Genomic DNA, 71,658 nt, shown 5'->3' with positions numbered 1-71,658 from the left:
ATCACGGTTGCCCTTCCACTGTCTGCCATGAGTGGAAGCAACCTGAGGCCCATGCCAGACACAGATGCCACAAGCCTCCTTTCTTTTAATTTGCCCAAGCTCAGGTATTGTTACAGCAACACAAAAATGGACTAAGATTCTCTCACTCTCATATTCATGTGTGTGTGTGTGTGTGGGGGGAGAGAGAGAGAGAGAGAGAGAGAGAGAGAGAGAGAGAGAGAGATTTGTTATAAGGAATTGACTCACTTGATTATGGAGGTTGAGAAGTCCCACAACCTGCCATATGCCAGCTGGAGACCCAGAAGAGTCAATGGTGTAATTCAGTCTGAGTCCAAAGGCCTGAGAACTAGAGGGCCCATGATGCAAATCCCAGACGGAGGGCAGGAGAAGATGAGAGCACATGCCTCAGCTCAAGCAGTGAGGCAGGATCAAAAGGGGTGAATTCCTCCTTCCTCTGCCTTTTATTCTCTTCAGGCCCTCAACAGATTGGGTGATGTCCAACCATTGAGGAGGGCAAAATACTTTACTGAGTTTACCTATTTAAATGTAATCTCGGGCCGAGCCTGTGGCGCAGTTGGTAGAGTGCTGCGCTGGCAGCGCGGCGACGCTCCCGCCGCGGGTTCGGATCCTATATAGGACTGACCGGTGCACCCACTGGCTGAGTGCCGGTCACGAAAAAACGACAAAATAAATAAATAAATAAATAAATAAATAAATGTAATCTCATCCAGAAACACCCTCACAGACACTCCCAGGAACAATGTTTAATCTGGGCACCTCATGGCCCACTAAAGTTGGCAGATAAAATTATCTGTTGCAGAGAGAGTCAGTTTCCCTGTCAGAAACTTTCTAACAAGGAAGAGCTGTAGGCATGTTATTTCTTGCTGAAGAAAACACGGTAATTAATTTTAAATGTCTTGGTGTGTAAGAGCATAGGGATTAGGTGTAACTCTATAAATCAGATTCCTGAGTAAATCAAGCACTTTCTTTGGGTAAAACTTATTTTTTCCCAGACCGCAGATAGCAAGAGGTGGAATTATGTGGTTCTTTAGAAACTGGTAAATGAAATTCCCTCCACTACCACACCCCCACAGAATGACTTTTTTAAAATATATTTTTATCATTTTTTGACAGTTTTTTATATTGAAACATAATTGATGGTGGTAATTATCATTTTGGGGGTTCCAGGTGCAGGACTCCCTTAAGGATTTCTTATAAAGCTGGTCATGGGATGGTGAACTCCAAATCTTTTGTTTGTCTGGGAAATACACTATTTCTTTTTCATTTCTGAAGGAGAGCCTGTCTGGGTACAGTATTCTTGGCTGACAGTATTTATTTATTTATTTATTTTTGGTACTTTGAATGTATCATCCCAATCTCTCTCCTGGTCTATGGAGTTTCTGTTGAAAACGCTGGTGTTAGTGTGATGGGGACTCCTTTATAGGTGACTTGATGCTTTTCTCTTGCTCTTTCTAGGATTCTCTGTCTTTGACTTTTGACAGTTTGAGTACAATGTGTCTCAGAGAGGACCTTTTTGGATTGAATCTGTTTGGAGCCTCTTGGATCTGGATGTCCATATCTCTACCAACACTTGGGAAATTTTCTGCTATTATTTCATCGAATATTTGGTCAGTGCCTTTTTCTTTCTCCTCCCACTCCTGAACACCCATGGCTCAAATGTTTCTGCACTTAAGGTGGTCTGCTAGCTCTCTTACACTTCCTCCATTTTTTAAATACTTTTTTCTTTCTTTCTTTCTTTTTCTTTTTTTTTACTTTTTGGCTCCTTGGGTTATTTCAAAAAGACTGTCTGCGAGATCAGAAATTCTTTCTGCCACTTGCTCTAGCCTGTTGCTTATGGTCTTAACTCTAGTTTTTATTTTATTGAATGAGTCTTTTAGTTCCAGGAGTTCTGCTATATTCTTTTTTATGGTACTTATCTCTTTGTAAATTTCCTCCTTCAAGTCCTGGATTTTTTTTTTTTTCTTGTTTCATTGTGTTTTCCAACTGAGTCTTCTTGTATTGTACTGAGTTTCTTTAAGATTGTTACTTGGAATGCCTCTTCAGACATTTCAAGAGTTTTCCTGCTCTATGGATCCTAGTACTTGAGAATTATTGTGTTCCTTTGGTGGTGTAATATTTCCTTGTTTTTTCATATTTCTAGTCTCTCTACATTGATGTCTAGTCATCCAGTAGAGCAATTGCTTATTCTATTTCTCTGGAGTGGATTTTGAGGAGAGAGATTTCCTCCTGTAGGTGTGTTTTATATTGACTGTTGAGTAGAGTGTTTTAGTATTGGTTCTGGGTACATGCAGTAGTGTTATCTCTATGTGGATACTTCTGCCATATTCAGTGTCAGAGCTGTGTGTGAGTACCTCCGTGGCAAAGGCACTGAGGCACTTAGTGATTTCTTGCTGAGGTTAGTGGCACTGTATTGGGATGTTGAGGATGTGGGCAAGCTCTCAAGGTCTTGGGCAAAGTGCCTTGGTTCCTTGTCACTCTTTGGCTAGGGTGAGAGACTCTAGGCAGACTTGTTGGCTCTCCAGCTAGTTTCCCATGACCTGATGAGTGCACTGGGTTATACTGGATCTCCTTGGCTTGAATGGGTGACCCTGAGCAAGATTTCTCTTTCCTCATTCGTATAGGCTAAGGCTTCTCATGGGTCCTTGCTTCCCTTGGTTGGGGAATGTGTTGGTGGTGGCTGAGAATTTTCTTCTGTACACTATTTGGCTATCCTGGGTTTCTGTACTCTCTGGGTTCTCTGAGTGTGTCTCTCCCTGGGTCAAGACGGTTGTGCATCCTGCAGGCAGGGTGTAATTCTCTCTGTGGGTTGGGACACTGGGGCATGGGTCTGATTGACTTACCTCTTTCTGGCGGCTCTGTTTGGGACCCTTCTTGTGTCAATGTGTGTTGGCGGTGGTGGATCCTGCCCACAGCCAATCTGACTGGTGAAGCAGCAGTGGTAGCAATGTGTATGGCTGCCAGTAGTGGCAGTCGTGAGAGTAGTACTGCAGATGGTAGCACCTTGGGTCCTGCCCCCAGCTGGGCTGGCTACTGCTACAGTGTTGGCAGGGGGTCCAGCCATGGCCCGTCTTGCTGATGCTGCAGCATGGGTGAGGATCCCACATGTGGCCCATCCGGCTGGTGTAACATTGGCAACAGCAGCCCTGTTGTAGGCAGCCATGGCAGCAGTCCCATGCACAGCCTGGCTGACTTGTGCGGCAGCTTGTGCAGGGGATTCCCACATGCAACTGGGGCTGGCTGGTGCAGTAGCGTGGGCAGGGATCCTGCATGCAGCCGGTCTGACTGGTGTAGTGGTGGCATGGACAACTGTGGGAGTGAGCTGCAGGCAGTGGTGGCAGGGGTTCCCACACCCAGATGGGCTGGCTCCTGCTTCAGCATTGGCAGAGGGTACTGCCCCCAGCTGATCAGGCTGATGAGATTGCTATGGTGGTGGCAGCTGCACTGCACGCTACTGCTGCAGGGGTTCCACATGTAGCCAGGCTGGCTGGTGAGGTGGCTTGGGTGGGGGTCCTGCCCATGGCTGGTCTGGCTGCTGCACGGTGTGGATGGCTACCAGCAGCGGCGGCAACTCAAGTCTCGCAGCAGGCGGCTGCAGTGGGGGGTGGGGCAAAACTCACTGTGGGAAGGCAGGCGATGCTCCCAGGTCCCAACAATGTCACTGGCGAGTGCGGCAGTGGTAGCAGTTGGCCCGTTTTGGTCTTTTTCTGCAGGAGGAATGCGTCCTGGGTTCCTTTAGTCTGCCATCTTTTTGGAGGAGGAGGCAGCTGCAGCGGCTGGCAATGGAAAGTCCAAAATGACTTTAACACAGTCGTGAGTCATTTAATGATGGGGATACATCACAAGATACGCATTGTAAGGTGATTTTAGCATTATACAAACATCGCAGAGTACACTTACACAAACCTAGATGGTAAACCTTCCTCACACCTAGGGTATAAAGAATAGCCTATTGCTCTTAGTCTTCAAACCTGTACAACATGTTAGGGTACTGAATACTGCAGGCAATTTAGCACAATGTTAAGCATTGTGTACCTAAACATAGAAAAGATGGTATAAAAGTTAAGAATGGCGTGCCTGAATAGGACACTTACCGTGGACGGAGCTTGCAAAACTAGAAGTTGCTCTGAGTGAGTCAGTGGTAAGTGATTGTGAAAGCCTGGGACAGAACTGCACACTGCTGTAGACTTCATAAATACTGCACACTTTGGCCACACTAGACTTATATATTAAAAAAAAGTAATTGCACTACACCATTCCAACAACTATGATGGCGTTAGGCAATAGGAATTTTTCAGCTTCATTATAATCTTATGGGACCATCATTGCATATGTCATAAGCATCATTATGTGGCACATGACTGTATTTCTGACCAAATCTAATCATAAACATCCTAATATCAGCATTACAGTTTTTTACATGTTGCAGTCAATTCAGACTTTCCCACACTGCACCCTCATCTCAGCAGTGCGTTGAGTCTGCTCTCACCAGCCCGTCTGCCTCCACTGTCTCCTTCATCTTATGTGCCTTCCTCATGCCTTGTTATAGCAGAGACTCACTTCTTTGAGTCACAGCCTCAAACCTCCCAAACCTCCTCTACCTCCACTTTTATTAGTGCCTCCTGATGGGAACTGTAGGAGAAACTTCTGTTGTGACTAGCTCTATTTTATGTTCACACTTTTTTTCCTCCTTGACAAATAAATTTATCTTTTCTCTGTATATATAATTTTATCATTAATCTTCTCCCCTTAGGAGTCCTTCTCGATTATTTTTTCAGAGAAGAGGGGTGGGGTGTGCCAGTTATCAATTTATTTACTTGCAGCACCACATTTACCCTTCTTTGCCTTGTTTGTGATACTGGAGCTAAATCCTGTAAACATTTCTCCTTTTCAGGCTGGGCGCAATGTGGTTTTTTTTGTTTGTTTGTAGTTGATTTTTTTTGTTATTTATTTATTTAGTTTTTATTGTAACATAGTTGATTGTACATATCTGTGGGATACACAGGTGAGTATCAATACCTGTGTGCAATTTGTGATGCTCAAATCAGAATAATTTTTATATTCAACAATACACACTGTCATCACTGTTCATGGTCCTTTACCAATTCCTCTCTTCACCCCGTCTCCCTTTCTCACGTCTAGTAACCTCAGTTCTCCTTTTGAAAGTTCAAGGTATTATTGTGATTGTTGTATCTTTCCTTCTTTCTTTTATTTATGTGTTTATTTTTTAGCTCCCACTTACAAATGAGGACATACAGTATTTGATAGTTAGGTATTGATCATAATGTATAGAATGTATAGTGAAACAAAAGTTGGTACATCAAACATGATTTTACAAGCATTATTTTTTACACTGAGCCTAGCACTAAAATGTACTAAGCTAAGTTAATACTGACACAAGGGATGTGACAAAAATCAGGATGATGGTATGAGAATGGCTGAAGCTTTGGGTACTAGTATTTACTTTTAAAACTTTTATTTTTTTCATTGTACATGTTTATGGGGTACAGTTTGTTTTTTTAATACATGCATATATTGTATAATGATCCTATCAGAATAGTTAGCATATCTATCACCTAAACGTTTATCATTTCTTTGAGGTTGTAACATTCAAGATCCTCTTTTCTGGCTGTCTTGAAATATACAGTACACTATCATTTGCTGAAGTCACCCTATAGCACCAGAACTTATTCTTCCTATCTAACTGTACCTTTGTGACTTTGTACGGTTCTAACAATCTTTCCCCAGCTGCCTTTCCCCCTCACTTTCCCTGCCTCTGGTAAGCACTATTTTACTCTCTATTTCTCTCCTTTTTCCTCCCTTTTTATTTTATTCTTCTTAATTGACCTATGATAATTGTATATATTTATGGAGTACAATATGATATTGGGGTACATTCATACTGAGTGCGATGATCATATCAGGGTCCTTAGTATATCCAATACCTCAAACACGCGTCACTTCTTTATGTTAGAAACACTCAACATCCTCTCGACTGGCTATTCAAAGAAACACAGTCTTTAACTGTAGTTAAACTGTAGTCTCTCTATATTGCTAGAGCACCCTAGATCCCATTCTTCCTCTCTATCTAATATTTTGTATCTACTGGGCACCCTCTCCCCATCCTTCCCTTCACCCTGCCCTGCCCCCCACCCCACCCACCAGTCTCTAGTAACCACTATTCTACTCTCTACCAAGCACAATGTAAATCTTTGTCCATAGAGGGCGCTGGAGGGACAAGCAGGGAAGAAAGACTTCTCTTCCTGGTCCTGGGTGCTTTGCTCCCTTCTGGCTCCTGCGGTGCTCTTCTCTTGTGCAGGATGCCCAGTGGCACTCACCCCAGAGAGTTTCAGTGGCATCCCAAGGCCAAGGCAATTTCCCAACAGTTTTTTAAAAATTATTATTAATATATGTTTTTTTACATTCTATGAATATGATGTTGTTGCAGAGCAGCTGGGAGGGAGAGGGGAAAAGGGAAGGAAATGTGATGGAAGAAGGAGGAAGGAGGAGGGGCAGGACGGAGGCCTATGGCACCTCACCCCCAATTTCCGCAGGAGAGACTGGGGGGCTTCCAGTGGTGGCTTGGTCATTGCTGGGTTGGGTGCAGATGTCAGGGGGGTGTGGCAAAAGCCCTAACCTCCCACCACTTCAGCTTGGGAACCAGGAGTGGGGCTCTTCTTGCTGCAGCTCAGTGGTCATCACAGGGCTGATTACACATTTTTGGGGGCATGGCTGAGACATTCAGCCCCCCTGCCCTGGCTAGGGAAACCCTGGGGCACTTCTTGCAATGACTCGGTGGGCATTGCTGGGCTGGTTGCTCATGTTGGGAAGCCGTGACTGAGTCCTGAGGCCCCACACCAGCCTGACTTGGGATTGCTCGGGGTGCTTCCTGAAGTGGCTCAGTGGTCATCACTGGGCTGGTTGCTCGTGTTGAGGGGGTGTGACTGAAGCCCAAGTCCCCCACCCTCGGGACTGGGTGTGGGTGTTGGGGGACATGGCTGAGGCTCCTGGCCCTCCCCCCTTTCTGGCTTGGTAGCCCAGGGGACTTCTGGTCCTTCTAGGTGTTATAGGTGTTCTTTGGTGAAATGAGACCTTTACTAGTTAATATCAAACTTTATCTCTGGTTGTAGGTACTCTTTTTACTTTTAGTTCTGTGTTGGATTATTTGCTGTTCCCACCACTTAAACTCTGTACTGGAACTAATTTGTTGTTGTTTGTTTACTTCTAAAGTAGGGAACTTCCTGTGCGGACCAGTACTTGAGCTCCGTGGTTGAGCTAAATTGCTGCTTTGCTGTGATTCCCTGGGGAAGGCTTTTTGTGCAGGTCAGGTTTTTTTTTTTTTTTGTGACTGGTAAGGGGATCGTAACCCTTGGCTTGGTGTCGCCCGCACCGTGCTCAGCCAGTGAGCGCACTGGCCAACCCTATATAGGATCCGAACCCGTGGCCTCGGCGCTCCCAGTGCCGCACTCTCCCGAGTGAGCCACAGGGTCGGCCCTGCAGCTCGGGTTTTAATGGTTGACTTTATAAGAACTTCCGGGTTTAGTGAAATCCAGTGCACCTGGATTGTGTAGAAATACTGGTCTAGGCCTGAGTCTTTTCAGCAAACTGCAACCTATTCAATTCTATATTCCTGAGCAGTCTCCTCTGGTGAGTGGTCGTACGCTGGTTTGGAGGCAGATCAGTTGTTCATGCTGTGCCCCAGTTTTCACCCAGTGGGCCCGTTTTGCCCACCATCCATGCTCCAAACACTTTGCATGGGATGGGCTGTGCTCCAGTCCCTTGTGATGACTCACTGGCCTCTGAATGGCTCCTTTTTTTCCATTGTTGTGGCTCCTTGGTCCTATGTGGGTCCATGGGAACCCTGTTAGTGGTCTTGCTGGTCTGGGGGCCACCAAGGCCCTCTTCTCACCTGCCGCCTCCAAGCAACTTCATCTGAAGGGCACAGCTATGGCTTTTCTTGGCTTCTGCTCGGTGTGCTCAGCAGCTCCAGCCTGGAAGTGGCCAGGGCTCAAAATGATTGGAGAGGTTTTTCCTTTCTCTCATAGTGGCTTCTCTGGCCTTCATACACTCCGCAGGTCTCTCCTCCTCTTCCCCTGAGCTCTAGCAGCCCCAGCTTCGCTCTCATTGCTTTTTGATAGTTGTAAATTAATTGATTTGTGGGAGAGAGTGATGCTGGAGACTGTCTATTCTGCCATCTTGACCAGAAGTCCCCAACAGTTTCTAAGCTGGATTTCCAAGATGCTTAGCAGCATCCTACTTCTCTTAATCAGCTCAGGCTACCATAAGAAAATACCACGGACATGGTGCACACAACAGAAATTATTTCTCACTTTCTGGAGACTGGGAAGGCCAAGATCAAGGTGCAGACAAACTCACTTCCTATTGAGAGCCTCCTTTCTGGCTTGCAAATGGCCACCTTCTCTGTGTGTGCTCACATGGCAGAGAGAGAGAGTGAGCTCTCTGATGCCTCCTAATATAAGGCACTTATTGAATCAGACCTCCACTAATAACCTTGTTTGACCTTAGTTACTTTTTTATTCCAAATACAGCTACACTGGGGGTTAGGGCTTCTGAGTATGAATTTGTGGAGGATACAGTTCTCTCCAGAGCGCTGCTCCTTCCACAGCTGGCTTCCCAGGGAGTTCAGCAGCATCCTACCTCCTGCTCTCATGTGGGCAGCTACCAGGTGAGTTTGCAGAAACCCCAGTTGCATCCCCATAGTTCAGCTACACCCTGGGAAGCTGCCTGCCAAGTTTCACTGGTGCCTCAATGGAGTTCTTCCTTGTGAGATTTGGCTTGTGGCACCTAACAAACTTTACCTGCCATCCAATGGGCTACAGAATTTCCAACAATATCTAAATCTCAGCCTTGTGGATGGTGGGGGGGGGGGGGTGATGGCGTTTGGATGTATTGTTGTCCCAGAATTCATGGAAACTGATCTTCAATGTGGCAGTTTGGGTCATGGGGGCAGATCCCTCATGAATGGATTAGTGCTCTCCCTAGGTGGGGAGATTAATGAGTGAGTTCTTGCTCTATTACTTCCCATGAGAGCTGGTTGTTTAAAAGATCCTGGCACCTCCCCTCTCTCTCTCTACTTCCACCATCTTGCAATGTGAGATGCCTAGGTCACTCTTGCCAAAACCAGATGGACTTTGGACTTCCCAGCCTCAGAAACTGTAAGCAATAAATTTTGTTTTTCTTTATAAATCACCCAGTTCTGTGTATTTTGTTATAAGCAACAAAAAAGGACTAATACACTGGGCATTAAAAATTTTTTTATCTTCTCGTATTCTTTACCCTTAATAGTTAATTATATTACCATTTAATAATTGTTTGTATTAAAATATCCCCTTTATGGGCATTCCTCCACATAGCGTTTTCTTCCAGATACCTTTTTCTTCCAGATCCTTCTCTTTTAGGATGATTTCATCCAGAGCAATGAGATGAAATTGGAGGGAAGAATTAAAAATGCATCTCCAAGAGGAAATTCTTTGTGTTTACATGAACTAGAATGTGCATGCACTGCTGATTAACGTGTCCTGGAAATAAAACCGTTCCCAAGTTGCAAAAAAAAATTCTCTTTTCAAATTGCTGCCTGATTTCTGCCTCTTGACTGGACCCTGACTGATAAAAGGGGTCTTTTCTATCCTGTTCTCTCTCACTGTCAACACTTCCACTATTTTGGTCTGATTAAGGTGCAGAAGCTGTCAGGAAGCATTCATAATAGGGGTGGCATTACATCTTTATTTAGGCTTGAAATAAGTCAATAAAAACACAGTAAAGGGAAAATTCTTAGAAGGCATTCCATAGATGAAATGGACAGAAATTGCTTAATAATTGGATTTGTAGGTGTTGCTGAAAAATAGATAGAAGGTCAAGATAGCAGCTTGTGGGACAGAATTCCATGGTCCAATCCCCCCATGCCTCTGTACCTTGCCCCCAAGGACAGTGATCATTGAGGAAATAAGACCCTGGGGGCAGAGAAGGTGACTGGATACAGTTGACAGGAAGTGAGAAAGCCTGGACATGAAAAGTCTTGAAAATATTAACAAAGTAAGCCAGGGAGCCTGGAGAGGGGAGCAGGCCTGATTCCGGGATGGGTTGCTCTAGGTGTCTGCACTACATGACTGTGTGATTGTCTCCCCTCCACTCAAACACATGGGCCACTCTCCATGCCCACATTGGTGTTCATTGATCACCCCTTCATCCCAAACAGCCAGTGCTTACCACAAAAAATGACAGTTTCAACAATTTCAACCTCTCAAGCACTTATTAGACACAAATTGTGTCCTCTCTACCAGCTTCTGTGCAAACAGAACTCAATAACTTTGTGTTCCTGACCACAGGGGCTCTCACCCTGGTCTCCTGAGAGCAGAGTGAAGAGGAAGCTCAGTACTTATCAGGCAGGCCGGCAGGTCTGAAGTCATTGGGGTCTTTGCCACTCTGGCCCCATTCGTTGGCAGCCTGGTCAGCAAACGAATCCTCTGCTCCATTGCCTGTGAGTCTCTGAATAGTCTCTCTAGAATTGCTGTAATTGAGGCAGCCAGGAAAGAAATTAATCACCAGACAGGTGAGCAACAGCTGCACCCTCCAGGATCTCCTCTTTCCAGGGTTTGAATCTGAAAGGAGCCCAGTAAGGCCAAGGAATGAGGGGCTAAAATTGAACTTGCCTGGGCACAGCTCTACTCAGCCCAGGCTGGTCTCCCTTACGCACCCAGAGAGGAAGGGTGAGAATCACTCATTCCCACCAGCCTCTCAGACCTCACACTAAGCAGAGAGGGAGAGTAGGCCAGAGAAGGAGGGGCCACAGCCTTTATGGGAAACTGCTCTGCAAGGAAGCTTGTCCCCTCCTGACTGTCCCAGGCAGTCAAGCTCTGCTCACCCATCCCTGATATCCCCAGGAACTCGAGTTACCTGATCACTTCAGCATCCCAGGCACCCCCAGGTCCCCCCTGGGAAGCATCATAGTTGCCCCCAGCATGGAAGTATTTGTCTGAATTTATGTAATTGGCTTCCCTCATGTCAGAGTAGGCTCTCCTCATGTCCCCAGCTCCTGGTAAGAAAAGGCAAAAATGAAATCAGCTGAACACAGAGACTCTGACAACATCTTAGAGAGGAACCAAAGAATGAAAAATCTTCCACTGACTTTAAGATTTCAGCCTGTGATCACAGCAGCCTTGGGTACCATGGGGTGAGAAGAACACTCTTAATCCTAGTGGGCTTCTGCAGGTTACTGGAATAAGAGTCATTTTAGACGGGGCACACCTTTGTTGTACCTGGTTGTCTGCCCACGTGATGCTATGCGCTGCATCTTACTTAGGGCTCTATGGGATGCGTTAAGCAGAGAAGGGAGATATCATTACAGAACAAGATTTCTCATTTTCAGCAATATTGAAATACTGGGCCAGATAATGCTTTGCTTCTCAGGGCTGTCCTGGGAACTATAGGATGGTTACCAGTGTCCCTGGTCTCCACCCACTGGAGGCTGGTGAAATAGAGCTCCCTACACCCTCATAATGTACGCGATCTGCTTCTGTAGAATTCCTTGCTTAACCTAAGTAACTCCATTTTGCCCCCTGTCTGACCTGTGGACTACCCCCTCTTCTGCATGAGAAACCATTGACCTTTTCATAGAAACAAAAAACAATTGCACAGAAACAGGAGCCATACACAGTGAATTATTACATGGGAACAGGAACCATACACAACGAAAACTTGTATGCTTGACTGCTCGAACAGCTCATTCTCGGCCTTTGTGAACTAGCTCCCTAGCTTGCTTTGTGCACCTGGACAAACCCGTGTGCCAACAGGATGTAGTTTTTGCCTTTAAAAACCCTACAACACCAAAGCCCGATGCCACTCTTCCTTGGTTGTACCTTGGGAGATGGACGCTGGCCAGCTGGAGTGAATAAACTGCCCTTTTCTGCACGAGTGGTGTGTAAGTGCATTTCTTGTGGGAGGGTGCCTCACAACACTAGCAGCAACACTTTCCCCTAGTGCGACAACCAAGAACATCTCCAGATATTGCCGAAGGTTCCCCTGGGCCACCACATTGACCTGGTCAAAAACCACTGTTATAGAATGAAGCTACATATGACTAGATCCAGAAAATCATGTGAGTGATGTGGTGACATGGAAGACAGATTCTGAGAAAGGCTGCAGAGATAGAGCACTCTGCCCCGACACCCTGTAAACTATATTCTCGCAAACTGATGCTCCTTAATGTAACTTGAGTCCCTCTGACTGTTAGGGTTATAAATGTCCCTAATAACTTCTAACTAGGCTGTACTGATGCTGTGGGTTACTTGAGGAATTGTTAGGGCCAGGGTTCTCACCCTTGGCTGCACTTTCTAATACCTAGAACATACTGAAAGTCTAGTGCCTGGGCCACACCCCAGGCTGATTTCCTCAGACTGTCTGCTTAAGGGGGCTCAGGGGTTCCAGGAATAAGTAGTGTTTCATGCTTTGCAGGGGACTCTGAAGTGTGGCTGACACTGATAACCACAGAGCTGAGGAAGCGCTGAGCAGACACATCGACCTGGAAGAGCTGTGGCCTCATGCACAGCTGGGCTCACCCTCTGCTCTGCCTCCTGCTGACAGACAGTCCGTCCTCGGGCAATGGACTCAGGTGCTCGAAGCCTCAGTTTTTCACCTCAAACTCAAAAGGGGAGGACGCCTGCCTCAAACAGTTATTCTGAAAGTAAATGGGAAAAGACTCGGTTCCTTACAGGGACTTGATGTTTGTTAGTTTCCCTTTCCTGTTAAGAAGGCTGGAGAAGGGTGGGAAACAGAATAAACCAGGAAATGGGGTCAACTCTTCAAATCCTCTAAGTTTCTGTAGGTTTTAAGTTTTCTGTGAAGAATGAACAATGACAACTAAATTTACTTGTTTCTTTTCTTTGGGATTTCCGAGTCTTGACACAAATCAAGGCCTAAAGGCCCCTTTATATTATCCCAACAGGAAACGGAAGGAAGAGATAAGTGTGAACGGAGAGCTTTAATCGTGCTTTTGTGTGATTTGTTCTGAAGGACATTTCACACCAATTTCAGGCCTTACTGCTTGTCTTGCTCAAAGCAAATAGTTTAGCTTCACCTGGGAATGACGATTGTTCTTTCTCTGAGTAACTGATGAACATAAAATCTTAAATTTATAATCTGTCTAGGAGCTCCCCAAACACCTGACCTTCTGCTACATTGGGCAGCACAACTGAAGACGATGGCTCAGGACTGAAAGAGTGCAAAAAAATACTCTGATGTGTGTTGTTACTGGATTCCCCCAACCTGCCCTTTTTACTGAGCAGGGGTCTGCATTTTTTGATTTATATGGGAGCAGTTTTTGGAACATTTGGTAAGTCCACTGAACACACCTTGAGAAACTTTTGTCTGAGGGGAAAGGAGATATTCCCAGCAACTCTAAAGGACCACCTCCGTGGGAAATCCAGCCCACCCTCAGTTCAATTAGTCCTGTAGCAACACAGACACTAACATCTCTCTACGTCTGAAAAGAGCTTTCTGGAGCCATAAGTTTTCCAATTTTTCAGGTACAGGCTGGTGTTACTCCTCAAAAATCCTGTATCCCTTCTCCATCCAGACATACCCTTGAGCCTCCCCGTGAACTTGCCTCCCACTATCCAGGGCAGGGATGTGCACTTTTCGAATAGACCAGCAGGGAGGCAGCACAACAGCACAGACTGACCCAGAACTCCTACCAGACTTGAGAACAGTAACCCCTACTCACCTAGGGTCTGGGGACACCAGCAGGTGTCAGGGCCTTCCTGGCCAGCCTGAGTCATACTGATGGGAAAGCCACGCTCCTGCTCTGCCTCACTGTGGCTTCTCCGGCGATCACCCACACCCACTAGGCACACGGACTCTACTCACTGTGAGTCCTGGTGGCCCATGGGTGCCGTCCTCTCTCCATCAGTCTTACCTTGAGTAGCCTCACCAAGGAACGAAAGCCAGCTTCAGCTGCTGACTCCAAGGACCAAGGAGCAGAAAATCAGGCTTGTGAGAAGCTTCGTCCTGCTGAAATGAGAGTGGAGGGTCAGGGAGACACGGACAAGACTGGCGCATCCCTTGGGATTCAGACATAAAAGAGAGCCTGGTTGTTATTCCCATTGGTTCTTATCAGAATCTCAGTGGTTCATCCAGGAAACCTTGCAGTGTGACTTCCCTCAGAGCCACAAGCCCTCAACTGAAAACTGAAAAGGGTTTTGGAGATGGATGTTGGTGATGGTTTCACAACAGTGTGAATGTACTTCACTGTACACTTAAAATGATTAAAATTTTAATGCTATGTATATTTTACTACAATTTTAAAAAATCCTATTTTCTCTAAGGAAAATGGACACGGTCTTAGGCACAAACAGGTCTCTGAGGGTTTTTTTTTTTTTTTAACATAAATGGCAGCACATGCTACATATACAAGAGAATTCTTCCAGAGACTTACTTCCCAAATATTTTCTGAGCCAGGCTACCTTTTCTCCACTCCTGTTGTTATTATTCAATCCACTGCTGAAGAGCGCAGGGATGTTACCTTGTTGACGGTCAATCACTTTGGTTTTGCTGCCTGCTTCTACATAAGTTTCAGGTTACTTACTTTTTGTCAGTAATGCTACAGAAGAGATATTGTGTCCTTCTTAGTGTATCATATCAGGTGGCACCTCACATTGGTTTGGGCCATAACTGATGAAGTGAATTTCAGCCACTCGGTTAAGGTAGAGTTGAGGTTTCCCAACTGCAAAATTACCAATTTTCCTTTCGTAATTAATAAGTATGTGCCAGGAGTTTCTTTGACTTGATATACATATATTTCTTCTTCGTCATCAGACTTTTACTGTAAGGTTTTAACATCAATTGATGATTTTTGCCTGAATAATCATTACTGTAATGCCTAAAAAATTATTATGACTGAGTTTATTTTCATTGCCTCAAGGTCTGCTGAACTCTGCAGCCAGGCTGCGTCAGTAGGGCTCTGTGCTGCCTCTTGTCCCAGTCTCTGCCTCCCCAAGTCCTGTTTACTATCACCAGAAAACTTAACTTGCAGTCTCAGCAGAAGAGCAGATGCTCAGGAAGACTGTGAAAGATTTGGGGCCCAGGTTGATGATATCAAATACACTGATCTTGTCCCTGTGTCCACCATGTTCTGGCTCCAGAGAAATAAGAGAGTTGCTAGTGCAGTTGGTGCCACTTTGTGTTCCTTCTGTACCTTGAACTCTATTTCAGATATCATGTCCCTGCTCTCATTCTAAGGACTCATCAGGTTTTCTTTTTCTCTGGATCTTTGATTTTGAAACCAAAATTGTATTCTGGACTCTAGGATTCCAATTTCTTTGGCAAGTTTTCTTCTGAAATCAATCCCAGGGTAACAGTTGTTCAAAAATGCCTTGATGAGGGTGCGTGGTTGAGAGGGGTGTAATTGGTATGACACCATCTGACTTCTCTACCTTCAGTACATTCTTCAGGTGATCTTTCTCATTGCCTTGGCTTGATTCTAAAGTGTCGCTAAGGTCTGGTCTTTTCTGAAGTCAGTGCCCAGCTCTTTGATTCTGAAACCAAATCTGGACTTGACTCTTCAATGTTGATTTCTAAATCAAATTTTTGTTTGGTAGCATAACTCAGGTGAGGGTTTTGGTTGAAGGCATTGGTGCGAATTTTCAATTGATCTTCTGTGAATCTGGTGTGACTGTGCCTACAATTTGTTGAGAGAGTCTTGTTTAGAGAGCTGTCTTGAGCCATTGTATTAGTCCATTTCTGTTGCTTATGACAAAATACCTGAAACTGTGTAATTTGTAAAGAAACCATATTCACTGCTTACAGTTCAGAGGCTGGGAAGTCCTAAGTCCAGGGAACACATCTGGCGAGGTCCTTGTTCTCAGTGGCAACTCTACAGTGACACAGGGTATCACATGGTGAAATGGCAGAAACACAGAGAGAGCTAAGTCCTCACTTCTCCTTTTGAAGCCCTCAGAACTGATACCAGAGGTGCTCAGTTTCCTTGGGCTCGGGTTTACGGGCATGCCTCTGGCTTTCCAGTCATTCTATGAGGTTTCAGACCCCCTCCTCCGAGCTCTCCCCTGGAGGAAAGTAACTGTTGCCAGTAAGACCTATTCTTAGCACCAACAGGGGGAAAATGAGACAATAGGGGGCTGGCTCATGCAATCCAGTGGCTGGGCATGCTATAGAGAGCATAGAACATTCTGGTGCATACAACTGGGAACCACTCCCTTCACTGAATATTCACTAGATGGAAAAACTATAAAAGCCAAATGCCAGCTCAAGGCAGGGTTGTTGCTCACTTTCCTGGTGGCAATGTGCATTTTGATGGCTGATGTGTGTATAATTTACTTTATATCTAACTTACTTTCAGCAAGCAGCTGCTCATTCTCTTGAGCCAGCCTGCACTCTGTACTGAACTTTAAGTATGTTTTTCTGGCTTTTGTGTTAGACTTGATGCCTGTACTGAACTTACTTTTGTGTTAAAGTTGGTGTGAGCCCTGCTCAGTCTATGGAGCTGTGTCACACTCTCTCTGTGGAACCTGTATTTCTTAACTATTTTATTAAACTTGTTCTCACTTTCTACTGTGACTCTGCCCTTGAATTCTTTCCTGGGGTGGAGTCAAGAACCTGGTAAGAGGACTGGGTGGGTTGAGGCTGACAGTCAGGCCCCCCAGGACCCTACCTCCGACATCAGAACCATGCCTGTGACCACCATTAAACCATCCATGGATTAATCCATTTTGTTGGGAATGGTCCTCACAATCATGACCCGTTCAAGGCCCCACCTTTCAATTACCATAATAGAATTTGTCACCCTCTTACCACACTGTTACAGTGGGGGTTAAGTTTCAGATACATGGAATTTGGGGGACATAATTCAATCTACACTAGCCATGTAGGAAGAGAGCCATGTTGGTGTCTAAGTATCTGTCTAGGAGATGAAATGCAATGCAATATTTATTTACTTATTTATTTTTGTATTCTAAGATGTTGTTGCAGAGCAGTTGGTATGAAAGGGGAGGACAAGGAAGGGGAGAGGAAGGAATGGTCGAAGCCTATGGCACCCCACTCATTTCAGCAGAGGAGCCCAGGGGGCTTTTGGCAGTGGCTCAGTGTGGCTGGGCTGGATGTGGAGTTCAGGGGGACATGGCTGAGGCCCTAGTCCTTCCACACCCCAGCTCGAGCGCCTGGGACACTTCTGGCAATGGCCTGGTGGACACTGCTAGGCTGGATGTGAATGTCAGGGGGTATAGCTGAGGCCCTCGGTCCCACACTGCCCTGGCTCAGGAGCCCAGGGTGCTTCTGGCAGTGGACTAGTGGTTGTGGCTGGGCTGAAAGCAGACATAGGAGAGACATGGCTGAGTCCCTTGCCCCTTCCACCCCGGCGTGGCAGCCTGGGGAGCTTCTGGGCCTTCTAGGTTTTATAGGTGTTCTTTTGTGGTGTTAGATGGTTACTGGTTAATATTAAAATTTAGTCTCTGATCTGTGGGTTTTTTGCCTTTTCTTTCAGTTCTGTATTGGATTATTCACTATTCACACTACTTAAACTCTGCACTGGAACTAATTTGTTGTCCTTTGCTTACTTCTAAAAGTGGTGGAACTTCCTGGGAGGGCTCAAGTGTTGGTCCCAGCTCATTCTCTGGGGAAGGGTTTTTGTGCAGCTCAGGTTTTAATTGATGACCTGGTAATGACTTCCAGGTCTTGTGAGGTTTGGTACATGTGGATTGTGTAGAAACTCTGGTCTGGGCCTGAATTTTTCAGCAAACTGCACCCCCTGCAGTTCTATATTACTGACCAGTCTTCACCAAGTGATCCTGTGCTGACTGGAGGGCAGATCAGCCATCCATGCTGTGCCCCAGTGTTCCCCTGGTGGCCTGTCTCCCACACCACCCACATTTTAGCCTGGACCCACCAAGGCCCTCTTCTCCCCTGCAACCTCTAAGCAACTTCATACAAAAGGCACAGTTGTGGCTTTTGTCAGCTCTTGCTCCGTGTGCTCACCAGGGCCAACCTTGAAGTAGTCAAGGCTGAAAATGGTCGGAGAGATCTTTTCTTGCTCTCATTGCAGCTATTCCCACCTTCACGAACTCCAAAGGTGACTCCTCCTCTTTCTCTGGGCTCTAGAGGCCTCAGCTTGGCAGTTGTTGCTTTTTAATAGTTGTAAACTCATTGATTGTGGGAAAGAGTGATGCTGGGTACCATTTATTCCACCATCTTGACCAGAAGTCTCTCCAAAGTAGTGTTAATCAAAATACATTCCATTGAAATTTTTCAAAAGAAGGCATGCAACTAATACATTCTTTATAAATAAAAAAAAAAGTTAAGTTAATTTAAGAAAGTAAGAGTCAGGCGGACACATACATTATCTCTGAGACGTGTTAAGCGTGGGCTTTCCTATGAGTGGGAGACTTCTGTGACTCCTGCCTCAGTTTTTAGGGCACGGGGGGTCTCACAGAGGGCAGGAGAACTGAGAGTTGTATGCAGCAACAGTTATGTCCAAAACAGGCACCAGAAAAGCAGGACTACACTGCTTTGAAGATCCACCTTACTCTGGGCCTGAAAGAAGCAATTTGATAGAAAGCTGTTAGCACTGTGATTGGCAATGGGGACCCATGGAGAAGTGTGTGTACTGCACCCCCCATGTCACTGGGAACTTCTAAATGATGTTGGACTGCACCTAGGGAAGGATTGATGGTTCATAAAAAACCTGGCAGAGGAGGTGGAGACTCGATGGGCAACAGATCTCACCCTACTTGCCCCAGAATATCCAGTGCAGCATGTGCTCTGTGGCACCAGGGTGACAGGACTGTTGCATGAGGTGTGCAGCAGGCACCAGGGAAAGAGGAACGTGAACAGTGATGGAACACATTGAGGACAACTACGGGAATGAATTGTCTCAGGGTGGATGCCGGCAGGTTATGGAGGACTTAGACGGTGCTGCTCTCCAGGTGGTCATTGTAGAGTGGTAGGTTGGGGGCAAAAATCTGTAAAAAGCCAAGAAAACAGGATGTACTTGCCCTTGACTGACCAAGAGCTATAGGACATAGTGGAACCTCTCATGGAGAAGATCACTAGGTTCTTGACCACTCTGTAGAGAGAGGAAGAACAGCTTACCAGGTAGGAATTGAGACTGGATATGTTTTAGGTAGGAGAGTGGAAGATGCAGGGACATTCAACAAGATAAAGCAAGCCAGGCATGGACAAGAGCACACAGGCTGACATATCTAAGCAGGGTAGGAGAGTGGAGGTTGCAGCGACATACACTAAGACAGGCAAGAGCTCAAGAAGCCTGGCTTATCTAAGCAGGATGCTTGGGCCATTCCAAGTTACATTCAGAAGTTCTATTAATCATCTCTTTTCATTCCAAGTTGCAGATGCTTTGACATCCTGGGGCCTTGTTCACCCTGCAGAAACTGCCTCTCCCAGAGCTAGCCAGTTCCTAGAGATGGTAAATGATAGGCAAGAAGCCTCAGCCAACAGCCTTTCGGGGGAAGAGATACAGATCTAAATGCAGACAAGCTTGAATTCCGGGTTTCCTGGTGCCTGAGAATGCAAGTTGGAAACTTCAAGCTAGAAGAAAAGTGTTCTCCTCTTATGAGGGGTAGAGGCTTTGTAAGAAGGGACACACACCAAACACTATTAGGGGTCCTTATCCTTAATTAAATAGTTGGTTCTTTTACATTCCTGATGATCAGCTTGCTAAGTAGAGGAAACAGGAAGGAATTGTTTTCTCCTTTCACCCAATGGCAGTAAGTGACAGCCCCCTGGCTGGAGGACAGGAAGTGAAGTGGCAGGAGAATTTTACAGTTGAGCCATTCCTGATTTTGTTTATTTTAATGGCACAGATGGGAATGAGCAATGATATTGGTCCCTTGGATTGTTCTTTGGAGGAGACAACGATCTGAGGATGATTAGTGACACGTTGCTTTCTCTTTTCTTTCATCAGACTTTTTATACACATAACCTTTCCCATTTATTCATTGGAATCTTGCTGATTTATCATCAAATAAGTATGAGGTTTCTCTCTTTATATGTATAATTATTATTATTTGTCCATTTATAAGTCTCATTTTCACGAAGGCACACCTGGATCTGGCTATGCATGTTCCCCCCACCATCATATGCCCAATATCTCTTGCTGTGACTGTTGCATAGAAAGCAGCACTGAACACTTGATGAATGAATAAATGAGTGAACATGTCATTGCAGGAAATTCTGAAAACCCAGAATAATATGAATACGTCCCACTCCCTAGAAACACAGACACCATTTGATGTACAAATTCCTAGGTGGTGTTTCATTATGGAAACATGTCTTTGAACATAAAGAGGATCATATTCTATTGTACTCTGTCCCTTAAGACATTATGTACGCTTCTGCAGGTCATCAAGTGCTCTTCTACAGTACCAGTGCACGGCAGAGCTGAGGTCATACTAGGTCTGTCTGAATCCAGGGCCTGGCTCTTATCTTCTATGCAGGCTGCCTCCACATCCAGGTGGCTGGGTTTTAGGATCTGTGATGGGAACTCAGTGTCACTAGCTCTACTGGAAATGGATTCTGATGTTTTGTAACAGGACTTTCTGTTAGAGATAAGTGTGGCAAAATGGAATAAGGACAAAGTCCAGGTTTTTGTTGCCAAAAGCTGAGATTGCTGTGACCGATGGCATTCTCCCAACGAAATCATCTAACCTGGAATTACCATAAACCAACCCTTATCTTTTCACAAGGTGTACAAGTTCCCAGAAAAGAACACTTTTTAATATTTGGAGACTAGGAGATGGAGTAGGAAGAGCAGTGGCCAAGGTGTTATGTGTGTCCCGAATTGATGTCTTTGAACCATTTGCATTCTCTCCATCAAAAAAGTGGTTTGAAGAAAGATTTTTTTTCTTAATGAGTAAAACAGTGTCATGCCTAGGGGATGTGGTGTACACATTGGAAAGAATGAATTTGTTGTGACTCTATAAAAGATAAATTCATAGATACACAAAGTTCTTTTTCCTATGGAGAAAAATTGAATCCTCTTTCCTGTAATTACAAATCTCAAAAACAAAGACCTGGCCTATGAGGACTATTGCTTTCAAGTTTGAATCCTGTGTATGAATTTCAAAAACAATCTTATTATTCATACATTTTTCATATTGAACATGCGTTGGGAGTATAGTTTATCCACCTTCACTAACCACTCTTTCCCTACCCTCTTCCCTTGTCTCTCCATTCTCTCTAGAACTCCTGTGCATAGTAGACTTCAGCACTTTTGGGAGAAGATCAGAAAGACACCACATCGTTTTATCATACAGTCCTCTTGGGCTTTGCGTGGTGGGGGGTAGATCTACCAGCTGATAGTATCAGCCTCCACAGCATACACCCCACACTGAGTCCTAGAGCAATGAATAGTCCTAGTCTGCTGTCACTAACCAGTATGCCAAACCACTGTCTCCTTTACCCCTCTTATTGGTTTTATGCTTTCACTCCACATAAGCTAATTTCTCTGTGGGTCAGTCTCAATTCTCCCCACACTCAACTGCCCTTCCACTGTTGCCTTCCAGCAAGCCCTGGGGAGAAGGCTCCATGGTGAGAATCCCCTTTTATACTTGTCTGTTTCCTTCTCCTCTTACAAAAACTGAAATCCTGCCTTTCCTGTGTTGATTCCACTTTATTCCTTTCTTCCTTACCGGGAAGCCTCCTGCCACTCCTCCTGAGCAATGGAGTGGGACAGAGGGGTCTGCATTCTCTCTGCTCCCCGTTGCCATCTCTCTATTCTTCACCTGCAGTTCTCTTTGACGTGTCTTCTCTTAAGTCCCTGACAAATCTTGACCACCTTCTCTCCAGTCTTACCAATGTTATCTGCACAAGTGATTTCAAAAACAGGGAGATTTTTAAACAAAAGCATTTTTAAAGACCACTCGAAACTTGCTGAAACAGAACCTCTAAGATTCTGGCCCAGGAATCCGCATTCTTAAAACACCCACCAGATGCTTCTGATATAGACAATCTGATTAGTAATATTTGGGGACAAATCAGCTCTATTGTATTTGTTCACAAATCTGCCCTCTCCTTTCTCACCTCCATGGGAAATTTCCACAGTTCACGCACAGCCCTCTTTCCAGCATATTCACTGCCAACACTCTTAGTGACAGTAACTATACAGTTGAACCTTCCAGCATCCTGGAATCCCAGGTTATTCCCTTCTCAATGCTCTTATATTTAATATATGGGGAAAGAATTTCTAGATGAAAGAAACAGCTAATCCAAGGCCCCTAGAGTGAGATGTGCCTACAGGGTTTGAAGAACAGCAAAGAGACCAGTGTGGCTGGAACAAAATGAGCAAGAGGAGAGAAGTCGGCAGTGAGAGGGGAGTGGCAGGAGATGCGATAGTTTGGGTGTAGGCCTGGAAGTCATTGAAAGGACTTTGGCTTCAACCACAAGTGAAACTGGGATCCTCTGGGGGGTTTTGAGCAGAAAGTGACAGCAGCTGTCTTGTGTTTTAAATAGTCTGGTTGTTACGTTGAGAAGAGACTAGTTGGGGACAAGGTGGGGGGAACGTGGAAGCCAGTTAGGAAGTCATAATAATCCAGATCATGATGCATACAAACAGGGTGGAATGGGTAGAGGTGGGGATAAGTGTTTGCTTTCTGGATATAATTTTTAACAGTAAATTCAACCCTTTCAAGTAGGCTGAGATTTTACTGCATATTAATAATGTCCGTGCTCATTTCTAAATGCCTAACACTACACATCATTGTTTCAAAGCTTTTCCATTCTTCTTAACCTCCAGTCTATGCAGATTACTTCTCCTCCTACTTCATTCATGCGTTGACTCATTCAGTCGATAAAAATTACCGAAAATCTGTTATAATTGGGGTGCTCTGTTAGGTGTTAGAGACACAACTGATTATCAATAAGCCGAACAACATTCCTACCCCTGTGTTTTGTGTGGTCTGTGGCCAAAGTCAGAAATTCAAACTGGTAGAGAGTGATTTGTCCTATGACAGGTAAAAGGCAAGTGTCCTGGTTTTCCTCAGGTTCTCTATACATCTTCTTTGTTCTTTCTGCTTTTCTTCCTTTCTTAGAGAAGGATCGTGTCCTGTTACTCTGTGGGCAACCCCATCCCCAGTTGTCCTGGGTACCCTTGGACTTTGAAGTATACGTTATGCTCTGTATTTTACCCTTGTTCACTTTCTGTTTGTTAACTTTCCTCCTATACACTACAGCCCCTGCTCTTTAAATGAATACTCCTTTGACCTTTGCGTGTATTTATTCATTCATTCAATAATTCAACAACCCAGGGCCCAGCTGGGGCCCTGAGGAATGGACCTGGGTGAAGCCAAACCCAGTCACAACTAGGCAAGATGCTGTATCTGCCCCTGGCCCTGCCGGGGTCCTGAGGGATGGAGCCAGAGGAAGCTGAACCCAACCACAACCAGGTAAGGAGCACAACAAAAACACTATTTTCTCATGGCTAGTCCTCCATAGCCACCGTAATTGCCATAGCGTCTGCCAAAGTGGCTAGTCTCTATGGCAGCAGTCACAGCCACTGTGCAGATGGCTGGCACGCCAGACTCTCACTTTCATTGACACAAGCAGGGGCACCAGTGTGTGTGTGTGTGTGTGTGTGTGTGTGTGTGTGTGTGTGTGCGCGCGCTCGGGTAATTACATCATCTACAGCTTCAGACCATGTTCACAGCCATCTGGACCCAGAATTTCCACTGCCAAGTAGAAAAGACTGTCACCCAGTTCCCTGAATTTGCACATAGACAAATGTTACATATTATTTGACTTAGTCCATCACAAAAATTCCTGTATACCTTATTAAACAAAATTGTTTTCATTCATTGTCTTGAACATCTTTTTCATTGTTTTTTATTTATGAAACATTTTTTGAAGTATAGAAAGAAATAGAATTTGTGTCCAACTCTCTGGAGTGTTCTTGTGGGTTGAATACCCAGCATCCACTAATGGGCTCATTAATTATTTAATAATTAGGGAATTGGTGTTTTGATTGTTTTATATTGTGCAGATAATCTCAGCGGGTTGTTAAATAGATGTCCAAATGATTTTGATAATATTTGTGAAAATTGGCTAAGAAGTGATTGTTGTTTTTTTCTCTGGTAAAATAATGAAAACAGTTGGTATTCAAAATGTTAATACCCTTGACCCTCAAAAAACAATTGCTACCCAGCACACTGTCAGGAATGGATTAGATTTTGATAATGAGGGATGTTGCTATTTGTGCTGTATATTTATTTACTGATCACCACAACATAAGCACCATGAAGCTAGAGACATCCCAACACAAGGAAGGGTGCTTGCACATTGGAAGTTTGCAGTGGGTACTTGTAGAATGAATGCAGTGATGAATGAGCGCCTGTTGTATACCAGATAGTGTGAGGGACATGATTTATGAAAGGGTGACAAGACAGATAAGGTTTCTGTTGTTAATCTAAATTGAAATTGGCCCTTGGTGCACTGCCATGTTCATCACAGCTCGGTTCACAATAGCCTAGATATGGAACCAACCTAAATGTCAATTGATGGATGATTGGATAAGGAAACTGTGGTATATACACACATGGACTACTACTCTGCCATAGAAAAGAATGAAAATTTTCCATTTGCAACAATATGGATGAGCTTGGAGAGACTTATTTGAGTGAAATAAGCAAAGAAAAGAGGTATAAATACCACATGTACTCACTCATAAGTGGGAGCTAAGAGAGAAAGAAGGAAGGAAAGAATGACCACAGTGGTGTATTGACTTCCAGAGGGAGAGAGCACACCTAGCGATACAAAGTGGAGTGGGGGGAAAGGGAATGAGGAGGGAGGTTGTGGATTGTTGGGTGGGGGACATGGGGTAAATTCACAATTTGTAGTAATGGGCATGATAGACAGCTGCCAACGCAGAGCAAACCTACCTTGTTTCCTCGGGTTGCACAATTGGGACAGTGACCTGTGAGTGAAGAAAACGATGGTTTCCAGTAAGTTTTCTTCTGCAGTTTTCTAGAGACATGACAAGCAGGGACTTTCCCCAGGCACAAAGTCTGGCTTTTCTGCCCTTTCCAAGATGCCAGTAGGGAAGGCTCAGTATAAATACCAGCTGCTCTCCCTGGCAGGCAGGGACCAGCAGCTCTGCTCCACCAGAAGTCAGGTGAGGAACTACTTCAAGGACTGATTTTTTAAAAAACTTACTTGTTTTCTCTTTCCCAATGATATCTGGGAAATATTTATCCCCCAAAATTTCCTTTAAAAATAATTATGCTGTTTTGTATTAATCCATGTGAGGTCTGTTCTGGACAGAGGGAATGCATGCAGAGGGTTGTTGGTGCATTACAGGCTGCTTTAGGGAGTGACAATCTGGTTCTAAGTCCCCTCTTCCTCATTGTTGCCACCTTGGTACCCCCTTACACAGGCTTGGATTCAGGGCTGGTGGGTGCAGAATTGAGGGCTTGTGGCTCTGACTAAGGTCCTACTGCAAGGTTTCCTGGATGAAACACTGAGATTCTGATAAGAACCAAGGGAAATAACAACCAGGCTCTCTTTTATGTCTGAATCCCAAGGGGAAGTGCCCGTCTTGTCTGTGCCTCCCTGACCCTCAGATTTCATTTCAGCAGGATGAAGTTTCTCACAGGCCTGATTTTCTGCTCCTTGGTCCTGGGAGTCAGTAGCCAGTGGTATTCATTCTTTGGTGAGGCTACTCAAGGTAAGGTGATGGATGATGAGCACTAGGGTTCACTGTGAGTGCTCTTAAGGATTGGAGCCACTCTCTTAGGTTTTGTTGCCCTATGTGGAGGAATGTGCCAGGTGTTTTGGGAGCTTTACTTTAAAAAGACAATACAGCAGGAGGCAGAGCAGAGGTTTGAACCCAGGTGCGCATGAGGACGCAGCTCTTCCAGGTGGACGTGTGTGCTCACCACTTCCTAAAGCTCCATGTTATCAGTCTTGGAGTCAGCATGAGGACATTAAATACTACCCATGACTACCACCCCCTGCCCCCAGCTCAACAGATCATCTGGGAAAATTGGCTGGAGGTGTGGCCTGAGTATTGGGACTTTCAGTATCTCCCCAGGTGATCAGAAAGTGCAGTCACAAATGAGAACCCCAGCTCTAGCACTTCCTCAACAACTCTCAGCATCAGTACAGCCTATTTAGAAAGGTCTTAGGGACACCTATGTCCCTAATGGTCAGAGGCTCTCAAGTCACAACTATGTGCACTCAGTCTGCGAGAATACTTTTATCTTAGGCATCAGGGCAGAGTGCTGTATCTCTTCAGCCTTTCTAAGAATCTGTCTTCTATGTCACCACCTCGCTCCTCTAAGGTCCTGGATCTTATCATATGTAACTTCGTTGTGTAGCAGTGGTTCTTGACCAGGGGAAATGTGGTGGCTTAGGGGACATTTGGCAATGTCTGGAGATGTTCTTGGTTGTCACACTGAGGGAATGTGCTGCCAGCATCTAGTGGGTAGAGACCAGGGATACTAGTAAACATCCTACAGTGCTCAGGACATTCCAGAACAACGAAGAATTATCTGGCCCAATATTTCAGCAATGCTGTAAAGGACAAATCCTGTTCTCTAGGGATACCTCCTTTCTTTCCTTTAAACGTATAACATAGAGCCCTACTTAGCTCATAGCACCACAGTGGCCAGACAACCAGATGCAGCAGAGGTGTGCCCGTTTAAATGACTCTCATTATAGTAACCTGTAGAAGCCAAATAGGATAAGAAATGTCCTTCTCACCCCATTGTATCCAAGAGTGCTATGATCACAGGCTGCAGTCTTGAAGTCAGTAGAAGGTTTCTCATCCTTTGGTTCCTCTCTAAGGTGCTGTCAGAGTCTCTGTGTTCAGATGATATCACTTTTGCCTTTTCCTTTCCTTTCCAGGGGCTTGGGACATGTGGAGAGCCTACTCTGACATGAGGGAAGCCAATTACACAAATTCAGATAAATACTTCCATGCTCGGGGCAACTATGACGCTGCCCAAAGAGGACCTGGGGGCGAATGGGCTGCTAGAGTGATCAGGTAATGCAGATTCTTGGGGATGCCGGGGACAGGTGAGCAGAGCTTCTCTGCCTGGGACAGTCAGGAGGGGGCAAGCTTCCTTGTAGGGCAGTTTCCTGTAGAGGCGGTGGCCCTTCCTGCACTTGCCCACTCCCCGTCTCTACTTACTGTGGGGTGTGAGTGGCTGGTGGGAATGAGTGATTCTCAACCCCTCCTCTCTGGGTGCTGTTCATCCAGCATAAGGGAGACCAGCCTGGGCTGAGTAGGGCTGTGCCCAGGCAGGGTCAGTGTTTTAGCTCTTCCTTCCTTGGTCTTCCTGGGCTCCTCTCAGGGTCATCCCATGGAAAGGGGAGAGTTGGGAGGGCAGACTGTTGCTCATCTGTGATTAATTTCTTTAACGCCTACCTTGAAAACAGTGATGCCAGAGAGAATATTCAGAGACTCATGGGCCACGGAGCAGAGGATTCACTGGCTGACCAAGCTGCCAACGAATGGGGCCGGAGTGGCAAAGACCCCAATCACTTCAGACCTGCCGGCCTGCCTGATAAGTACTGAGCTTCCTCTTCACTCTGCTCTCGGAGACCAGGATGAGAGCCCCTGTGGTCAGGGACACAGAGTTATTGAGTTCTGTGTGCACAGAAGACGGTAGAGAGCATACACTATATGTCTAATAAATGCTTGAGAGATTGAAATTGTTGAAACTGTGTCATTCTTTGTGGTCAGCACTGGCTGTTAGGGATGAAGGGGTGATCAATGAACACCAACGTGGAGGTGGAGCCTGGCCTGTGTGTTTGTGTGTAGTGGAGACAATCTCACAGTCGCACAGTGTGGACACCTGCAGCGTCCCATCCCAGACTCAGACCTGCTGCTCTCCCCAGGACCATCTCGTTACTTTGTTGCTCTTTCTAGGCCCTTTCATGTCCAGGCTTTCTCACTCCCTGTCAATTGTGTCCTGTCACCTTTTCTGCCACCCAGGGTTTTAATTCCTCTGTGGTCACTCTCTGGGGGCAGGCAATGCAGTCATGGAGGATTGGACCATGGAATTCTGTCCCACAAACTGCCATCTTAACCTTCTGCCTAGTTCTCAGCAACACCCGCGGATCCAGTTATTAACAAATTTCTGTCTATTTGATCTAAGTAATGCCTTCAATATTCTTTCCCTTTAGTCTTTTTTAATTGCTTTATATCAAGCCTGAATAAAGTTGTAATACCACCCCTTTCACGAATGTTTCCTGACAGCTTCTGCACCTTAATCAGATCAGAATAGTGGAAGTGGTGACAGTGAGAGAGAGCAGGATAGAAAAGACCCCTTTTATCTGTCAGGTCCCAGGCCTGAGGCAGAAACCCAGCAGTAATTTAAAAAGGGAAATTTTCATGCACAGAATTATTAGCTGGTAACAGGTTTAACCACCAAGGGTAAAGAATACAACAAGGTACAAATTTGAGAATGGACCATCCTCAAGGGTGAGTTTTTAGATCTTTTTAGAAAGCTTGTAACTTTCTAATGGCAGGTAGAGTTTGCTGGGTGCCACAAGCCAAAACTGACAAACAGGAACTCCGTGAAAGTGCCTATGAAACTTGGCAGGGAGCTGCCCGGGATGCAGTTGAACTCTGGGGATACAGCTGGGTTTCTTCGAACTCACCTGGTAGCTGCCCGTATGGGGGCGGGAGTTAGGATGCTGCTGAACTCCCTGGGAAGCCAGCTCTGGAAGGGGCAGCGCTCTGGAGAGAATTGCATCCTCCACAAATTCATATGTGGAAGCTGTAACCCCCAGTGTAGCTGCATTTGGGAGGGAGGTTTTGGTGATGGGGAGCAATAATCAGCTACAATGTATATCGACATAATAAAATTAAAAAAAAAAAAAAAGAAATTAACTAAGGTTAAGTGAGGTTTTAAGAGTGGAGTTCTGATTTAATAAGTGCCTTATACAAGGAGACGTCAGAGAGCTCATTCTCTCTCCACTATGTGAGCAGACACTGAGAAGGTGGCCATCTGCAAGCCAGAAAGGAGGCTCTCAACAAGAAATGAGTTTTCCTGCACCTTGATCTTGGCCTTCCCAGTCTGCAGAAAAGTGAGAAATAATGTCTGCTTTTTGCACTGTGTCTGCAGTATTTTTTTATGGCAGCCTGAGCTGATTAAGAGAAGTAGGACTCTTCTAAGCACCCTGAAAATGCAGCTTAAGTGTCTCAGAAACTGTTGGGAAATTGTCTTGGTCTTGGGATACTACTGAAACTCTCTGGGGTGAGTGCCACTGGGCATCCTGCACAAGAGAAGAGCACCGCAGGAGCCAGAAGGGAGCAAAGCACACAGGACCAGGAAGAGAAGTCTTTCTTCCCTGCTTGTCCCTTCAGCGCCCTCTATGGACAAAGATTAACATTGAGCCCAGCCTGCACAGGAGAAATGTTACAGGGTTCAGCTCCAGTATCACAAACAGGGCAAAGAAGTTGCCTGTGGAGCTCAAAGTAAGTAAATTGATAACTGGCATACCCCTCTTTTCTGAAGAAGGAATTGAGGAGGACTCCTAAGGGGAGAAGATTAATGATGAAATTATAATTACAAGGGAAAGCCAAACTTATTTGTCAAGGAGGAAGAAAAAGTGACTGTAAAGTAGAACTAGTCACAACAGAACTTTTCTTATACAGTTCCCATCAGGAGGCACTAACAGAAGTGTGCGTAGAGGAGGTTTGGGAGGTTTTAGTCTGCATCTCAAAGAAGTGGGTCTCTGCCACAATAAGGTATGGGGAAGATAAATAAGATGAAGGAGACTGTGGTGGCAGCCAGGCTGGTGAGAGCAGACTCAATGAACTGCTGACATTAGGGTGCAGTGCGGGAAAGTTAGAATTGACCCCAACTTGTAAAAAGACTGTAATGCTGGTATTAGGATTACAGGGATTATAAAGTTTTGCATATCTAGAAGACTAGGATGCTCACAATTAGATTTCTGTCACATGTACTGAAGTTGTAGGTTTTAGAGGGCAAGAGAGGGAGAGAGAGAAGGAAAAGAGGGAATGGTTTTTAGAACCAAACAGAGCAGGCTTTAAAATAAGCATATTTTTACTAGAAATTATGCACTGAAATAAAATCTATTTAATATAGAAGGTTATTCATCAGGCTTTAAAGGACAAATCATTCCACCTTTTGGAATCTGTAATCTAAAAAAAAATTTTTGAAGTCAAAATTTATAGCCAAAGAAGAACGTGCTTGGTTTACCCAGAGATTATGACTCATATAGTCACACCTAATCCCTATGCTCCAACACACCCTAATCCTTTAATTAATAACATGCCCCCGAGCTCATCTCTGTTAGTAAAGGTTTAGATACAGAAACTGACATGCTGCCTGTGATAGTTAATTTTATATGTCAATCTGAGTGGGCCACAGGACACCCAGATTAAACATTGTTTCTGGGTGTGTCTGTTGAGGGTGTTTCTGGAGGAGATGAACATTTGAATCAGTGACTCAATAAAGCAGATTACCCTCCTCAATGTGGGGCATCACACACCCCTTTGAGTGCCTAAATAGAACAAAATGCAGAGGAAGGAGGAATTTGCCCCGTTTCTCCTGCCTCACTCGAGCTGAGACATCTCACCTCATCTTCTCTTGCCCTCAGACTGGATTTACATTATAGGTTCCTGTGGTTCTCAGGCCTTGCGTATCTCGGTGAATTGCACCACTGGCTTTCCTGGTTCTCCAGTTTGCAGATGGCAAATCATGGAACTTGTCAGCCTTCATAACCTCCTGAGCCAATTCCTTTTGATAAATAAACAAATACATATCATATCGGTTCTGTGTCTCTGGAGAACCCTGGCTAATGCAATAACTAATCTTTCTAGTCTTATTTCCTATGACTTCAATTCAAGTGCCTCATGCTACAGCCAAATTGAGCTTCTTATTGTTTGTAAGCCTGTCATTGGTTTGCAAAATATTTAAAACATTCACAAATGTTCTTCCGTGTGTTCATTCAGCAAATATCTGAAAAAACCTATGGTGACTCAGGCATTGTTTCAGGGGATGGAGATTCAGTGTAAACAACAACCACTAACAAAACCCTCAGTGTCCCAATATGGAGCGTGTGCTCAAGGGCCTGGAGGAGCTCCCTCAGAATGTGGAGACTGAAAGGGGTCTGAAGGCTCAGCACAGGGGTCTCCATCCATCAGACGTCTGGAGAAGCTGAATCCAGCCGAACAGACTGAGTAGAAGCAGCTGTTGGAGAAGCAGGAAAACTAGGAAAGTATGCTGTTCTAGAATCCCAAGTGATGGAGTTATTGATTAGTAGTGTCAGACTCTGCCCAGCAGTTGAGAAATTCACCTTTAGATTAGCAACATGGAGTCATGGACTGTCTCATGAAGAGGAAGAGTGGCCTGGAGGAGTAAGTGAAGCCAGTGTCAGAGAACAGCAGGTGGTGTGATAGGACCCTCGGACACCCCAGACGTCAACTGAAACACCACCGCAGACACAGAGATAGTTAAGACAGGTGGGTGGGCAACAAATTATTGTATAGACAATCAACAGCATTTCTGAATATAAAAACTAGCAGTTAGAAGAAATATTAGTAAAGGAACCCCAACTAATTCCCAAATATAAGAGTAATGAGGGTAATTAGTACGTTGAATAAAGCCTCAATTGTTTTGGAAGGGTTTTGCCAAGGAAACTCAGTCACTCAGAGAGGGCGGAGAACACAAGTTTATTATGCCAGCAGACCCTAGTGGAATTGCATTCCAAATACCTGGGCTCCGAACCAAGAGGGAACTAAGTGTATATACTTTTCTGAACAAGCAAGTAAGCAAGCATTCTGATTGTCTGTATTCAGGCCAAATTCCCTAAATCAGAGGTCTTAAGCAGGTGGTTGGCTGGGTCAATGGTTTTGGGTAAGGGACTGCTCACAGCTGGCCCAATTGTTTTACAGCTGGGCACAACAACAGGAAGTGTGGTCAAGGAGCGAGACTGTTTCCAAACAGTGGGTACAGGGTTTTGAGTAGGGGTCTTTTCCAGGTGGGCAGAACGGGGTTACTGTGGTTGTGAAAGAGGTCTTTTGGGTGAGGGTCTCCTTCAGCACTAGCTAAAGAGCAACTTTGTCTTTCATCTACACAGGAAAACACTTGCAAGCTGCAGTTTTAGCTCAGTCTGCTTATACAGGAAAGTAAAAAAACTGTCAAGCTGGTAACCACAGAGCTACAAAACTCAGAAGCTGTTTTCAGCTGTTTAATTCTTTTTTTTTTTTTTTTTTAGATTTTATAAAATTTATTCTCTTTTACATTTAAATTTTTATTTATTTATATATTTTATCACTATACAATATAAACATTTTTTGTGTCCCTTTACCAACTTATCACCCTCCCCCTTTCCCTCCCCTGGTGGCCTCAGTTCCATTCTCTCTTTTTGAAAGTTTAAAGAATTATTGTGATTGTTGTATTTTTCTTTAATTTTTTTGTTTTTTGTATTTTTTTCATGTCCCACCTGTGAGTGAAGATATGCAGTATTTCTCTTTCTGGACCTAACTTTTTCACTCAACATAATTTTCTCTAAGTTCATCCATGTTGTGAATGGCAGAATTTCATTCCTTTCTTTTTTTTTAATCAATATACAGTGTAGTTGATTTTTGTGTCCTTTTACTGATTCCTCCCTCCCCCATCCCTCTCCCCGCTCCCACCCATCAACCTCATATCTGTTCACTTGTCTTAACTAGTCCAAGGCATTGTGATTGTTGTGTCTTCTTCCCCACCCCACCCGTTTGTGTATTTATTTATTTTTAGCTCCCACAAATAAGTGAGAACATGTGGTATTTCTCTTTCTGTGCCTAACTTATTTCACTTAATGTAGTTTTTTCTAAGTCCATCCATGTTGCTGTGAATGGTAGTTTTCATTCTTTTTTATAGCAGAGTAGTATTCCATTGTGTAGATGTACCACAGTTTACTTATCCACTTATCTGATGATGGACATTTGGGCTGATTCCAACTCTTGGCTAGTGTAAAGAGTGCTGTAATAAACATGGGAGTACAGGTATCCCTTCAACATGATGATTTCCATTCCTCTGGGTATATTCCCAGCAGTGGAATAGCTGGGTCATATGGTAGATCTATCTGCAATTGTTTGAGGAACCTCCATACCATTTTCCATAGAGGCTGCACCATTTTGCAGTCCCACCAACAGTGTACGAGAGTTCCTTTTTCTCTGCAACCTCACCATCATTTATCATTCTCAGTCTTTTGGATATTAGCCATCCTGACTGGAGTGAGATGGTATCTCAGTGTTGTTTTGATTTGCATTTCCTGATTGCTGAGTGATGTTGAGCGTTTTTTCATGTGTCTGTTGGCCATTCGCGTATCTTCCTTTGAGAAATGCCTATTCAGCACCTTTTTAAAAATTGGGTTACTTGTTGTTTTGCTGTAAAGTTGTTTGAGTTCCTTGTATATTTTGGATATTAATCCCTCATTGGATGCATAGTGTACAAATATTTTCTCCCATTCTGTAAGTTGTCTTTTCTATCTGTTGTTTCTTTGGCTGTGCAGAAGCTTTTTAGTTTGATATGATCCCATTTGGTTATTTTTGTTGTTGTCTGTGCTTTAGGGGTCATATTCATAAAGTCTTTGCCCAGTCCTAATTCCTGAAGTGTTTCCCCTATGTTTTTGTTTAGTAGTTCTGAAATTTCAGGTCTTTAATCCATTTTTAGTTGATTTTGATATATGGTGAGAGATATGGGTCTAGTTTCATTCTTCTACATATGGATGTCTGGTTTTTCCCAGTACCACTTATTGAAGAGGCTGTCCTTTCCCCAGTGTATGCTCCTGTTGCCCTTGTCAAAGATCAGTTGGCTTTTAGTCTGTCGGCTGATTTCTGATTTCTGAAGTCAGGTAGTGTGATGCCTCTGACAGTTTCTTTTTCCCCCGTCAAGATTGTTTTGGCTATATCTGAATTTATTTTTAATTTGACTTTCACTTTTTTCTATTTGGAATTTATATACTCATTTCTATTTTTTTAGTGATTAGTCTTAATAATTTTTTCAAGCAATCAGATATGCAGAGAAAATATTATAAAATCTTACTACTCAGAATATGTTTGCTATGGGTCAAATGTGTCCCCCAAAAGTTTATGTGTTGGAGGCTTGATTCCCCACTGTAACAGTGTCAAGATGGTGGTAATTCAATTATGGTGTTTGAAAGGTAGGGCCTTTAAGAGGTCACTAGCTTGTGAGGACTGTGCCCTCAAGAATGGATTGATCCATTCAGGAAGTAATGGGTGTGGTTCTGATGGCTTCATAAGGAAGGTAAGTGAGAATGTTAGTTCTCTTGCTCAGCCCATTCTCATCCTGTGACAGCCTGGTCACCATGGGACCTTGTAGAAAGTTTCCACTAAAAAAATAGGCCCTTACCAGATACGTTCCCTGGACCCTGGACTTCCCAGCCTCCAAAACTGTAGGAAATAAACTTCATTTTTTAAATAAATTACATAGTTTCAGGTATTTTGTTGTAAGCAACAGACATGGACTAATACAGAAGTTCATGAACCAACAGCATCAGGCATCACTTGCAGCTCGTTAGGAACATGGAATCTCAGGCTCCAACCCTGACATACTGAATCAGAGTCTGTACTTTAACAAGATCCGCAGTTGATTCATATGCACATTAAAATGCGAGAAGCACTGGTTCTATGAATTTAACAAATGTTAACATCTTTTCATAATTGCTTCATATATTTATTTTTCTCTCACATATTTAAAATTAAGTTGAAGAAATTATGGCATTTATATTCTAAATAGTTTAACGTGGATCTCTTAAAAATAAGACCGTTTCTACATTTTCACAATACCACTATTACACTTAATAGCATTAACTATAATTCTTTAATATCACTCAGCATCCAATTAGTATTCAAATTTCTCCAATTGTTTTCAAAATAGTTTTTACTGTTGCTTAGTGTGAACTAGAATCCAATCATGGCCTATATATAGTTTTTGGCCATTATTTTATGTTTCTTAAGCTTCTTTGAATCTAGAATACCCTCCCCCAACTCCACCTCCTTTTTTTTTTTAATGACATTGTCTAGTTGTAGAGACCAGGTAAATTGTCTTATAGAATGTCCCAAGTTCTAGAATTGGCTGATTTCTTCCTGGTGGTGGAGTTTAACTTATTCTTCTAGCCCCTGTATTTCCTGTATACTAGAAGTGAGAGCTAAAGGCTTGATTAGCTTCAGCTTAAACATTTTCGGTAAGAATACATCATAGACATTGCTGCTTACTTCACGTTACATCACATCAGGATGCATACAATGTCTCACTCCATTAAATAATGATGTTAATATTCATCACTGGGTTCAGATGGGGTAAACCTGATGCTTTCATTGTAATGTTTGTTTTTTCTTCTTGTGACTCACAAGTAACCTGGGAGGTGATGCTTTGTTACTTTGCAAATATCTGGTCCCCATCAACTTAAATATTTTGAAGTAATTGCCTGACATTTTTCTGTGTTGCTATTGAAGATTAAATATCCTTTTGATTCCTCACCCTTTGTTTGTGTCCTGTTTTTCCACTCTGAAAGTGCTTGGAATCTTTTATTTACTTTGTTTCTCCAAAATTTTATTGTGTTATGCCAAGGTGTGGTCTATTTCATTTGTATGAATTGTGCTCTTGGTGAGCTCTTTCAAGCTGCAGACTTATGTTCTTCTATTCTGAATTTTTTTTTTGTATTAGTTCTTTGATAATTTTATTCCTTCTATTTTACCTATTTACATTTTCCTAGAACTTCTATTAGTCACTTGATAGATATCTTTAATTTTTCCTGTAAGTCTCTTGTCTTTTCTCTTCTATTTCCATCTCTTTGTCTTTTATAGTTCCACATTCTGGGAGATTTACGTAATTTTATTGTCTAGCCCTTCTACTGAATTTTCAGTTTTGTTATTCGTACTCTGTGTTTTTAAGAACTTTTTATTATTCTCTATGTCTCTGTCATTGCAGCCTGTTTGGTTTTTGTGGTTGAAATATCTTTTATTTTACTGAAAACAATAAGGACAGTTTTTTAAAAGTATTTTATTCGGCTTCCTGCATTATACTGTTTCCTCTGGGCTTCATTGTATGTTGTGTGTGTGTGTGTGTGTGTGTGTGTGTGTGTGTGTCTATTTTTCCTACTTGAAATTTCCACAAATGTCTGGCTATCTTTGATTCTTAACCAACAAAACATCCTATGAAAGAGGTTTAGAGGACTTTAAAGTACAAAAGAGATTTGCTTTGGCTAATTGGTTTTGAACGAAACTTCTCAGTCTTGAGTTTATCTTTCAACTTCACATATTATTGTTTTTGTAGAGAAAAATTCCAAGCACTCTTAATTTTTCTAATGATAAAAATGTTTAATAAAACTATAATATATATACTATTTTTATATAGTAAAACTATATTTTCTATGGGTGAATGTAAATTTAGGCACAGCCTTGTGGGGAAATTTTTGATAGAATTGATTATATTTCTTTGTCTTCAGTTTTGTGAGGGCCCATATTTTTCCCACACATACTTGTAAGAACATTAGACTATATGTTAGAAGGACTGGGTTTTATCTAGTTCCAGGTTCTTGCTGTGTGATCATAGACATATCACCTACCTTCTCTGAACCCTTAGTTTCCTCATGGGTAAAATGAAACCCACTTCCCACACCGAACTATTACGGGGATCTAATACAATTTTTATTTTATTTTATTTTATTTATTTATTATTTATTTATTTATTTATTTATTTATTTAAAAATTTTATTTTGTCGATATACATTTTGGCTGATTATTGCTCCCCATCACCAAAACCTCCCTCCCTTCTCCCTCCCCCCTCCCCCCCAACAATGTCCTTTCTGTTTGCTTGTCGTATCAACTTCAAGTAATTGTGGTTGTTATATCTTCTTCCCCCCCCGGTTTTGTGTGTGTGTCTGTGTGTGTGTGTGTGTCTGTTGGCCATTTGTATATCTTCCTTAGAGAAATGCCTACTTAGCTCTTTTGCCCATTTTTTAATTGGGTTGCTTGTTTTCTTCTTGTAAAGTTGTTTGAGTTCCTTATATATTCTGGATATTAATCCTTTGTCAGATGTATATTTTGCAAATATTTTCTCCCAATAAATGTGATACATCCCATCAACAAGCTCAAGGACAAAGACCATATGATTATCTCAATAGATGCTGAAAAAGCATTTGACAAAATTCAACATTCCTTCATGATAAAGATTCTCAACAAATTAGGTATAGAAGGAAAATATCTTAACACAATAAAAGCCATTTATGACAAGCCCACTGCCAGTATTAATCTGAATGGGGAAAAATTGAAGGCCTTCCCCTTAAGGACAGGAACAAGACAAGGATGTCCACTCTCACCACTTCTATTCAACATAGTGCTGGAGGTACTAGCTAGAGCAATCGGGCAAGAGAAAGAAATAAAGGGAATCCAGATTGGAGAAGATGAAGTCAAACTGTCCCTATTTGCAGATGACATGATACTATATATAGAAAAACCCAAAGACTCTATCAAAAAAACTCCTAGAGCTGGTTAATGACTTCAGTGATGTTGCAGGATACAAAATAAATGCCCAGAAATCAGTAGCATTTATGTACTCAAATAATGAGTTAACAGAAAAAGAAATAAAGAAAGTAAGCCCATTTATAATTGTCACCCAAAAAATACAATACCTAGGGATCAATTTAACCAAGGAGGTTAAAGACCTCTACAATGAGAACTACAAACCACTTCTGAAAGAAATTAAAGAAAACACAAAAGGATGGAAAGATATTCCATGCTCTGGGATTGGAAGAATTAACATTGTGAAAATGTCTATACTACCCAAAGTGATCTACAGATTCAATGCAATCCTCATCAAAATACCAATGACATTCTTCACAGAAATGGAAAAAAAAATCTTACCTTTCATATGGAAAAACAAAAGACCCCGAATAGCCAAAGCAATCCTGAGCAAAAAAAACAAAGCCAGAGGCATAACTTTGCCTGACTTCAAATTACACTACAAAGCTGTTGTAACCCAAACAGCATGGTATTGGTATAAAAATAGACATTCAGACCAGTGGAGCAGAATAGAGAACCCAGAAATCACTCCTCAGGCTTATAGTCATCTGATATTAGACAAAGGCAACAAAGATCTACATTGGGGAAAAGAATACCTCTTCAACGAGTGGTGCTGGGAAAACTGGATATCCATATGCAGAAGAATGAAACTTGATATGCATCTCTCACCATACACTAAAATCAACTCAAAATCGATTAAAGACCTAGGTATAAGACCCAAAACTGTAAAATCACTAAGGGAAAATATAGGTGAAACACTTCAGCAGTTAGGTCAGGGCACAGGCTTTATGAACATGAGCCCAAAAGCACAAGCAGCAAAAGAAAAAATAAACAAATGGGACTATATCAAACTAAAAAATTTTTGCACAGCAAAAGAAACAATCAACAGAGTGAAAAGAACCTACAGAGTGGGAGAAAATTTTTGCCAACTATGCATCCAACAAGGGACTAATATCCAGTATATACATAGAACCCATACAATTATACAGTAAAAAAATAAATGACCCAATTAAAAAATGGGCAAAGGAGCTGAATAGACATTTTTCAAAGGAAGTCATACAAATGGCCAACAGATCATGAAAAAATGTTCAACATCACTAGTCATCAGGGAAATGCAAATTAAAACCACATTGAGATACCACTTCACCCCAGTTAGACTGGCTATGAGCAAAAAGATGGCGAATAACAAATGCTGGCGAGGGTGTGGAGAGAAGGGAACACTACTGCACTGTTGGTGGGAATGTAAATTAGTACAACCACTCCGGAAAACAATTTGGAGGTTTCTCAAACAACTACAGATAGATCTTGCACATGATCCAGCAATCCCTCTTATAGGTATATATCCAGAGGAATGGAAATCATCATGTCATAGGGATACCTGAACTCCCATGTTTATTGCAGCTCTGTTTATAATAGCCGAGACACGGAACCAACCTAAATGTCCATTATAGATGAGTGGATAAGGAAACTGTGGTATATATACACTATGGAATACTACTCTGCCATAAAAAAGAATGAAATACTCTCATTTGTGACAACACGGATGAACCTGGAGAAACTTATGTTGAGTGAAACAAGCAAAGTACAGAGGGATAAATACCACATGTACTCCCTCATTTGTGGGAGCTAAGAGAGAAGGGAAGGCAGGAAAGAAAGACCACAGTAGTGCTGTGATCCAACAGAGGGAGGGAACATTACTAGGGCTACAAATTGAAGTTGAGGGGAGAGGGGGAGGGAGGTTGGGGGATAATTGGAAGGGGACAAAGGGTACAAAAGCAATTTCTGGTAATAGGTATGTCCCCAATAAGAATCTGGCCCCCACATGAATCTGGCCCCCACATCATGGGAGAAGGGGAGACAATCAGGTTTGTATTTCACGACTACTCAAAATAAATAAATAAATAAATAAATAAAGGAATGAATGAATGAATGAATGGATTTTAAAAAAGCAACCATAATAAAAAAAAGTTACAAGAGAGAAAAAACACTTGTAACTCAGAGGTAACATGCTAATTTTCCTTATCTATAAAAGGTCCTTGAATAATGGTAAATAAAAAACCAATAAACCAATAATAAAATGACTATTTTGATATGAAGATGTGAATTCCTGATTCATAGAAAAAACAAATGACTCTTAAACATAAGGAAAGGTATGAAACCAAATTCATAATAAGAGAAATATGAATTAAAATTAAACTGAATTACATTTTACTCACCAAAATTTCGAAGACCAAAGAGTTTGGTAGCAAACTATGTTAGAGATGGTGAGGATCAGACATTCCCACTCATCCTGGTGGAAGGGAAGATTGATAGAGCCCCACAGAAGGCAATTTGCAACATATATCAAAATTTATAAAGTCTCTTCTTTTTTGCCATGTAATTTCTTAGGTGGAAATTTATCCTAGAGATATATTTGTACATGTAGAAGAGATTATGTACAAGGTTAATAAATGCAGCATTATTTGTAGTAACAAAAGATGACGACAGTGAAAATGGTTACCAATATTGGATAAATTGTGATTCAGCCACACAATGGAACGCTGTGTAGCTGTAAAAGAAAAAAGCAACAAACCTTATATGGAAGACCCTCCAAGAAATATGAAGTTAAAAAAGAGGGCAGAACAATATATATTTGTACAAAAATGGAAATTTTATAGTAAACTGTATATACAGTGTTTCAATATCAAGTCTCCTGCCTGGAAGACCCTCCCCTTTCATCTTCCTGCTTTATTCTCTGCCTTCTTTTCTCGCAGAATCACTATCTCATCCCATGGCTGGTAGAACCAAATCTTGGGTGTCTTGTGTCCTTACATTCCTTAGAGAGAAGCTACAAATCATAAGCAAATATCTCCTTTGCTAACAATATCGATCACCTCCTGGAATATACTATCTATGTGCAATTCGGGGAAGACGTCCCCCCAAACAGGGGTGAGAATACACATACACAAAAGGGAGAAAGGAGAGAAAGACCCCTGTCTTCCCACGCTTGATTTTGCAAATACAACTCTTTTCTGTGGTCTAGGACAGTAAAAAGAGAGAATGAATAACATTTAGTAAACACTGCCAGAAAACAAATACCTTGAACGATCTAATTTGCAACACTCCTTATGCATAAGGAAACACTGTTCCCTAATACGCTAGTTTTTGCATTTACCTGGAAGAATTGAACAAGCAGGACTTTGTCAAGGCAGGTTGTTGAATTTAAGTCCTCTCTTCCCATTAATGCCAAAGCCAGGAGAGATAGCAGCTCCTGCTTCGTGGCAGGAAGGCACCAGAGCCCTCCTTCCACCAGAGTTAAGCTGGAGCAGGGGCCACAGGTGAGGCTGTCTTCCAGGGAGTAATTTCTCACTTGATTCTTTCAAGATCCTTTTCTCACATAATTGGTAACTTCCGGCTGGGGAGAAATTGTGTTTTCTCTGTTTCTTCTTTCCTTTCTTTCTAATAAATAATTCCATCTAATAAAAGTTTGCCAAATGGAATTTATTGATGGAAACTGGGACGGACACTGAGAGAGACTTTGTGGGAAGAATAGCCATCTGGTTCCATGCGTAAGATAAACGCAACTGTAGAGGATGAGCCTGTGACTATGGGGGCCCCAGGACCCCAGCTGGCCTGTAACTATGCAGGCCCCTCACCTGACCCCACCAAAGCCCCTCTGATCCTTAGTGGCCACTGCTGCTCCTCCTGAATAAGCCTGGGCTGGCAAAGCATTGACCATTATGCTGGGTTCCTCAGGGGCTGGAGTCACGGCTCTGGCACAAGCCCTGGGCAGCTTCCCATCAATCTCCCCCAGAACAGAGATCAGACACCTCCCACCAACTCCCCTCTTCTTCTGGTCACGGCCAGACTTCTATCGTTATTTTGTTGCTGTTCCCAGACCATTCTGTGTACATGAAAGGGATCTTAGCCAGAGACTGGCCATCTTTGTGGTACCTAAGACCAAGCAGAAAATTTCAGATAGCCATTAACTTGGGCCCTGATAATCATCAATTCCTGAGGTTAATGGAGGAAATAAGAAACTGACCATATGGCTAAAACTGCCCTGGGATGAAATCGTGCTCCAAAAGGGTCCTGCTCAAAGGTTTATTTCTGTTTACCTCCCATTACAGCCTCTTACGTTGATTTAGTTTAAATGTGCACTTACGATTAAGGATTGAAACTAAGTTTCCTTGTTTTTCTTACTCCCTAAATCAATTGCAAACAGAGGAAATACAAGAGACACGCAAAATACACTAGCTGATTATTAACTTACCTTCTTGTTAAAGGAAAATTGCATCCACATTAGTTATAGGTCCAAGTCAGTTATTTTTATGTTCCAGTGGTGTTTGTCTGAGGTTACTGTCTTTGAGCTCTCCCTAGGAGATAAGAATTCCAACCCCAAAATAACATAAGGTCTTGAAGCTGACCAGTCCACCAGCTGCAGATTCCATGACGCCAAAGCACCCAGTCCGTCATGGGACCCGGACATCTGACTCAGACCTTCTACTGATCCTGTGACCAGGCTCCCCTTTTTCCTGCAGAGCAAAACCCTTACCTCACTTTCCCACCTCTTCCCCTTTATAAACCCCAGAACAGGTATCAAACGGTAGGATGATTTTAGCCTGATCATCTCCCAGATGCTAGTTATCTGAATAAACCTTCCAATCCTTGCACCAACTTTTGGACTTTTGGGTCATTTGTTTAGTGCAAGAGGGCAAGCTGAGCCTGGTGGCCTATAACACAGAGACTCTGCACTGCCCAATCAGTTGCATCTTGTCCACTGCCTGACTCCAGGCCTTGTCCCCCAGTGACCTCTTTACCCATCAGGAAGCCTAATCTCAAGACTCCCAAGAAACTGCTGTATCAGACTCTGCCTTATTTCTTGTCAGCACTAGCACCTACCCCTTACTCAATTTTTAACTGATCACTGCTCATTTTATCTAAGAATGGCTCTTACATTAGTTTCTCTCATCCTTATTATCACTGTCTTTTAGTTTAGATGAAATTTTATTTCCTGTTCTAGAGGGGAAGTGATCCATGTGTATAGACACTTAAACACAAGCTAGTAACAGCCTCAACAGCACACAGTGGTGGCAATCTAAGCTCTGCTGGAAGGATTAGGAGACCAGTGATTAGTAATTATAATAGCTGCCATGTTTAAAAATTGCAAATGCTAGACTGTGTTCTATATTTACGTGCTCTATTTGATTTAAGCTACAGAAAAGGCTTTGAAGTTCTCAGCTGAAGACACTGAGGTTTAGAGGAACAGGCTTAGGACCTTCTCCAACCTCGCACATGTAATAGGCGCACAGCTAGAACTGCAGACTGGTTTGTTGGCTTCCAGAACCTGTGATATGCTGACCAAGGCCAAGAGGTTGAGCAGTGGAGACACCCTCTCTCCTTCTAGGATCTCTAGCACTTGGTTTAAATGTCCAGGAGAGCACGAATGCCTTGGGGGAATGCATGACGTGTTCATCATTGTATGCAGAGCACCTGGCAGGGTCCAGACACTCAGTAAGTGCCTTCTGGATTGGAGGACCACATTGAAAACCCACACGTCCATCCACATTGCTCTTCACTCTTGCACAATTTCTTCTTCCTCTTAATAGTCAAACTTGTTGAAAGAGTTGCCCATTTATACTTACTGATTCCTCACATCTGATTTACACTTCACTCACCCCCCTGGTTTCTGCCCCCACCACTATAGCAAAGTAGCGCTTGTCATTATTGACCTGCATGTTGCAAGCCCTCCTGTATGTGTCGGCCTCTAAGCAACACTCAGCACAGTTGCCCTCCCCTCCTTTCTGATTCTGTCTCTTGTCTTTGTAACACCACATCCTTCTTCATCAACCCCAAGCAGAGGAACAGCACACTCTACTTCGATTCTTCTTTACTTTCTTAGCTGGGCTTTTCTCATCTTCCCAGGCTGGAAGTGTTCCTCAGACTGGGCTCTGGGCCCTCCCTTTTTATTCCTCTATCCTCTCCCCACAAGTTAAGTAGTGTCTGCACGCTGATGGCCCTTAGAGGGGTCTCCTCCACCTGAGAACCTAATTCCTGAGCTCCATGCTTATAGATCCAACTGGCTACTTGATATATCTACTTGGGTGGTTTCTGGATAACTCAAACCTATCGTGTCCCTAAATGAACTTTAGTTTTCCCTCCAGAACTCCTCACCCTCTAGGCTTCTCCATTTCAGTTAGTGACATGACCATTCTCTCTGTTGCTCACAGCAGAAACTGAGGAATGCGTTTGATGCTTCCCTCTCTTTACCCCCACATCCAGTCCACTGGCAAGTCCTGTGATTCTACTCCCACACTTTATCTCTAATCCAATCAGCTCGTCTTATTTACACCTCTGTAGGGTAAATACTGGACATAGCCCTACTCCCTCTCCCTGTGCATACCAGAGTTCCCCATCCCCCAGTGAAACTATCCCTGGCCAAGGTAGTTACCCAAGGAAAGGCATAGCTCCATTAAGATAAATAGAAGACTGGAGGCAGCAGGGACCCTAAGTAAATGAAATAGCATGCTGGTGCTAAAACACTCTGGCACTAGGAGAGTCATGAGTAGATTAACTTATCACGAGTAGATTATCTTACGTGTTCTGAGTTATGTGACCTGAGTGAGGGTCTGCATGTAAGCTTGCAAATGATTTACATGCCTGCTTTGATCTGTTCACTACATAACTGTTGTATGTACCGCATGGTGGTGCAGGTATCTAGCTGGCCAGCCAGCATCGGTGACTCTTGTAAGTCTAGTAAACCCGTGTCTCTACCTATTGAAATATTGGGTGAGGTCTTTGGAATAGGCAAACACTACATTTGTGCCCTCTCACATTTGGGGTTCCCGGGATACAACGTGCATGTTCCTGCCCATCATTTCTCAGGTGGGGTATTGCATTAGCCACCTAACTAGTCTGCCCATTTTCACGCTTTTCCCCTCTATGGTGACCATATAATTTATCATCCAGACCAAATGCATTCAGGAGTGAAAAGGGGAATTGTTAATAATTATGCTAGGATTACAGGAATAAAACTGTCCCAGGCAAAACAGGACATGTAGTCATCCTAACTCTCAGTTTAGCATACAAACTATAGTATGTCAAAGCAAAACACCTCAGTCTACAAGGGAATGTAAATGAGGCATTTATTAGGTTTGAAAACTGGGGAGATCACTTCTCAGCATGAGAGATGAGTCCACCCACCCAGAAGAAAAAGTGAGGAGGCTTTATAGTATAAGTTCAGGGAAGTCTAAGCAGTAAACAAGTTCCGAACATTGTATAAACATGGAATGGATAACTGACTGGATAATATGACATGCTGAACAATGGTTTCTCAGACCTTTTACAATATTTATGGCTGCTATAATTTAGTCTATGCAATTTGTAATTAATTCCCATATATATTTTTAAGATATAGCAGGTTAATAATCATCCTGTTTTCCCAAGATATTTTCTAAACAACGTTATCTGCATTTATCTGAACATGGGTTTATCAGCGATAACAAATTCCTGTAAAAAGTTCACTTGTAAAGCAATATAATCTAATGAAAGGTCAGCTTCTTGGCCTAAAAGAGAACAAGTCAATTAAGTTTAAAAAAATGGACTCACTGTGGTTCTTTTCTTTTATTCTCCTTTCCTGGCCTCTTTTCTTCTTCATCAATCATATCATACATGTCTCCCCTGCTTCAAACACTTCCAAGGATTTCTATTTCCTTTAGATTAAAATCCAAGTCCTTATCTTGGCCTACAAAGCCCTGTGTGACATGTCCCTGGCCACCCTCCGGCATCACCTCATCCCAAGCTCCTCACACTGGCCTTTCAGTCCCCCTGCCAGGCCAAGATCTCATGTGTCACAGGTCCTTTACAAGTGACATTTCCTCTGCCCAGAACACTCTTCTGTCTGCTCTTCATATGTCTGACCCTTTCTCACCTTGTGGGTCTTCCTGAAATTCCTCTTTCTTGAGAGAGAGCTTCCCTGGCTGGCCTACTATGGGTCTTCTTTACTTCTTGCCAATTTTCAGTGTGTGGAATTATTTTATTAATATCTTGGTTTATTTTTCAATTTTTGTTTAGACTTTCCTTTGGCCCATTTCCTCCCTAGTTTACAAAATAGATGAGAGAAGTCACTGTTTTTACCTTGTTCACTGCTAAATATTCAGTACCAAGCAAAGTGCATGACACATAAAAATGCTTATTGAATGAATGAATGATTGAATTAATTTATTAATTTAATGATAAAGGGAAGGTTTTCTTTTCAAAGTAGGTCAGTCTAGTTTTAAGAAACAGGAAGGTGCTAATAGAGAGGGAGATACTGCACATAAAGAGAGAGGAAATAAGAGCTGCGCTAAAGTCAGGTGGAAGCAACAGGAGGCAGGATCAAGCCCATAGGTGGTGGGTTAACCCTAAAAGAACTAGAAACATCTCTTGCTCTGAGAAAGGAAGGAAGGTGAATAGAAAGGGATCAGGGGAGGCAGAACACTTGAGATGGAGGACAAGGGACCTGATGGAGTCCAGTTGTACCTGCTATTGTTGAACATTACTGTTCACGGGACTCATCACACTCCACTGGATTTGTGCATTTGCTTGTCTGTCTGGAGGACAAGAATGCAAGAAACCAAAGGTCAAAAATCATGTCTATCTGATTGTATGTCATCATTGTATCCACAGTACTAATTATAGCCTCTGGCATATAGAAGATGCTCAATGAACATGTGTCAACAGGAGTGAATGAAGTCGGAGAAGTATTCTTCAGAAGTCAACAGTATTGGGAAGAGGGTTTGGGAGTTGTAGAAAGTATAGATGTTTGGTACAGGTTCTGGTCTGCAGAATGTAGTAGCATGTCAGAGATGACTGTAATCTACACCAAAATCAATACTAAGATATCAACTGAAATGACATAATTTCAATTTAACATAGAAAATATTTTATCTTCTCACTCTCATGAAAATGAAAATTGTGAACCTTAAGTATACATAAACCATCAGTCATAATGGCATGTGATGAAAAGCCTTTGGAGAAAGGAATACACTTTTTATATTTCCAAAGTAGTGTGCTGACTATCACAGGGTAAGTTAGCAGAGAGCACTGAGAGACACACTGTAGTTCTTTGCATCTAAGACACCATGGACTGAAACATGCATTGTTATTTATATGCTACTAAGAAAAACATACTGCCAATTAAACTAAGATGTAATGCTTTCTTATCACCCAGAAACTTTTACACTTAACAAGAGAGGTTTGTAGTCTTATTTAGACATAGACTTTTCTCTTACATCACTCCTGTGTATATGCAAAAAGAACAGCATAAAGGAAATACATTTAGTGAAGTATTCCTGAAGCAATGAATGCTGCCTGGTCATTACTGAATGTAAGACACATCGTAATTTCAATAATTTATAATAAAGAAATGTGTGTCTAAGAAGGGATGAAGTATGATATTTAAATTCAAACTTACACAGGTTCTCTCATTATATTTACTGAGAACAATTAATAAACTTTTAGCTATTAATCACAAATTTTTCAAAAATCTCCCAGGAATGTCACCTTTAGCCTTGAAGCCTGTGATGACCACATGCTTGTCAAGCATCATAGTGTTTAGCTAATGCATAGAGAATGTTTGTTGTAGGACATGGAATTTGTTGACTTTGTTGGTGATTAGCCTTGGTTAATTGACTCGTGGCTGTGTAAAGCTTAAGTTTCTGCATCTTTCAAAAGGCAGGAAGGTGTAGATTCTATGGAACTCCATGAGGCTGCTGTGTCAACTTGATCCTGGCAGGAAAGAAATGACGTATTCGAACAGGGTAATGTGAGGAGTGTTTAACATGGGACAATCACAAAGGTGTTGTTACCGAAACTGGCTGTTAACAATGCCAGATAATTGGCTGTGCTAAATAATTGCCGGAAGTTCCTTTGAAGATAACAAAATGCCTTTCAAGTTTCCCGTTATGGGCAGATGATCTTGAATCACTATGGTTTAAGTTGTCTTGCACAATCCTGAGCCCCTGAAGTGAGACAGACATGAGCAAGGAGACCATATTGACCTCCAAATGGCACTGGGAAACAAAGTTGTGCCCCCTTCACTCCTCCTGCCATGGAACAAAGAGTCAGAGTTTCACTGGAACCAGAATGCTGGACACTATGAAAAAGTCTGGGGTCTGCCACCATTTATTGCAGGACAAGCAGAAAAGGGAGTGAAACTGGAATGTACTTATCCCCCACCAATCAACTTCTGCCAACATGCAGTTTTTGTAATTCTACCTATTCCTCTCTACTTTATGTTTCCCATAAAAACAAGTCATGCTTCTCAGCTGGGGAGACAAATTTGAGCTAGCCTCCTGTCCCCTTGCTTGACCAGTCACGCAATAATAAAGCTTTTTCTTTTCACAAAAGCCAGTGTCACAGAGACTGGCTTTCTTTGCACATCAGGCAGCAAGCCCATTGCTTGGCAACGGTACGGCATAAAGAAGTCACAAGGGATGGTGCCACTCCTAGAAATTACCTGCATGTCTGGGTAGGGATGGCATTATATCCCTTAGGCTTAAAGGGCTAGAGGAGCAAGTGAGTACAGAAAGTGGGGGTGGAGAGGAGAGACAAGTGGTGGGGAGGGAGAGAGGGACAGAGAGTGTGACAGACAGAGAGACAGAGACAGAGATCTGGTTGAGGGATACAGCCAGCCTGCGGTGACCCCACTGTGAGGGAGCTGTGGGAATAAATCATAAAATCTCACTCTCTTACCTCTCCCCAGCTCCTGCCAGGGCTCTCCATTAGCCAAAGCAAACTGGAAGACACAGCAGAGGGCTTAGTTGACGCAGTCTATACACGTCAACCTCCTAGGGTAGAAAGCAAAGGGACGAAGGGCAGAGAGTGGCCTTGGGGAGGTGGCAAATGGTGGCACCCACACAGCTGCAAATTAATTAAAAAATTAATTTTGTAATTGGAGGACTTGGGGCAACTGACTCCCATCCAAGTCTTCCTATGGAGTGTAATAGTGATGTGATGGCTACTGTCCCAGTCTCCTCCCCAGGTCTCAAATTCTGTAACTGACAAAGGTTCTAGATGTTTCAGAGGGGCTGGAAGGCAAGGAGGGATGGCATGGAAAAGTGAGGTGCTAAAGCCAGACAGAGCTTGCAGCCTAAGGCCATCTACCATTATATACAGATTAAAAATAATTTAGTTCTCCAAATGATATATATTATCCAGATGTGACCAGTTTATATTGGATTCTCAATTTAGGGGACTTTTAACATTAAGTCGCTTTGTTTTCCTGCACTCTGCTTTCAACTGTGATCTTATAAACCCTCTTCTCTATCCTTCATGCTTGGGTCCTTTTTGATGATTTAATGTCAGTACAGTCCTTTCCAACTTCAGGATCTTATCTGCTTTAAAGCAACCCTTCCCTGATTGTGGGCCCGAGTGGAGCTGGGGCACTTGGAGGCATGAAGGTTCAGAGAGCTTTCTCGCTGTTCCTCCTGCTCAACACCTTGGAGAAGGGTAGGGATAGTCCAATTCTGAGGGGTCTTTTCTGCACACCTCCTAGCCTCAGTGTTGGGGGAGGGGAGAGATGTAAAGGACGGAGTAGTCATTTTGGCCTCAGCCTGGTTTGATGAGCTTCTACCTGCTGCTGATATTCTCTGCTGATGTGGGGGACTCCACAGAGATTGGGGGCATGGTTGTTCCTGAGGTGAAGTTCAGCTCGTCAGGTACAGAGGAGCTGTCCAGAGAGGAAACCTTGTGCCCATGGCTGGTGCTGACAGTGGTCCATGTCCCAAGCACCCTCTCTGGGTAAGGTGTTTCTGCACCTGGCTCAGCCACTGCCTTTACTCTAATCCCAGTGGTCTTTCCAGTAGACCCTCCTGAATGGCTGAGGGCTTCTCTTCCAGCCCACGGCTGCAGAGATGGGTAAGAGGTCTCTTCATGTTCTCTCTAGGCACACTCTGCCCCCACCTCCTCCAACTCGGCTGGCATAGGCTATTCCATCCTGCAGAAATGCCTAGATGAGGAGCAAGCAAAAGAATTTTCACATATCCACACACGCTGAGCTCTCTCAGGAACTCCCTTCCCACACTCCACACTCCCCTCTGCTTTGACAGGGGCACCAGAGTGAGCTGGCAGTTTTTGCAGCTGAGTTACACCCAGCTGAGGACTGAGAGGCATTTTTCTTTTCTTTCTAGGCACTCCAAGTCTGTATGAAGAAATCACCTATCTCCACAAATACCATACTGCCCACTCACAACCCATCCCTCTCCTCAGTCCCCTCCTTATATGAACCAGAGGGCGCCAGGGGGACAAGGAGGTGGTTGGTTTCTGAAGGCCGGTACTGCTACCTCTTTCTAAGCCTCAGGGGCTTACAAAGTCTGGCCCTACTTCTTGGATGCTCTCTGGGATATACTTAGAGCCTCTTTGTCCTCAGCTGAAGGCAACAGGAAAAAGGTGTCATTCAACAGCCTGCTTTCTAAACTTAGATGAAAAACCCTCTCAAGCACCCTCTAATTTTCCATGTGTACTTTTTGAGATTTCTAAATATGGGAAAGAAAATCCAGTTCCATTCTCAGAGAGGAGTATGCTTTGTTTATGTATGAATTCATTATTTATGGAGTCCTATCAAATCACGCTTTTTAAAACATACTCACAAAACCTCCAGTCAATCACCCACTTGTACCTTTCTGGAAGGTCTGGGGGAATTTATGGTAACTCCAGGCTGGGCCCAGTGTGCTTGTTCCCACATGATCTGATCTGCAAGAGCACCACAATGAATGACAATCTTCATTTACTCCCATGTAGGGTTGGACTTAGTGCTGTCCAAACAGTGCCATGCTTCTTGCTAACACAGGGTCCTTTAAATACCTCAACCTATTTACCTTTCCAGTAAAGATGCTTGCAAAACTCATTCATCCATACTATTCATTTATTGAGGGCCACTTTATTGAACTCCTAGTATATGGCAGGAACTGTTCTAGGCCCTGGGAATACAGTATAGCAGGGAACAAGACAGATAAGACCAGTGTGCCCATGGAGCTGACATTCCACTGCGAGAGTTATTATTAAGCTAGTAAATATTTAAGATAATTGAATTACACTATATTGTACATTTATGTTTATATGCTATACTGCTGCCAAGTTCAGGTGGCAGCTCTATAGCATATGGCTGAGAATCCAAACCCTCAGTCCTGATCCGCCAGATTTGAATTTTTGCATTGCCATTGACTTTGTGGTAGCTAAGGGTGAAAATGTGAAAACATGCTCATGCTAAGCTGTTAAACGACAAAGCAGAATATAAAATGATAGGTATTGTGTCACCCTGGGTTTATGTATTCTTATATGTGTATACACTTAGAAAGTAGATTGGAGGCTAAATAAGAAGGTTTTTATAGTGGTTCTCCCCACCCCCTCCCTCAATCTTGGCTGATGAAGTTTGTATTGCTTTTTAATTTTGTCTGTATACTTATTTCGTATTTTTCAAGTTTTCATCAGTGAACATGTTCATTTAACTAAGATTAATTAAGCCTAACTATGTTCCAGGCACTTTCCTAGGCACCAAGTGTCCATGGCAGAAATCTGACAACCCACTTCCTGTCCTTAATGGTATTCTAATGTTGAGATAGGGAAATCAAGAAATGTTTTATTCATCATATAGTTTACATGCATGGGGGTACTTCAAAAAGTTTGTGGAAAAATAGAATTGAAAGATAATACAAATCTTTCCACGAACTTTTTGAAGTACCTTCGTACATGGCTTGTGCGCTCTCTCTGAACACACACAAACACACACACACACACACCCATAACAATAAATGTGCAAACACACAGGTACACATAAATAACACGTCCAAATTTATAAAAATTACAGTGAAATATCCTCCATATTCCATCTGCAATAATAGTATCCTGACATTTTCTTCTCCATTTGATTCCGCCTCCTCTCAGGCCTACATTTCTTTCAACGTTAATCAATGAATTTCAGCAGTTGGCCTGGAAAACTAAAAGCCGTACTAATATCTGGTGAGAGAAGTTCATTCAAGATAAGAAAGAGAAAATGTTCCCTCTTCTACAGCTGCAAGAGTAGCACATAGGATAATAAAAACTACATAACAAAAGTTACTTCTAAAGAAGGAGTGTTGTAAAACAACACTAACAACAACAACAACAATAGCGATACAGACTTCAGAGATGGTTATTATGTTCTGTGAAAACAAACCCGTAACATTTTATTTAATATTTAGACATTAATCTGGGCCGTTGAAACAAAATTATTTTGATGGAACTTATGGATTGGAAAAAATTGATAACTGGATCATGCCAAGTTTTGGCAAGGATGTGGAGCTGTAGAATCCTCATGCCCTGCTGGTGGGCGTGTAGAGGGTCAGGCAGGACAAGGAGTGTGATGAGTTGAAAAAAGAGGAAGTGGTCTGCCTCTTTTTCTCTCTGTAGTACTTTTCTCACTGCTTGTGTGCTCTGCTATCTGGAAAGCAGTGTGACACTTGGAAGCAAAATAAGGATATGCAGAAAAGCAATATCACTCTTTTGGTATACATGGCATTACGCAGGGCTTTTTTTCTCAGTATAATGCATGTAACATGACTGCTTGTTGTTTTATTACCATTTCTCTGATTACTAATGATTTGTGCATCTCTTTTTAATTGTTATTTTTGGTAAGTTTATTTATTTTAAAATTGACACACATTAGTTGTACATGTTTATGGGGTACAGAATTATATTTCAATACATCTCCATAATGTGTAATGATTTTAAAAGGGTAATTAGCATATCCATCATCACAAAAATGTATCGTTTCTTTGTGATGAGAGCATTGAGTTCATCTCTTCCAGCCATTTGAACACATACAACACATTATTGTTAGTTGTAGATACTCAGCACTGCTGTAGACACTAGAGCTTATTTTTCCTATCTAGCTGTAATTTTGTGTCTGTTAGCCAACTGTTGCCTATTTCTCTCTCACTTCTCCCCTTCCCAGACTCTAGTAACCACAATTCTACTCTCTGCTTCTATAAGCTCACCCTTTTTTTGTTTGAGCTCCCACATATGAGTGAGAACATGTGCTATTTATCATTCTGTACCTGATTTATTTCACTTACCATAATGTCTTCCAGACTCATCCATTTTGCCACTAACGATATGCTTTCACTCTTTTTTATGACCGAGTAGTATTCCGTTGCATATAGACACCACATTTTCTTTATCCATTCATCTGTCAATGGACACCTAGGTTGATTCTATATCTTGGCTATTGTGAATAGTGCTGCAATAAACATGGGAGTGCAAATATCTCTTTGGTGTGCTAATTTCCTCTCCTCTGGATAAATGCCCAGTAGTAGGATTGCTGGATCATATGGTGATCTATTTTTAGTTTTTTGAGGAATCTTCATACTGGCTGTACTAATTTACACTCTCATGAATAGTGTATGAGTGCTCCCTTTTCTATGCATCCTTGCCAGCATTTCGTATTTTTATATCTTTTTTATAATAGCCATTCTAACTGGAGTGTCTCACTGTGTTTTTGATTTCCATTTCTCTGATGATTAGTGATGTTGAGCATTTTTACATACACCTGTTGGCCATTTGTGTGTCTTCTTTTGAGAAATGTCTGTTCAGGTCATTTGCCCATTTTTTAACTGATTATTTTGTTTTAATTTTTTATTTCTTTTTGCTGTGAAGTTCATTGTAAATTTTAGATATTAATCACTTGTTGGATAGATAGTCTGCAAATATTTTTTCCCATTCTTCCCATTCCCTTTTCACTTTGTTGATTATTTCCTTTGGCAGAAACTTTTTAGTTTGATGTAATTCCATTTGTGTATTTTTGCTTTTGTTGCCTATCCTTTAGAAGTCTCCATTTTTGCTCAGACCAATGTCTTGGGGTGTATATGTTTTCTTTTAGTATTTTTTAATTTCAAGTTTTATATTTAAGTCTTTAATCCATTTTGACTTGATTTCGGTATATGGTGAGATGGGGGTCTAGTTTCTTTCTTCTGCATAAGTATATCCAGTTTTCCAAGCACCATTTATTGAAGAGGCTGCCCTTCCCCACTTTGTGTTCTTGGCATCTTTGTCACAACTCAGTAGGCTATAGATACATGGATTTATCTCTGGATTCTCTATTCTGTCCCATTGGTTTCTGTATCTGTTTTTATGCTGTTCCCATGCTGTTTAGATTACTATATCTTTGTAGTATATTTTGAAGTCAGGTAGTGTGATGCCTCCAGCTTTGTTCTTTTTGCTCAGAATTGCTTTGGTTATTCAAGGTCTTTTTGGTTCCATATGAATTTTAGAATTGTCTTTCAATTTTGTGAATAATATGATAGTGGGCATTCTTGTCTTGTTCCTGTTCTTAGAGGAAAAGCTTTCAACTTTTTTGGTTCAGTAGGATGTTAGCTGTGCATTTGTCTTCTGTGGCCTTATGGTATTGAGATAATTTCTTCTACACTAATTTGTTGAGAGTTTTTATCCTATAGGGATGTTGAATTTTACCAAATACTTTTTCTGCATCTGAGATGATCATCTGGTTTTTATTTTTTGTTTTCTTGATGTGATGTATCACATTTATTGATTTGCATATGTCAAAGCATCCTTGCATCCATGGGACAAATCCCACATGATCACTGTGTATAACCTTTTCGATGTGCTGTTGAATTTGATTTGCTAGTATTTTGTTGAGAATTTTTGCATATATGTTCATTGAGAATATTGGCCTGTAGATTCTTGTCTGATTTAGGTATCGAGGTGATGCTGGCCTCTTAGAATGAGTTTGAAAGAATTCCTTCTTTTTCTGTTCTTGGAAAGTTTGACAAAAATTGGAATTAATTTTTCTTTAAAAGTTTAGTAGAATTTAGCCATGAAGTCGTCAGGTTCTGGACTTCTCTTTGTTGAGGGACTGCTGATTTCTGATTTAATCATATTACTTGTTACTGGTCTTCTCAGGTTTTATATTTCTCCTTGGTTCAGTCTTGGTAGACTGTATGTGTCCAGAAGTTTATCCATTTCCTCTAGGTTTTGCAATTTGTTGGTGTATAGTTGTTGTTCATATTAGTCTCTAAAGATCCTTTGTATTTCTGTGGTATCAGTTATAATGTCTCCTTTTTCGTTTCTGACTTTATTAATGAGGGTCGTCTCTCTTTTTTCTTAGTTAGTCTATGTAATAGTTTGTTGATACTATTTATCTTTTCAAAACACCAACTGTTTCATCTGTCTTTTGTATGATTTTGCGGGGTTCCATTTAGTTCTGCTGTGTTGATTTAGTTCCATGTGGCGTGCTTATTTAGTTCTATATGCTGATGAGAGAATGTGCATTCTGCAGTTGTTGGATGAAAGGTTCTGTGTCAGTTAGGACCATTTTGTCCACAGTGCAGCTTAAATTGAACGTTTCTTTGTTGATTTTTGAGTACGTGATCTGTTCAATGCTGACAGAGAGGTGTTGAAGTCTACATCTGTTAATGTATTGAGGTCTATCTATCCCTTTAGATCCAATAATATTTGCTTTATATATCTGGGTGCTTCGATGTTGGTTCCATATATATATTTAAAATTATAATATCCCCTTGATGAATTAATTTCCTTAGCAGTATACAATGCCCTTCTTTGTCTCCTTTCATAGTTTTTGATTTAAAATTTATTTTTTTCATATATAAGTATAGCTACTTCTGCTCATTTTTTGTTTCCATTTGCACGGAATAACTTTTTCCATCCCTTCACTTCTAGTCTCTGTGTGTGTTTACCAGTGAAGTGATTATCTTGTAGGCAGTATATAGCTGGATCTTGTTTTTAAACCATTCAGCCAGAGTATATCTTCTAAATGGGGAATTTAATCTCTTTCTCATTGAAGGCTGTCATCGAAAGGTGTGGCCGTTCTATTGACATTGTGTTAATCATTCACAGTCATTTTGTATATCCTTTGCCCCTTTCTTCTCATTTATTGTTTGTCTCTGCACTTTGCTGACTTCCTGTAGTGATTAGAAATAATTTATTTCTTTTTCTCATTTGCATGTCTGCTCTACCAGAGAGTTTTATTCTTTCACCTGTTTTCATGATGGTTGATTTGTGCATCAGTTTTTGTGCTAATTAGTTGTTAAGGGTTCCCTGTAAGCTAAGTTTTTCACATGCTTCACTCATTTTTCTATTGGGGTTTCTGTCTTTTCTTATTGACTCATAGAAGTTCCTTGTATATTTGAGATTGTAATCCCTTGGGAGACTTTAGTCATTGTCCTTTCCCATTCTGTATCTAACGATCAATGTTTTATTTTAATGTAATAAAAGTTACCATTTTCTGCATGATGGTTTGTGCTCTTGAAGTTCTGTTTAAGAATTTCTTCTTTGTCTTTATATCACAAATATATTTTTGATATCCTTTTCTATTAATATTATAGGTTTACCTTTCACATTTAGGTATTTAGTACTTTGAGAGTCAACATTTGAATTTGTATTCATTGGTTTTCTGGTATTTATAACAGAATACCTGAAATTGGGTAATTTATAAAGAAATAAAATTTACTTCTTACAGTTTTGGAGGTTGGGGAGTCCAAGATTTAGAGGAGACATCTTGTGAGGGCCTTCTTTTTGGTGAGAAATCTCTGCAGAGTCCTGAGACAATGCAGGGTATCACATGGCAAGAGGGTCTAGGGCCTGTGTTAACGTGCTTACTTGGTCCCTTTATAAAGCCACCAATGCCCCTCCCATGAAAGCCTACTCTTCCATTAACCCATTAATCTATTAATCTGTGAATGAATTTATTCATTCATGAGGGCGTAGTCCTCACAATCTAATCACCTCCCAAAGGTCTCAACTCAACACTGCCAGATTAGGTAGGAATTAAGCTTCCACATGAGGACTGGAGGGGACAAACATTGCAGCCATAGCCTTATATGTGTTAGGTAAACATCCAGTTGTATTTTTCTCTGTATTGTGATCATTCACCCCCCCCCACCAAACTACCTATTAAATAACTCATCCTTTCTCCAATGATTTGTGATGTGTCCTTGATCATATATCAAGGTCCCATATGTGTGGCCCTGGCTCTGAACTCTCTATTCTCTTCCACTGGTCAATGTATCTTTTCTTGGGCCAGTACCATTTTCTTACTGTGTTCTGTTGTATGTCATAACACCTGGTAAGAAAACTGCCCCTTCTTAATACTTTCTTTTTTAAGATGACTTTTTTATGCATGGACCTTTATTTTTGTGTATGAATTTTAGATTAAGTTTACTCACTTTCTGAAAAACCCAAGTGGAATTTTTATTAGAATTGCATTTAATTTGTGGATCAACTTGGAGGAGAATTGACATCTTTACAACTTTATATTATTCCATCTAAGAAAATGGAACTTCCCTCTGCTTATTCAAATAATATTTAAGGTGTTTATTAGAGGTTTGAGATATCCTTCATAGCTGGGTTGTACATTGCTGGATTAAATGACCCCTAGACACTTCAGAATTTTGTTGTTTTCAAGAATAGTACATTGTTAAATTACAATCATGTGTTGCATCATGATGTTTTGGTCAACGACAGACCACATATACAAAGGTGGTATATCCTAGAAGCAATGTGCTGCCCCATATAACCTAGTCTGTAGTAGCCTCTACCCGCTATGTTTACGAATGTACACTCTATGAGGTGTGCACAATGATGAGACCACCTAACGAGGCATTAATTAGAGCTTATTTCCATCGTTAAGTAATGCATGACTGTATATTTTCTATTTAGTTATTTCTGGTATGAAGAAATGCTTGTTGGATTTTTGGATCCAGTGCCAGGAAACCTTAAAAAATCCCTTACTAATTTAATACTTTGTTGATTTAGTGGGTTTTCTAGGTTGATTATTATACTACCTACAGGTAATGATAGTTTTCTCTCTTCCTTTCCAATCTTTCTATCTTTTATTTCTCTTTATTTGCTATAGCGTTGTCAAAGCCTTAGACAACAATGGTGATAGTGGGCATCTTTTTCTCATTCAAAATTCTGAAGGCGATGAGTAAAAGTTTTTCCATTAAATAAAATGTTTGCTGTAGCTTTCAGCATACAATGTTACAAAATTAAGGAAGTTCCTTTTGATGTGTATTTTTCAAAGGGATTTAAAAAAACATAAGCATGTCTTGAGCTTTATCAAAAGCTTTGTTGTAATCAGTTGAGATCATGTTATTTTTCTCGTAAGGGCTAATAATTGAACTACATTGATTGAATTTGTAATGTTGACTTACTCTTGCATTTCAAGAATAAACAGCACTCAACCATGAGGCATTTTTAATACTCAGATTTGGTTACGTGATACTGTATTTTATCTTGAAAATTTGCATCTTTAAGAGCAAAATGAGACTATTATTTTTTCCTGTATTGACCATCTCTGATTTTACTATCAATATTACTCTAACTTGTTTAAAATGAGGTGTATGCCATCCTTTGTCTGTTTTCTACAACAGCTTGTATAACACAGAATTAAGTATCTCCTCAGATTTTAGCAGAACTCTCCTGAAAAATCATTTGGCTTCAGCAGATGATAATGGGAAGGAGAGATCTTTGACAATCACTTCAATTTATCTCATACTTATTTGGCTTCTTAAGGATGTCTTTTTCTCCTTGCATGAAAAAGATGTCATTTCAACAAATAGCTTTGAGGGTGTTATTTCACGTACATTAACAAATGGTGTGTCACTGTGAGTTGATTAAATTGAGATCTGAGAACAGTGACTCTCCAGTAGGCCCGAACTTGAACCAGGAAAGGGGAACTGAGACCAAGCTTTCTGCGGGTCTCTGTTAGGATCTGTCTGCCTCTGTGAGCAGTTTCTAACCAGCTCAGAATAATGCTGTTAAAGAGTTTTATTCTGAGAAATGCTATAGTCATTGAAAGGTAGAATAATTATGGGGCTTCTGTTTAGTTTTGTGTTCTGTTGTATTGTAGTTACTGTTATTGATTGTTGGCTTGTGGTTTTTCCCTGAAGTCATTGGGTGTATACACAGAATGCAGGTATAGTCTGATCTGTGAGCCATCAGCAGTTGGTTCAGAGGAGAAATGTCATAGATCTATTCCCTTAATGCTTATTTCCAGATTTGATAGCTAGCAAGGTTAGAATTGTATATGATTCTGGTAAAGTCAGTCTTCATTCTTTGTGACACTTGTAGTCTGCTGGAGTGTGTTTTCCCACGCTCCCGGATCAGGAGCAGCTTGAGGAACTTCCAAGAGCAGAAACCACCCAGTGATGTAGCTGGTGGCCTTGCCTAAGTATTTGAAGCTGCTGCCGTCTACCGCATAAACATTGGCAAAGGCCCTGACCTCAGGAAGTTCACAACAGCTCTGTGTGTTTTCTTTGAAGTATGCAATACATTATTTTTAAGTATGGTCACTGTGCTGTGCAATAGATCTTGAAAACTTACTCCTCTTTTCTAACTGAAACTTTGTATATTTTGGTCAACATTTTCCCATTCTCTTCCTTCCCCCAGGCTCTGAAAACCGTCATTCTACTCTGTAGTTCTATTGGTTTTATTTTTTTAGATTCCATATTTAAGTGAGATTCTGTGGTATTTGTCATTCTGTGAATGGCTTATTTCATTTAGCCTAATTTCCTCCATGCTCATCCATGTTGTCACAAATGGTGGAATTTCTTTCTTTTATTAAGCTGTAGTGTAAATTTGAAATTACTGGAGAATAGATTTTAAATATTCTTACTAAGAAAACAGGTATGGGAGTTGATATATATGTTAATTAGCTTCATATAATTTTTTCACATTTTATACATATATAAAAAGCTCACATCGTGTCCTGTAAATACATACAATCATTATTTGTGAAATAAAATTAAATTTTTAATAAAAATTTTGTTTTCTATTTTGATGTATACATTTTTTTTCTCGTGTTTGTTTTATTGGGAAGAAGATGTAGGCATATAATCAACAGCTTACCTATGAATTTAATGATTTCTTCCGTTGTATGAATGTGATATTTTCTTTTATTTTCCTTTTGTGAATTGATGTATGGGGAGTGGGACTCCAGCCTTTCAGGTGCTGAAATTATGTATTTGCAGTAGATGCCTCTTTATTTCTTAAAGAAAATTCAGGGAAGGTCATTGTTTTGGACGGAGCTCCTGCACTAGGCCTCATCAAAGCAGACCAAACCAGAATGGGTTCACTTGTGCAAGGTGCCAAGTATTCAAAACAAACTTAAAAATAGTCCTCCTAAAAGAAAGAAAAAGAAAACAACCAATCAAAAGAGGCCTGGGTAACATGAACATGATAAGGAAGCTAGGTAAAGCTGCCCAATCTTGGACTTTCCGGCTACCAGAATGATGAACCAAATAAACATCTTTCCTTTTAAAATACCCAGTCTCAGGTATTCTGTTATGATAACATAATGAACTAAGACAGTACCTGGCATTAATGTGTTAATAATATGTTGCCTTTCTAATAATATTTTAATTACTTTTTCTCTCTTCTGGAAAATAGAAGTTACTATGTATTTTCTTGGTTAATTTGGAAGAGCTAAAATGCGTTAAGTGCTTTATATGTACCCCAAACTAATCCAAGCCCCTGTCAGCATTAATCATTTAATCTTCACAACAACCCAGATAGGTATCATTATTTTCTTCATTTTATATTTGGGGAACTGTCCATTATATTTCCTGCTGATCCTCTAAGACTGGGATTTAGGTCTGAGATGCCATTCTTAGTCATGATATCTGTGGAATGTTAGACTTTTTTGATTTTTGTTTTTCTAATTCTTCATAGAATTAAGCCTTGTAGTTCTCTTCTTCCTCTTAAATAAATTGTAATAGAAAAAAATAGAGCTGTCTGAGGCTTCTCAAGCAGCATGGTCACACATAGCTATTAAAGTAGAGTTACCATATAATTTGTTATGCAAGCCAGCTTACTTCTGAGAGTGAAAGGGGGTGCCACTATTAATAATTAAGCTGGCACAATAGGTACCAACAGAGACTATCTCCTGCAAACCAGGACCCATGGGAGACTCTTCGAAAATCCCTTATCACCAGGACAGGTTATCTTTCTTTTTAAGAAGAAACAATTGAAAATGGCTGACGGCCACTATTGTCTGTTGTTCTCAGCTTGGCCCTGGAAGGAACTGTGTGTCCCTTCCCAGAAGGCAGAATACATTAGGTAACAAAGGAAGAGAATATGCAATGAGGGTAAATGTCCCTGTGACGAGTTCTTCCTGGTGTCTAGAAATTGCACTTGCTTGCTCACTAATCTTTCTGCCACACAAGAGAATGACTTGAATGAGATGAGAAAGTGCGGGGAGGATTTCTGGCACTGAATGGTCACAAAGGGAGTAAAATAAATGTGACAGGGTGTGAGCACTGGCCCACGATTTCTGCCCCAAGGAAAGTAGGAGAAAGGAGGTCTGGACATCACATACCCTCCTCTATGAAGCAGTTCCCCCAAGGGAGCCATGACCAGTGGCTGTGGATGGTTGACAACTCTGCTCCTCTCCACACCCAACCTCCTTTCTACTATGATCAAGTTAGCCAAGCCAGCTCAGAGACTACTCAGACCACAGGGAATCCCACCTTTCCCAAGGAATGGAAGTTGTGCACAGACTATCCAAACGTTGCTTACCATAGCCTTGGATGAGAACCAACGGTACAAAGAATGCCTCTGCCTCTGACAGCTACCTCCCCTATAACTTTTACCTCATTGTGCCTAAAATAATTAAAATAAGTCCCAGACACAGAAAGTGGCATATTACTTCTTAAATTGGCAGGTCTAACCTAAGACAGTGATTCCCAAACATCATGTAACCATTGTCTGATATCTTTTGTCCTGGGTCACCACTTCTCTTTCTAATGTTCTAATTCCTCTAGTCTTGTAAGAAAATTAGAAGTCCTTCATCCTCGTTCTCTCCCGGATTCCTAGTTGAGCACAAGTCCCACCTCCTTCCTGGCTATTAGATACCGTGTCCCAACATCTCTGCTATTAAGTCTCCATGATTTGCTCGCATCAGTCTTGGAGATTACTTCCCCAGTGCATCCAATGCACTTCCCACATTTATCCTTTCCCAGCAAATACTCTAGGTGAGAATCCTAAGCTGTGATTCCCTGGGCAGGGCCTTACTTGACCTGTTGCTTTCCTTGGGTTCCATCCCAGGATCCCATAGTGAGAAGAACCAGTTCTGATGTCCTCTGGATTCCTTCATCATCTCTGCCACGTTACATCTGCATCATCCTTTCTTCTCTAGGGAAATCCAGTGGTCTTTAAAATTTTCATTTTGGATGAAGAGATAGGGATAGGGTAGGTGACTGGACCATGGACTCCAGCCCCCTGATGACAGCTGCATGAAATCTCTTTCCTAGATAATCTTACTGAAAGTCTTGCTTTTCTGGTTGAAACACCTGTTCTCTAACATCACACCCTCCTAGCATTCTTGTGCTGCCTCCCAGCTCTCTCTGCTTTCTTCCTGAATCTACTATTCTGACAATTTAGCAGCCAGTGGGCCATTTCCTGCTCATTTTTATCATATTTCTACATGACATTGTAGCAAATTTCTACACTACAGTTCAGCATTCCTGGATGATAGCATCCTCCAGATATAACCTGCCATATGACCTTCTATAGCAACTGATCACGAGTACACTGGAGTTTGGAGGACTCTCTTTCCAGTGCTGAGTCCACCGACATGGGTGCTAAAAGCCTTATTTTCCTGGATTGTCTATCTCCTTCCTTTCCTACTCTTGTACCCTAAGGTCCCAGCTTCATTCTGAGCTGTCTCTTTCAGTTCAGCCAATTCAACTGTTCCATTTGCTTTGTATTCTCACATTCTGTAGACAATCAAATCTCTTTTTCTAGTACTGATTACCCTTCACAGTAAATTGTCAATACATTATTGTGTGGAAGGAAAATACTTCCCTCGCCAGGAGTAAGACTGGAAATAGGCAGAAAACCATTACTTGTTATACTCCTTAAAGTTGCCAGATTGCACAATCTGGAAAATTAGATCTGTGTGAAGAAATAATCTTGATGTTCTGGGTGCTGTGTTCCAGCCAAGAGTGATTTCCTAAATCCTGTTGCTTTGCTTCAAACCTCTCCCCTCCCATTGGTTCCATTAGCGTCGTGTCAGTATATAAAACACCAGCCACATCTCCCCAGCTGGCGGCACAGGAGCTCAGCTTCACCTGGGACTTCAGCAGCAACAGCGAAAGGTGAGGTGCTAGAACTTTCCAACAGTTTTAGTCTTTGGAGATTCTCTTTCCCTAGCAGCAGTCCTGTGCTGCATCTCAGCTCTCTCTGGATCCTTCCTGAATCTACTGTTCTGATCATTAGAATTCCCCATATGTGAATCCTTTCTAGTGTAGGAATTTTCTGGTGTGCTTCCTTTGTGTAAAGTCAGTGATAGGGAGAACAGGCATTTTGCAAATATTTTTTGGTTGTTTAACTCATCTCATATTACGAGGAGGTATGTTGGTCACAAACCCCCCAACTGCTTCTTTGGAAACGTTCTGCTGAGTTGGGTTTTAGGAGTGATAGGGTATGATTGAAATGAGAAGTGGTTTTTACTAAAGGTCTATTGCAATCTCTCAGACACTGGGGTTCTGAAGAGACAATTGGAGACGGAGAACTAGACCCTCTGGATATCTGTCACTTATGTATCTATCTATTGATGTATCATCTATGTACACACAAATATCTTTACACACTGTCTATATACACAGGTCTGTGTTTGTGTGTGCGTGTGTGTGAATCGAGTGAGGTTTACTCCAGGAGCGCAAGGGTGGGTCAAGATTACAAAAACCAAAAATCCAAAGCAAAACGTGTCTTCCTGGGTTTGTTTCCTTGACCCTGCTGCAGGATGAAGCTTTCCATTGGCATCATTTTCTGTTTCCTGGTCCTGGGTGTCTGCAGCCAGGGATGGCCAACATTCCTTCAGGAAGCTGGTCAAGGTAAGGAGCAAAGGATGGGGGCAGGAGGCTGCATCAGGATGCCTCAGGATTCACCCAAGCAGAGGTCAAATGCCTATTGACAGAAGAGGTAGTGAAGCCACAAATGAATAGAGAAGGAGCAGGATTTTCATGATAGTAGTTCCCCATGCTTTTATGGCCAGCTTTGATATTCTTCTATGAAGATTCTCAGGCCCAAGGTCATGTAAGGTTTGAGCCACAACTTTTGAGCACTAGTGTGGGACAGATCTGGAATTCAGAGGTGCGTGTTTCCTTAGTAAAAGTGGTGCTAACTGTCTCCAGTTGGGAAACCATGAACAGTTCATTTCTAGGTCTCTGGTAGCCATGAAGCAGGTGCATTAAATGTGTGGAGAGTGTTTGCAGTGAGGCTGAGCAGAGCCAGCCCAGTCCCCATCCACACAATAATAACGACCATGGTTGACTGAGCTTTTAATATGTGCTAGGCATTGTTCTAAGAGCTTTTACATGTATGAATGAATTAATTTTCCTTTAATATCCTTTAACATGTGATGTAGGCATCATTACTAATCTTGAACTGAGAAATCGAGGCACAAAATGACTAAGATACCTAAGAGAGTCTCAACGCAGAGCAGGATTTAACCCAGGTAGCCTTGCTCCTCAGACCTTGCTCTGAACCATGGTTCTCTACTGCTTCTAAAACAAGAGTGAGCATATGTCTGGTTCTTTACCTGAGAAATGGCTTGGGATGTGGTGTCTTTGGAAGGCAACCCTACCTTCTCTCCCTGTAATAAAAGACACAATGAACTACCTGGATGAGGGATCTACTGCGGTTCAGACATGGCCAAGAAATCGACAGCAAAAGAAATATGCCATACTAGCCATAATAAAATAGCAAAATTTTTGTTTTCAAAATGCAGTATTTTAAATTACATGTGTTATTATTTCTCTATGATGGCCTCTGAATAATTATTTTAAGGGTTTGCTGTGAATCCTATCTAATTTCTCACACACCCAGCTAAAAATATCTTTTATTCTTTTGGTTAATGTTTTTCAAAGGGTTTTTCTAGGACCACTTACATGAGAACCACCTGGGGGGGGGTGTTCTGTGAAATGCTGGGTCCACAACCTTCACCCACGCACCCCACTGAATCACAATCTCTGGGGCTGGAGTCTGAAAATTTGGACTTTACCAAGCACTCTAGTTGATTTTTATGCACAGTAAAGCTTGAGAACCACTACCTCTGGTTTTATTGCCCCCAAGGATCCATTTAAATCAGTAACTCTGAGGAAATAGTAGAGTAAAAATGTCATAACTCTCAATAAATGAGATCTATCTGAATGCCAGAAATAATAAATATATAAAATGAAGATTTTATCTCATAGATTACATAAACTGATTATAACTCAATGTTAGATTTTCCCCTTTATCCTAATCAGTTATTTTTTAAAAAATCTTTGCTATTTAACTCTAGCTTGATCAGATTCCCTCTGTCCATAATGCCCTGTTTCTCATCTTCATTTAGTCCTTATTCTTTCTGGGGGGATCCACACTTTCTAAAGACCAGAGAAGTGAAATGGTAATATATGGAACACCTACAATGTTCTAAATAGACACCATGCCTGTATTTCTCATCTCTGCATAGCCACTCTGAGGTAGGCATTCTCCATATTATGGGGGAGGACACTGAAGTTTTGAACTAGTGAGTCAGTTGCCCTTTTTCTGCATCTGATTATTTAAAGTTCTTGTAGAGAGCTCACCTTTATCACCAGCTGATCAAATTATGACAGTTGCCCAGGTTCTAAATAGACCCTTGACACTCAGATGTCCCCAGGACTGAGTTGTCTCCCCTCTGCTCATGGGGATAACTATCTCTCATCGACTAGGTTAGGAGCTTTGAATGTCTGCCAGCTCTCTCAGAACCCCTGTGTTCTCATTCCTTGGTCAGAAGGTTCCTTGGATCTTCCCAGGTAGAGGGTCATTGTACAATTAAACATCGTTAAGGATCTTTCCACCTCTTTCTTACATGGATCACACACAGTCAAAAGCAAAGTAGCAACAGAACTTAGAGGAGAAGCAAACAGAATAAACCTATACCAAGTGCGAGTCTCATTACATTAACCTAGGGAAATGGAAAGTAAAAGTATATTCATTTGAAGCCAATATAATATTCAAGGGCTTTGTCCAAGGCTAAAATCTTTGGAATCAATGGGAGGACATTTTTTTATTCCTCTATTTTACCAGGACATGATCATATTCATCATTTACTTTCCTTTCCAGGGGCTAAAGACATGTGGAGAGCATACTCTGACATGAAAGAAGCCAATTACAAAAATTCGGACAAATACTTCCATGCTCGGGGGAACTATGACGCTGCCCAAAGGGGACCTGGGGGCGAATGGGCTGCTAAAAAGATCAGGTAATGCAGATTTCTGGGGATGCCAGGGATGGGTGAGCAGAGCTTGACTGCCCCGGACAGTCAGGAGGGGGCAAGCCTCCCTACAGACAGGTTTTCTCTAGAGGCTGTGGGCCCTGCTCCTCTTGCCCACTCCCCGTCTCTACTTCCTGTGGGGTCTGAGTGGCTGGTGGGAATGAGTGATTCTCAAACCCTCCTCTCTGGGTGCTGTTCATCCAGCATAAGGGAGACCGACCTGGCTGAGTAGGGCTGTGCCCAGGCAGGGTCAGTGTTTTTAGCCCTTCCTTCCTTGGTCTTCTTGGGCTCCTCTCAGAGCCATGCCCTGGAAAGGGGAGAGTTGGGAGGGCAGATGGTTGCTCATCTGCGATTAATTTCTTTCCCACCTGCCTTGAAAACAGTGATGCCAGAGAGAATATTCAGAGATTCATGGGCCACGGAGCAGAGGATTCATTGGCTGACCAGGCTGCCAACGAATGGGGTCGGAGTGGCAAAGACCCCAATCACTTCAGACCTGCCGGCCTGCCTGATAAGTACTGAGCTTCCTCTTCACTCTGCTTTCAGGAAACCAGGCATTTGAACTAGATTTACTGAATTCTACTTCCCGAGTACTTGCTACAGAATGCATCAAAATGCTTAATAAATGCTTGTGAAATCCAATTTGTCATTGGAATTTGGAAACAAATGATAGTCTTCAGTCTTCCTGGGAACACAGACCTTTTAAGTACCATGAGGATAATCAACAAACTTCATTGTTTTTATTTTTTAGAAAAAATTGAGCACTCATAAACAATAGTAGGAGTTGGGGATAAAACTATATGTCCATACACGTACCAACTATAAATCTATATGTTCCATAAAATGGAAAGATAAGATAATCTTAAGAGCAACTTCAACAATAAAGTTTAAAACTAGATAAAAATCTCCAAATTTTTAGAAAAATACAACAAAAACTGACTCAAGAAGAAATGGAAATCTGGATTATACTATAATTATTTTAAAATTTGAATATTCCCAGAAAAATCAGCAGGCCTAGATGTTCTATAGGCAAATTTAACCCTCCAAAAAAGGAAAAATTATTTCAGTTTTGTACAAACAATTCTAAAGGGTAGAAGAAAAAATACTTCCCCACCCTTTCCACAAGGTAGGAAAACACTGACACCAACGAAATCGAAGGAAAATACACAAAAGCAAAAGTACCCTGAGTTACCATGGATTAGCCCAGCAGCAACCATATTCAAGGTCAAAGCACAGCCTGAGGTTAAGCCTCTTACATTACCTCAGGAGATCTTGGCATCTTGGAGAGAGGTGTTGTCAGACACGCTCCACAGTTTCTTTTCCAAACCAGGTCCTCTACCCGGGGTCTTGCTGACCCAGGTATCTCTGGGTACAGTGGACTGTTTCCAGGCCTCTGTGTCCAAGGCCTCCTCTCTGTCCAGTCAGTTCTGTCCTTTCACCTTTTTGTCATCCAAAAATCTGGGTTCCTCAGGTCTCTCTCCTGCCATGGAGGCCTAGTCTCAGGAGCCTTTCCCTCCTCCATCCCATCCTTCCTGAACCAGGTGTTAACCAGTCCGTGTCCATGGTTACTAAGAAATACCTTTCAATGCCACTTCCATTATGTCTTTCCTTACTCCTTGGTTCAGGCCATGATAGAACGTCACTTTCCCATTGCATGAGATCTGTCTACTCCTAAATCCTTACCCCGGGGTTACAGTGAATGCTTCTACAGCACTTTGTTCGTGCCTTCTGAGAAACCAGCCATCCTTGTCAGTCAGTGGGTAATGTGTCAGTCCACCCACAGGGGGTAGGGGAGTCTGCCCTGGAGTAGGGGCTGTGGCAGTACGCGAGGACCCAGATACAGTGGCTGCAGAGGCTGCGGGGCTGATGATTTTAGGAAACTACTAAAGTTCCTGTGGGAGGAAAGTGGAATTTCATAAGAACAAAATGGATGAAGAGGAGAAAACCTGCAGTGGCTGTGAAGGCCCTGACGCCATGTATGTCAGATTGACATCTTCTGATGGTCATGAATTTATTGTAAAAAGAGAACATGCACTAACATCAGGAATGACAAAGCCATGTTGAGTGGTGCAGATCAGTTTGTTGAGAATGAAACCAATGAGGTCAATTTAGATCCCTTCACATGTGCTAGAAAAAGCATGCGTGTATTTTACCTACAAGGTTCGCTACACTAACAGCTCCTCCGAGATTCCTGAATTCCCAATTGCACTGGAACTGCTGATGGCTGCGAACTTCCTAGACTGTTAAATAAAATAAATTATAACAAACTGTTAACTTTTTTCAGTATCTAATACCTGTAGTTCAGTTAGCATGTTGCCAGTATGCAATTGAACTATAAAGTTCATTGCAAAGCAGATTGTCTTCTCTTCTTTTGCATAGCAATCAGAGTTGAAATTTGTTTGTTACATCAATAAATTAAGGACTTTTCACAAACTGAAAAATAAACAAATATTCCAATTTAAAAAAAAAAGAATGACAGTGATAATGACAGCTACTATTGGTGACAAGGTGACTATGGGACACACAGTGCTCTAGTGCTTTCTCGTGTTACCCCATTGGATCCTCTTATTTTAATTATCCTTATTTAGAGCTTAGGAAACTTGAGGCACAAACAATTTAAATAACATCCAGGCCACATTGCTAGTTTGATGCTAGAACCAGCATTCTCAACCATTTGCTATAAGCAGCAATCCCATTGAAGTTTAGAGTTATAAAACTCTTTTGCATATATCAGCTCACTTAATCATTCCTTCATTGAGGGTATTCCATGTACCACCGCAGTTGATCCTCACACTAAATATATGACTCTCACACCAAATTCATATGGTGGGGGGGTGAGTCATGACACTTGGGAGCCAACTCAGTAGGCAATAGGGACATACATAGAGGCCAATCCTACTCCAGGGTAGCAAGCAATAACAATGATGCTTGGAAGGGACTGCAAACCACATAAATGTGTTCCACTAAATGAAAACTAATTGTATTCCCAACTCAACTTCTCCTTATTCAACTCCCCAAAATTCCTATGACCACTCCAGTGCCACTCAACACAAGAGGAAGTGTGATGGCAGGGATGTCAGAGTGGATAGAATTAGAGGTATTAACTGCTTGCAGTTAAAATATTTTACTTTTGATTTTACAAAGATAGTTGATGGTATGAACACTTTGCTGGGACCTCTCCCAGGGCCTTGGAATGGTTCCACATAAGTAAGGAGCCCTGAAGTTTAAGCTTCATCAGCTTCACAGTAAATATGCCTCTGCCTACATGCATGTCTGACAGGACAGTTCAAAAGTCAAGCAGGACACAGGATAATTATTTGTGGCACTGTTCCATACATTGTAAGATGCATGTATCTCTGGCCTTTGTACTGAATGCCCCCCAATCATTGTGCCAACCACAAATGTCCCCAGAAATATCCAAGAGCTGGGGTGGAAAGGGGAGTGGGTTCAGTACTATCCCTGTTGGGAACCAGGGTCTAGCTCTCTCTCTTCCAGAAACTGACAAGTTTGGAGAAGAACTATGTTAATGCCATTCTCTAAAGAGGTGGCCACATTTAGTGGCATTCCTCTACCCCCAGCGCCTGACTCAGTCTTTTATACTGCAAGAAGCAACACATTGGGAAACAGGTGGAGAAATCATCCTTGAGGTTTTATTCTGTCTTTGAGGATGATTTAAAAGTTCTTCCCAGCGTGACATAGACTGTCAGTCACACAGACCCTATCCTGAGCAGCCCATGAGACAGCACAGATTCCCGAAGAAGACGGAGACTGGCTCTATGTAATTGGGCCCCAAATGACACTTGCTGTCCCTTGCAGCTCCAGGAGTCTGCATATCTTATTTCCTTAGCAACCCACACACCCCCAAGTTCCTTTGTGCACATGATGGTTCCCGTGAGCATGAAAGTATTTGCCTGAAAGCTTGGATGGGATTTTTGTGTGTCAGAGCAGACTTCCAAGTGTATCTACTACCTGGAATGGGAAAGAATATGTCAGATAACACATGAAGTGACCACAGGCGCTGGCATCACACTGAGGAAGTTTAGAGAAAAAAAATGCTCTGCTGCATTCAAGATTTTAATTCTTTCCTAAGGAAATTGTGTTTCTTACGTCATTGGCCTCCCCAAAGATATGAAACTTAGAAATCATTTTCCCTAAATAGAGCTCTCTCTCCACCTCCATCTGCTAAGCCCTAACATGAAAATATTTTAGCGGATTTGTAGCTATCTCTCTTACCTTGGGCTGAGCATTTTATGGATAAAGAAAAGGTGTGATTGGTCCGGTAGTTAAGAATGTGCCTCCATGGAGTGAGATTCAAGATGTGGCTTACTGAGAGTGGCTGCAGAGATACAGGGCAGTTCTGAGCAGGCCTGTGAGGAAATGTCTGCATGATGACGATAAAAGTTCTGATTTTCATCCAAAGATTTAATGGTGCAGCAAGTCAGGAAAATTAGGTAGGACTAATAAGGGCTGCATAACACTTTGATAACAGCCATTTAATTACTGGATATGTACGATTCATTCCACAAATCTTTATTTAGTGCCACTGTATCACTGGGGACACAGAGGTGAAGTAGACAAGAACCCTCCTCTTGAAGAACTCACACTCGGGTTGGGAAAGAGAGGCAATGAAGACATAAATGAATGGACAAGATCATTTCAGTGATATATGTACTTGGAAGAAAATAAAACAAAGTAACATGCTGGAGAGTGTCTGGAGGGGCCTGGAAGCTCTTTGGATAGGATAGTCAGAGATGACTCTGATGAGAAGCACTTGAGTTAACTTATGCTTCGGTGTTTTATGAATAAAAATGATAAAACTTTTACCTTTTAACAAAACGACCAAACAACGAACCAAACAGACAACCTCCTCCCATCCCATCCCTGACTCTCACCATGAGCTAACAGTCAGGAAGGAGGTGACAAGTCATCCCGCATGGTGGAGAATTTCTGGCTAGGGCGGCTGAGACAGACACCAAAGTTCCTGCATCTCTCCCGAGGGAGCACAGCCTGAGCGACAGGTGCACACCTCTCTAGCCTATGCGTGTGTGTGATGCGTAAGCGTATATGACACTACATGAGATGACTTCAAGTGTTAGGAGGTGCTGGGGACTGACAGAATTGTTTCTCTCAAGGTTCGTGTATTGGAAACTTAATCCCCACTGTAACTGTTGAGGGTGGGAAATCCTATTATGGTATTGAAATGTGGGGACCACCTTGAAGAGGTGATTAGATTGTAGGACTGTGTGATAGTGAATGGATTAATAATGGTGGTCAGGGGCGTGGTTCTGAGGCTTCAAAAAGAGAGTGAATGAGGAGGTTGCTCTCTCGCTCTCTCTGCTTCTGCCATCTCGCAATGTGAGACCCCTGGGTCACGGTCTCTACCACCAAGACTCTCACCAGATATGTTCCCTGGACTTAGGACTTTCCAGCCTCAGAAACTGTAAGCAATAAATTTCACTTTCTTACAAATTACCTGCCTGTGTATTTTGTTATAAGCAACAGAAATGGACTAATACATGAAGCATAACTAGCACCCCAAAAGCCGTACAGCTGGAAGCCACCACGACACAATGCCTCCCTCGCAGAGCTGTGCTGAGGACTACAGGAGATAACACGAGGCCTCAGAAAATGTAGCTGTTATGATTGTGTCAGGTGTGTCCACTCTCCTCTTATCCCACATGGAACACGCACCAAATACCTCACAGACCGGCCGCTCAGCTCCCAAATTCTGCCATTACTACTAATCAGCTCAGAGCCTGCACATTTCCTAGCTCAGATATCTGAGAACGAGTATCTAGCCTACCACAGAAGCTGGTGAGGATTAAAT

General features: G+C 42.1%; 2 protein-coding genes and 3 pseudogenes across 5 annotated transcripts; 3 read left to right on the top strand and 2 right to left on the bottom strand.

Annotated features, from left to right (window-relative positions):
* Positions 1-10,407: 10,407 nt before the first annotated feature.
* LOC134376403 (serum amyloid A-2 protein-like) lies at positions 10,408-14,701 on the bottom strand (annotated as a pseudogene).
* Positions 14,702-15,126: 425 nt separating this feature from the next.
* On the bottom strand, positions 15,127-15,756 carry LOC134376402 (double homeobox protein A-like; annotated as a pseudogene).
* A 9,870-nt stretch (positions 15,757-25,626) lies between these two features.
* Positions 25,627-27,568, top strand: LOC134377195 (serum amyloid A-1 protein). 2 transcript variants are annotated; one of them, XM_063095828.1, is made up of 3 exons: positions 25,627-25,714; positions 26,896-27,034; positions 27,517-27,568. In XM_063095828.1, the coding sequence occupies exons 1-3, from the start codon at positions 25,627-25,629 to the stop codon at positions 27,566-27,568; spliced, it is 279 nt and encodes a 92-aa protein (XP_062951898.1). The 2 variants fall into 2 exon arrangements, with proteins under 2 accessions (XP_062951898.1, XP_062951897.1); XM_063095827.1 differs by having other exon boundaries at positions 27,430-27,568.
* A 33,494-nt stretch (positions 27,569-61,062) lies between these two features.
* LOC134377200 (elongin-C-like) lies at positions 61,063-68,078 on the top strand (annotated as a pseudogene).
* Positions 63,333-66,353, top strand: LOC134377194 (serum amyloid A-3 protein-like). Of its 3 annotated transcripts, none has more exons than XM_063095826.1 (3): positions 63,333-63,423; positions 65,681-65,819; positions 66,302-66,353. In XM_063095826.1, the coding sequence occupies exons 1-3, from the start codon at positions 63,333-63,335 to the stop codon at positions 66,351-66,353; spliced, it is 282 nt and encodes a 93-aa protein (XP_062951896.1). The 3 variants fall into 3 exon arrangements, with proteins under 3 accessions (XP_062951896.1, XP_062951895.1, XP_062951893.1); XM_063095825.1 differs by having other exon boundaries at positions 66,224-66,353; XM_063095823.1 differs by having other exon boundaries at positions 66,215-66,353.
* Positions 68,079-71,658: the final 3,580 nt, after the last annotated feature.

The sequence above is a fragment of the Cynocephalus volans genome, chromosome 4 (genome assembly GCF_027409185.1).
Source record: "Cynocephalus volans isolate mCynVol1 chromosome 4, mCynVol1.pri, whole genome shotgun sequence".
In the NCBI taxonomy this organism is placed as follows: Eukaryota; Metazoa; Chordata; class Mammalia; order Dermoptera; family Cynocephalidae; genus Cynocephalus; species Cynocephalus volans.
The sequence above is the reverse complement of the archived record's forward strand: the minus strand, read 5'-3'. Positions and strand labels throughout refer to the sequence as shown.

What these genes read in the sequence shown, in the direction of transcription:
- LOC134377195 (XM_063095827.1), top strand. Translation starts at nt 25,627, where the DNA reads ATGAAGTTTCTCACAGGCCTGATTTTCTGCTCCTTGGTCCTGGGAGTC. An exon ending in CTTTGGTGAGGCTACTCAAG is followed by an intron (nt 25,715 to 26,895) that starts GTAAGGTGATGG and finishes TTTCCTTTCCAG; the next exon opens with GGGCTTGGGACATGTGGAGA. An exon ending in TGGGCTGCTAGAGTGATCAG is followed by an intron (nt 27,035 to 27,429) that starts GTAATGCAGATT and finishes CCTTGAAAACAG; the next exon opens with TGATGCCAGAGAGAATATTC.
- LOC134377194 (XM_063095823.1), top strand. Translation starts at nt 63,333, where the DNA reads ATGAAGCTTTCCATTGGCATCATTTTCTGTTTCCTGGTCCTGGGTGTC. An exon ending in CCTTCAGGAAGCTGGTCAAG is followed by an intron (nt 63,424 to 65,680) that starts GTAAGGAGCAAA and finishes TTTCCTTTCCAG; the next exon opens with GGGCTAAAGACATGTGGAGA. An exon ending in TGGGCTGCTAAAAAGATCAG is followed by an intron (nt 65,820 to 66,214) that starts GTAATGCAGATT and finishes CCTTGAAAACAG; the next exon opens with TGATGCCAGAGAGAATATTC.